General features: G+C 38.1%; 2 protein-coding genes across 2 annotated transcripts in view; one reads left to right on the top strand and one right to left on the bottom strand.

Annotated features, from left to right (window-relative positions):
- LOC140233444 (UDP-glucuronosyltransferase 1-2-like) overlaps nt 1–13,148 on the top strand; it is a 13,196-nt gene extending 48 nt beyond the window's left edge. Inside the window, exons 1-5 of the mRNA XM_072313556.1 lie at nt 1–883; nt 4,184–4,240; nt 8,678–8,843; nt 10,220–10,439; nt 12,869–13,148. The exon at nt 1–883 is cut by the window's left edge and continues 48 nt beyond it. Of these exons, the coding sequence (XP_072169657.1) occupies nt 1–883; nt 4,184–4,240; nt 8,678–8,843; nt 10,220–10,439; nt 12,869–13,148 (1,606 nt within the window). The remainder of the gene's footprint in view (nt 884–4,183; nt 4,241–8,677; nt 8,844–10,219; nt 10,440–12,868) is intronic.
- Nucleotides 13,149–25,230: 12,082 nt separating this feature from the next.
- On the bottom strand, nt 25,231–40,713 carry LOC140232584 (uncharacterized). Its single transcript, XM_072312679.1, has 7 exons — nt 40,523–40,713; nt 38,870–38,978; nt 34,345–34,501; nt 32,811–32,915; nt 32,118–32,225; nt 30,436–30,546; nt 25,231–28,248 (listed from the first exon to the last, which is right to left on the bottom strand). The coding sequence occupies exons 1-7, from the start codon at nt 40,640–40,642 to the stop codon at nt 28,032–28,034; spliced, it is 927 nt and encodes a 308-aa protein (XP_072168780.1). The 5' UTR covers nt 40,643–40,713; the 3' UTR covers nt 25,231–28,031.
- Nucleotides 40,714–72,089: the final 31,376 nt, after the last annotated feature.

Genomic DNA, 72,089 nt, shown 5'->3' with positions numbered 1-72,089 from the left:
TGGGGCTATCTCGGCATTTCTTGTTGTCATGTTCTACCTCCATAGCTTAGTCTCTCACGGATACGCAGCCGACATATTGTTATCGATGCCCTACCCGATGCACACCAGTCATGTCAGCAGCATGGCAGCCATTGTCACTGCCTTAGCCGCTAACGGCCACAACGTCACGCTCCTGACCGGCTCGAATCGTGGCGGGAAAGGATTTAAAAACGATACCTATAAACAATTGATCCTATACGAGCTTGACGAAGAAAGCCTCGAAACCGTGAGAAGAACACCCAAAGATGTCATTGGTCTTGTGTTCAACGAAAATCCTACGATGTTATTTGATGATTTCAAAGTGATTCAGCATCTTTTAGATGTGTTCCATCTCGGCAGTGTTGGATGTCGAGCTTTGTTCAGGGATGAAAAAGCACTCGCCAAGCTTCGCAGTTCTCATTTCGACCTCATGATCGCGGACAGCTTCGATGGCGGCGATGCACTGGTCTACGGTTACCTCAAGGATGTACCCCTTGTTGTGGTGACGACGTCGATGCGGTACCCCGTCTTCCACGAACTCATGTTTGGCATGCCAGCGCCGTCATCGTACATCTCGCTGGATTTCTTCTCTTTCTCTGACCGCATGTCGTTCTTTGAGAGAATATTATCCTTTTTTGAGCACCACATTATCTTTCCACTCATGGGAGCAATGATAACTCGACCGCTGGAGCAGTTGAAAACTGAATTGGGCATCCGTCCCGACAAATCCATTCAAAGCCTCCTAGCCGAAGCCCAGTTGTGGCTAAGTGCAACTGATTTCTCCCTTGACTTTCCCCGTCCAAGTGTTCCGAACTGGATACCCATAGGCGGATTACTCAACAAACTTAGCCAACCATTGACACAGGTAAAGGTATATCTTGGTCAGCATTGTAATTTTTATCGCTTCATTGAATAATTAAGTCATTCACCTGCTTTCCCCGTGCACACACACACACACACACACACATACACTACACACACACACACACACACACACACACACACACACACCGGCTATCGTTACAATTTTTATTGCCAAAACGTAAACTGAATGAGTGAGTGCAGGGAGGTGGGGCCTAGCCTCCCTGGTGAGTGTAAGGGTTTATGCGGAAAAAGAAAGCAAATTTTCTCGAATCATTGCTCAAGCGAATGACAAGAGTATATGGCCTATCTGCTCTTCTTCAATTATTATGTGGATATAAGCCTTCTACCATAATGTATCGTTGTCGCGGAACGTTTTTCAGTGTGTGTGTGGGGGGGGGGGGGTCAGTCAAGGTCATTTTTAGAACTGAAATTCAACAATCTGGCGCACACTTCTATTGGAATATCTGGAAATTATCTGGAAAATCAGAGAAAATAATGTAGTAAGTCTCTGGAAGGAGACAAAGCAGGAGGATGTGGGAGGGGAGAAGCACTATTCCCCCTCCTAAACAAGGGAGATTTTATGATTGCAGTTAATTTTGGTGCACACATTTTGTAGCGTATTTGGAAAACTTAAAGTGTAGCCATAGTCTACTTGTATGCACAGGGCGGGGGGGGGGGGGGGCACAACAAGGAGAAAGTGTGGAGAGTACTATCCCCACCCTTCCCGTACGAGGGAGCTTTTGTCTTTTTAAAATTGAAATTGAGATATCTCGTATACGCATATTTGATGGCATATAAGATTTGTGTGTGTGTGTGTGTAAATCTGACTAAGTATACTAAGGCTATTTTAAGGAAAGGGGCACAGAGGGGGTTGGGGTTAAATTCAATGATCTAGTGCACACTTTGAGTGAAATATTGAAAAATTATCTTACTTGATAAAAGGTTGAAAGGGAGACCCGCTTCATGCACATGCATACAATATAACACACGCATTTTCTTTTTTCGCCTTCCAAATTCCCGGTCCAAATATTAGGCCCCATTGCATCATCCCTCCCCCCCCCCCCCCCCCCGCCATCATAAAGGCGGAATCTTTGGAAATTCAAATTCATCGGTGTTGTGATTTTTCTCCCGATTTTTTTCCATTTATTCTTTCTTTCCTTTTTTTTTTACGAACCAAAAGTGTGTGTGTGTGTGTGTGGGGGGGGGGGGGGGGGGCAGCAGCCCCCCCCCCCCGGTTCCGCGGCCCTGTGTATAAACATAATTGGGTATTGCGACTTGTACGATTTACAAGTCATGTAAAGTCAATATAATCAGTGTTCACAGCTAGTAGCTTGATGTCTACGAGCGCTTTTGGAGTCGGCAAGCTCTTAAAATGTTGCATTTGTGATACTTCAATCCCGTAGCGCCCAAGCAAAAACATCAGGCAATATTTGCATCGCTATAACATAACCCCTCCGTGTTTTGGGCATATGAGACATGATTGCCATGGCAACGAAATCATTATATCAAAGTGATTGAGTGGAATATGCAAGCAAATTTTCACATTAAAAAAATAAAACTGACCGAAATGAGTACAATTAAGGACAAGTCGAACTTTTTGAAAATTTAACATATTCTACATCTTCTGTTTGAAATTTCCTCTGGTAATAGGGATTTTTTTTTCTTCATTTTACATGCATTGCTCTTAGCTTGTCCCTCCACTTTCATTCGATGTTCTGTTGAAAGTGATTTAGAGGTTTGTTTGTTTGTTTGTTTGTTTGTTCGTTTGTTTTTTTAAGTTGAACTGGATGTGAGGGCCTTGGAGAAAACAATTTCAGTTAATCATCAAGAACAAATTTCAGTGAGCCGAAATTAGTCTCCAGTGGAACGAGAAAGAAATAAAATTTCCACGTGATATTCATATGCATCTTTCTTTTGTTGTTCTATTGCTTTATATGTGTGTGTATACTTAATTACCAGATCCTGTCATGAAACTCATAAAAACAAGACTGTTTTTTACTATTTATCATTTTGAATTATTATTTCTATGCTTATTATGGTAGAAAAGTCGTCATTGACAATTTCCAATGAAAAAACAGTGGGGTTTTTTTTGTGTGCAGTTTTTGCAGTTTTTTATGTACAATCGCTGAATATGTTAAAAAGGATATAGGGCCTACAAGCCAAAAATTGAATTCTCAATTCTTTTTATTAGTGCTTAAAAGAATAAAATAAAATCTTAGACTCAATTTGCATAATTAATTGATTAGGATCAAACATTAATTGACAATTTTAATCTAGTAGATTGCGACGTGGGTGTTGCGCGTGCCAAATTTCGTCGCGATCGCACCGATAATGGCCGAGATTTCGGGGAACGGGGGGAGGGGGATCCGCCTCCCCTCCCCCTCTTCAGCATTCAGCATAAAGCCAAAAAAGCTCGACCTGATTAGGGTTTCATATAGAAGACAACACTGATTTAATATTATTTATATTGCCAAGACATTTTCCTGACGGTACCTCACAAATAGTATATTACATTTTCATTTCATTTATTTAATTTCCAACAAATACAATTATAACATTTCAATGTACACATAATATAATTGAATTCGCTTATTATGTGTATTCACTTATCATGATTGTGTATGCGAAAGTTCACTGCCTGATAAAGGAAATACAGTGTACTAAGGAAGAGGGTAAAGGAAAGGAAGACGTTACCGGCCTGCAGGAAAATCGTGATCATGTTCATTATTTACTACAATACTGTAGAGTGTTTTCACTTTTTGTAATCTATTTCCTGAGTTTATAGGAAAAGAGGAAAAAAAAATCTCTGTTTTGTGCCTAACTGGCGGCGAAAATAACAACCAAGCAAGCAAGAGCCCGGAAGCCAAACAAACTTGCTTTTATATCGGTCGCATTTTAGCATCGAAGTATTGAAGAGCGCAAGCCATTTTTTTTTTTTTCCCTTGGGGGGGGGGGGGGGTGGGGGAGTGTTGCTTTTGTTATTGTGTTTTTTTTTTTTGCTTGTCTTTTGTTTCGAACGACTGATCAGTGGGAGATATTCCCTTTGCGGGGAAATCATCTTAACGCGATGTTGTGTGTTTGTGAATGGTGTGCGTTTCGCCTTTCACTGTATCTAAATGCACTCCACTCATTCTCCGTAAAGCAATACAAAAAAAAAAAAAAAAAGCGGATGGTTTGCCCATATTCAGCCTTGTCAATATGACGATGCTGATCCATGGATTCATACAAGGCGTACGATGATAGGTGAGAAATATGAATTATAAATGTATATTTTTTTCTTTTTTTTTTTTTATTTGTGCAGGAATATGAGGATTTTGTGAGCGGAGCTGGGGAACATGGCTTCATCATCTTCTCACTGGTGAGGATTAAGGTTAAAGGCCGAAGGTGCATCAGCACGTCCATGACACTCAAACAGTTCAAAACACTAATTTGATTCATTACATGTATATACAATCCGCAATTTCTTTTGATAGGCATGGGTGTGGATGTGTTTCCACGTGTGTCCATTGTTGTATAGTTTAATTACGGACAATCAAATTCAAATTTGTCTTTGACCTGTATGTGTATTTTTGACATTGCACTACTGAATCAACAACTGCACAGTCGATCGCTTCGGAATAAACTGAAATGACTTTTCTTATTTAGTTCTTTTAGATAAGACTTAGCTATTGATGTGCTGAGCTCGAGGTGGTCTGTAGATAGACTGTTGGAAATGCACTTCAAGAGTGATAAAGACTCGAATTGTAGTGTTTAGGCCAGCGAATCTTGACACCTATGGACGATCAATGAGACAGCAGTTGTGTCAGGATTTACACTATGAGACAGCAAGTTATCCATAATATCTCCGTATACTCCAGGCGGTTTTCCGAAACTGAAGTAATTACGGCATCAGATGAATTACGGTGGTGTGAGACATGTTCGAAAACGAAGGCAATAATTTCCAATATGCCGCGTTGGTTTTGAATCTTTATTTGAAATCTCTTCCTTAGTGGTGGGCTATAAATGGGTGATGTTTCAAAATCCTTAGGGTCCCTGTTTATTTGAAGCAGCTTATCGTGCTGAGCATTTTGACACATTTCATTAAAAAATCGGTTGAAAAATGAGATGGAGTCGGCCAAAAAACTGATGGGGGGGGGGGGTCCCAAAATTACTGTCCCTCATGGGGCAAAATATACTGAACCAGAAATGTCGCTACGGCGACTGGTATGCCTCCGCCATAATGCATGGTTCTCCTAATAGGTATATAGTACATGTGGACAATGTGTGATTACACTTTCACAAAATTGGCAAAATATTAAAATGACAAGTTTGTCACAAATGTGTTATATGCTCACTTTCCTTAACCTAGGTTTAATTGGATGAATAGGAGAGCATGTATTTGGAGATTTCAGAACTTTAACTTGACTTTGATCCATTCATAAGTTTATGCACTGAGTAATTTTTAAGGTATGGAGAAAAAGTGCAATTTCTGTATTGAATAGTAAATTGTTGCCATTTTCATCTGGCCTTTAATTGACCCTAAAATTCATATTAAGATAATCACTGTCAGGCAGAACATGCATAAATATGTAGTAAGTTTCAAGATAACTTAAACCATTTCCTAGATAGTATTATGGAAGAAACAGTTAGTTCAGCACTTTCGCTTGATCTTTGACCTTTTGACCTTTGAGGCAAAAAAAAAAAGAAAGAAAAGAAACTTAACAGAGAATCTCTATTGGGTTATACATGCATACCCCAAGTGTAAAAAAAATATAATCCTGCTGGCATTGAATAAATATGAGGGAAATAGTAAAATTTTGAAGTGTTGCCCTTGACCTTTGACCCCATGAACCCTAAATTCTCTAGATAATCACTGCCAGTCAGTACATGTATATATACTATGTTCCATGAAGATACCTTGAACAATTTCCAAGGTACAGAGAAAAAAAGTGAAATTTTAATATTTTTACTTGACCTTTTGACCTTTGACCTTTGACCTCATGACCCCAAACTTTCACCAGAGAATCTTAATTGGGCAATACATGTATACACTAAGTTTCAAGAAAATATCTTCAGGCAATGCATAGATATGGAGGAAATAGTGAAATTTTATGTATTTGACCTTGACCTTTTGGTCTTTGACCTTGAGCATGTGCTCCCAAAAGTTGATAGACACAACTTCACCCCCTAATACACATACATGCCAAGTTTCATTAGGATACCTCTAAAGGTTTTATAGTTACGCTTGCCACAAAATTCATTACGGACGGACGGACGGAAGGACGGACGGAAGGACGGACGGACGGACAACCCGAAAACATAATGCCTCCGGCACCACTTCGTGGCGGAGGCATAAAAATCATAAATTCACCATCCAAAGGAGTATGAAAATGATTTAAGTGTCTAGATATATGTTTTTGAGGTCAAGAAATAAGTTATTGATTGCTAATGTCAGAAACCCTTAATATACTATATAAAGCATTTAAATTCTCAAATTTTGCTGGGGGGGGGGGGGGGTGTAGGGTTAAGTTCCGGCCCATCTCCGGTATTCCAGTCACCCAACGTGCACTTTGTCATCTTCCAGTTGTTGTCACAGATTTATAAATTTGATGATAATGAAGATATAAACAACAGTAGAATTGAGGTCAAGAAACTGATTGCAAATGTGTTTTAAAGCCCTAATTTACTATAGAAAGCATTCAAATTTTCCTTTTTTTTTTGGGGGGGGGGGGGGGGGTTAGTGGTGAGGTAGACTCTAAGTTTCATTGTGTTTTCTGTCCATTATTAATGACCCAGCTCAAATGTGTAGACTGCAGATTACGATCACAAGTTGCAAAGAAAATAATTCACCATTTCTTTCACTGATAATATCAAAGGGAGAGTGGACATCCCTTGTTGTTAACTTCAGCAGAGTTTCAGCAGTTGACTATCTTTCTGTCTTCATCCTCTATCACATGCCATAGAAAATAAGCAGAACATCACAAGGTTGTAGGTTGAACAACTACACAGGCTTTCAGAAGCTGAAGGTCTACAAACTAACAATTTGGATTGCGAGAGAGACCTTGCAAAGTTTGACAAGCTGGCAGCAAGATCCGCATCCTGCTCATGTATTTGAACTGGAGTGTCATACAGAAGGCACACGTCTCAATATGATTTCCAAGCCACAATCAGTGCATTGCCGGACATGCCCATGGAAGAGGATATGTGCAACTGATTCTGAACATCACCGAGGTTCATCCAGCACCTTCAAAGTCGAAAGTTGAAAGTGACGCTGCTGAACCAGATATTGCGGTCAATGAACTTTGTGCCGTTATTTGGGATCTTAATAATGTCAGACAGTAGTACTTCAGCATATTATGCCAAAATGACAATGGAAAGAGCACATACAGTACGTACACGTGTAGTAGAACATCTTAAGCGTTGTGATCCTGATGATAGACGTTGGAGATACCCAGAGCAACATGACATACAGACTGTAAGTGTCCTGCAAATTATACCATGCAACAGCATGGGACCAAGGGACCTCGAAAGTGTACCATGATATTTGTGCTTGACAATTACCACACAATAACTTTGTTGATGAACTGTTCCAATCATTCGATTGAATAGAGAGGAGAATAATCACATCATTATGGCAAGCAAATGCAAGTTTGTTAACAAATGGAACTTATAAATGTAGTATTTTTTTTTTTATGCCGGTATGTGGTACGTGTGCTATAGTGTAACTGTTGCAGTTGTGAAAGCAGTATTTTTTAAACAGATTTTTCATTTTTCAAAATTTGGATTGCTTGAAAGAGCATAACATACCCTTCCTATATTTATTGTTGTTTATATCTTAAAGGGACTGTACAGTACTGGTTGAGGTGGGGATTCATGTTTTGAACATTCCTAAGTGATATAATGAAAAGCCTCTTATGAAATATGAAAGAGCATATAATTTTAAAAAGGATTTAACGTTAATTTGATGAAAATTGGTTTTCAAATGGCTGAGATATCCAAAAAAAGTGCTGATAATAAAAGGCGACATGCCTCAACTTTATTAGGATTTCTTTGTTTCAATTTGTGTTTGTATATCTCAGCCATTTCAAAACCGATTTTCATCGAAATAACTTTTGATGCCCCTTAGAACTGCATGCTCTTTGACATCTCATAGAGTGGTTTCTGAATATCTCGCAAAACGTTAAAAGCTAAATCCTCACCTCGACCAGAACTGTACACACCCTTTAATTATCATCACATAAGCCAGTGACTACAAAATTGTGGAAGATGGCAAAGTGCATACGTTGGGTGACTGGAATACCGGAAATGTGCCGAAACTTAGCTTAGAATTTGAATGCTTTCTATAGTATATCAAGGATTTCTGACATTTTCAATCAATTTTGTGACCTCAAAAACATATATCTGGTTAAATCATCTTTATACTCCTTTGGATCGTGAATTTATGATTTTTTTTCACTATATTTATTTTGACCGATGTGCGACAGTAATTTTGCCCCCCCCCCATCAGTTTTTTTGGCCGACTCCATCTCATTTTTCAACCGATTTTTTAATGAAAGGTGTCAAAGTGCTCAGTACGATAAGCTGCTTCAAATAAGCAGGGACCCCAAGGATTTCGAAACATTACCCCTTTACCCCCTGTATACTGTAGCCCACCACTACTTCCATGTTGGAAAATTAATGGCTACGTCTTGTTACCTTTCCCGCGCAATCGCTGCTCGTTTTTCACATACGTTCAATCAGTCCTTTGGTAAAGGGATCCATTACACTGGTAAAAACATTATTGACTCTAAATTCCATTTTTTCAATCAACCGACAGGGAAGCATGATTCCTCGCATCCCCATTGAGTCCATGGTGGAGACGTTCGCCCGAGTCTTCAGCGAGCTGCCACAAAGAGTCATCTGGAGATGCGCTGGACCCAAGCCTCGTTTCCTTGGCAACAACACGAAACTCGTTGATTGGCTGCCACAGAACGATCTTCTCGGTATGGCCATACCGTTTTGTACTTACATTTCTTCTCCCTTTATAGTTGCTGTATTGTCGGCTCTATTACATTATATAGATGATGACTGGCGGGGAAGGGAACATACCGAATGTTCCACCCGAAGGGTTTGAAATGCTGTTGAGGGAGGTTATTAAGTCCCGAGACGAAGTCGAGGGACTTATAGCCTTCCGAAATAGCATTTCACACCCTGAGGGTGGAACGTTTGGTACATGTTCCCGACAACAAAAGTCATCATCTGTTATATTATATGGGTGAGTCAAATGTATAGGCAAATTTATCCTATCGATTTCGTGAAAAATATGATCGTTCAATCGTTTGGTATCGTTTGTCATTTGTTACGTGAAAATGTTTTCCCATGGGAGAACATTACAAAAATGTTCTGCCCATGGGCGAACATAACCAATGTGCCTCCATCACGTGACTGTGTTTAGCCAATCACTAACCGGTATTTGACTAACCCATTGAATATTGTGGTTTGAACTTGCTTATAGATTACTGTTTACTTGAATTGACAACACCTAAGGCTTTGTAATAAAATCATTATACCACCAGATTTCCCATCTAATTTTAGTTCGATGATTTTAATCCCCATTCTGCAACGTCAATAACTTTGGCCCGGGTAAGCTTATTTCAAGTTCCAGTCTCCCGTAAACCACTAACTCTCTAGAATCATTTCCTCCAACTGTAATAATTGAGTTTCATCGACCACGTAAATGCGACAAATGTAATATACTAAATGGAGTTACAATGTATTTGTGGTATCAGCACCAGCGTATACCATGCGGAAATTTGAAGAGTTAAAGTCATCATCTCAAACAATTTTTTACCTTTTCCGAAATCGTTAAGGTCAAACATTGTTAAAATATTCGTCAGGAAAAACAAAAAACAAAACACAAGAAAACAAAAAATAAAACACAAGAAAAAAACAAAACAAAAAAACTACCCTTGGTGACACGGCCGCGTTCATGTATCTGCTGCTCCGAAATCGTGGAGGAAAAAGCCATCTTTCTCTCTGATTGTAAGGCAAGCAGCTGCAGTTGATGGGTGTAAAAACAAACAAACCGTAGATTTGTCTTAATAGCACGAGAATCTTATGTGAAAACTTATCTACTTAAAAATGATATGCTGTACCTAGTTTGAATCATGTATTTATAGGCCCGTGTCATGAATATAACTTGTAGTGCGCAGTAGAGCTTATTATCGTAATGGTTGCGCAATATAACTCTCTTTAAGTATATTTTTATTGTTATGATGATTATAATGAAGATGATTATCGTCATTTGTTATCATTATCGTTATCATTTTCGCACATCCCATCTCCTCTCCTTTGCATGTCACATTATCTGCATGCACAGGACACCCAAAAGCCCGTCTCATGGTCTACCACGGAGGGGCCAATGGCGTGTTTGAAGCGATCTACCACGGCGTTCCCATGGTGATTATACCCTTGTTCGCAGAGCAGAAATCTATCGGAGTGAAAGTCAAGGCCAAGGGGATGGGGGAAGTGGTGAACAAGGAAGACGTCTCGTATGAGACTGTCCGCAGGGCGATCAAGAGAGTCCTTGATGATCACAGGTAAGGAAGTTGCATGTAAGTCTCATAGTGGTTGCTTGATACTGTGTAGACTATTGGGTATGTCTAATAAGCGGCATTGTCAGAAAGCAAGCGCGCCGGAACACTTCTGTTTTTTGTTTTTTGTTTGTTTGTTTGTTTGTTTGTTTGTTTGTTTTTGTTTTTGTTTTTGTTTTTGTTTTGGGGGGGGGGGGGGCAAAATCTCAACGGGGGCACATTAATGTGACGTTGCGAGATCCTTGGCGTGGGAGCGAAGCGAGTGAGGGAGGGGGGTTGTGGAAAGGGGGATCCCCCCCCCCTCTCCACTGTAGGGAGCTTTTGTAAAACAGGGTACAAAAGTCGCGTTTATAGACCATTTAAAAGCAAATTTCTAAGGAATTAAACATAGTGAAAAATAATCAGTGCGAAGGGCTATGATTATTACATACGGGAGTACGTAATAATGTGATTGTGTGAGATCCTCGGCGAGGGAGCGAAGCGACCGAGCGGGGGGAGGGTGTGGGAGGGGGGATACCCCCTCCCACGGTAGGGACTTTTTGTAAAAACAGAGTATAAAAGTCGCGTTTATAGAACATTTAATAGTAAATTTCTAGGGAATTAACATATTGGAAAAAATCAGTTGGAAGGACTGTGATCTTAACATACGGGGGTATATTATGTAATGGTGTGAGATCCTCGTCGAGGGAGCGAAGCGACCGAGCGGGGAGGGTGTGGGAGGGGGATACCCCCTCCCACGGTAGGGAATTTTTGTAAAAACAGAGCATAAAAGTCACTTTTATAGAGCATTTTAAATTAAATTTCTGAGGAATTAAACATAGTAAAAGAAATCACTGCGAAGGTCTATGATAATAACTTATGAAACTTTTCATTTTACAGTAAGTACGGGCAGAACGAGCGAGCCACCTTTACTTTGCAATTTATCTGAAATGTACTCATTAAAAGCTTGAACGTGATCGCATCGTTCGAACAATAAAAAAAAAAATATTCTTATACTGCTGAAAGCAAAGAAGAAAATGAAATGTGTAAGGTTTACTAAAGGTATGTTTCAGCGGGCACACTCGAGGACACGAGGCTACGATCTATACACTAAATTTACTCATAAGTTACTATTAGTGTATAGATACAATAATGTATGTTGTTAGTGTATTATAATTTTCCGGCGCCCTTGTCAGAAAGACAGTTTTGTTCAGGGGCCGTGAAACATACAAGTACAACGTATAGTGATGGGGATATGCTCACGGCTTTTTAGGGTCAAGGGTCAATGCCCTTCTTCCACCCCCGAAGGTCATAAGTTTTGAATTCCAGTGTGTGTGTGTGTGTGTGTGTGTGCGGTAACTTGAGTAATATTGAGTGGAATTTTACCAAACTTGGTCCAAGCTTAAAGTATGATGGGACAAGTACTTGATTAGATTTTGGGTGAAATCGGCCAGTGGCCAAAGGTCAAAGGACAAGGTCAAGTCATTTAAATTGTATCCGTTTATGCGATAGCTCAAGACTGGATTAAGCAAATTTCACCAAATTTGGTCCAAGGATGACGCATGATTGGGCAATTAAGTAGTTTTTGTTTGAAATTGGCAAGAGGTCAAAAGGTTGAGGTCAAATGCTAAATGTTTTGGCTATTTCTCCCATTATACCTATGCAATGCCTGAAGGTATTTTCTTGAAACTTAGTGTAGACAATTTAGACATGTATTACTAAGGATTCCCCAGAGAAAGTTTCAGGTCATGAGGTCAAAGGTGAAAGGTCAAAGGGCAGGTGAAATGTTAACATTTCACTTTTTCCATTTCGCGCAAATGGTTCAAGACATCTTCATGGAACTTGGTACATATGGATGTACTGACTGGTTGGAATTCTTGGGGAATTTAGGGGTTATTGGTCAAAGGTCAGGGGTCAAAGGTCACAGGTCACAGATCAAGGTCAACTCCTCAAAATTTCACTATTTCCCTTATATATATGCAATGCTTGCAGGTTTTTTCTTGAAACTTAATATGCGTGTATACATGTATTACCTAATGGAGATTCTTTAGGAAATTTCATGCCAAAAGGTAAAAAGGTCAAAGGTAAATGGTCAAAGTCCAGGCTAAAATGCATTTTTTTTTTCTATTTCATACTGAAATTACACCTGTTCTTCATACCTTGAAAATTACTCAATGCATAAACTTATAACAGGGTCAAAAGTCAAGTAAAAAACCTCAAATCCCCAAAGTATGTACCTGCACTCTCAGGCAATATAGCAAGCTTAGTTAAAGGAAAGTGATCATTCAACAAATTTGTGAAAAACCTGTCGTTTCAATATTTTGCCAGTTATGTGAAACTGTCATCACACATTGTGAAGACATTGTAATATACACCTATTAGGAAAACCATGCATTATGGCGGAGGCATACCAGTCGCCATAGGGATATTTCTAGTTTTCATATCTACTTTTGCAGTTACACATCTCAAGCCAAGCTGTACTCGGGAATTCATCGCGACAGAATGTTCCAGCCGACAGAAACTGCTGTGTTCTGGATCGAACATGTCATCAAATTCGGCGGGGCTCATCTCAAGACTAGAGCTACGGAACTCGGCTTCATTCAGCTTCACAATATTGACGTCGTTGTATTTTGCATGGTCATAACCCTCGTAATGTTTTATCTGCTTGTTAGATGCTGTGCCAGAGTATGTTGTTGCGCCTGCCGAGGTGGAAGGTTCAAAGCCAAGCGAGATTAGGTATAGCGAATTTACTATGTCTTGGATAAAAAAAAAATAAAAAAAAATCAGTCCTCTATATTGTGATTGGTTGAAAGGTTCCACGTTATCATATGTCTTTTTAGCTATTACACACTGTTGACCTGTAGTAGTCGCACCATGGTATACTATTTTGAAAATGACGTCAGTGTTTATGACGACAAATTTCGAACGTTTGTGAAATGATGTCACAAATCATCATTGCAAAAAACCGTTAAAATGTAAATGTACAATTAGGAATTATCACGTACTATTCATATCTACAGTATACTAAAATTAAAATGTAAGCAAAATATCGGCAAAATGGTATGTTTACTGGACACTACCATCACCTTCGACTGCCTGCTATTGTCCCTGATATTGTAAACTAAAAGAAACGTTTATGCGAATTTATGCAAATTTTGTGATTTTTTAAGTAGCTGATTTGCAATATCAAGTGCAAAAAACGAAGTAGGCCCTACATTGTGCAAAGATGAACGAGAATAACTTTTAGCAAATATGGAGAGAAAAAGTCAAAAAAATATTTGCAGCGGTCAAAAAAAATCTACATATATTTGAAATTAAATTCTTACAAAAGTAATACAGGATTAGTGAGCTGTGTAAACAAAAGCATCACTTATCCATAAATTTTCTCTAATCTTGCAAACTTGACTGAGGGTTGGACTTCCCTGCAGCTGATGTGAATTGCATGAAAAACACTGAAATATATTTACTTGTGTACATTTCTATATGATGAAATATAATAGCAAAAAAAAAAAAGGAAAATCCAACTGTATTCATCTTACAGGCCTATCTTTATACAGCTGTAATAGCTTTTTAGGGAGGCCTATTCCATCAATTACAAATTTTCCCTTGATTGCTGGAATATTATCAAATTCGAAAAGCTTTTTTCTTCGCCTCTGAAAAATTACTTTTATCCTTCTGTGATACATTTTCACTTGAATCTTTTTTTTATTGTTTATATTGTTTAGATATTTGATACGTCTTATTGTTTTCTAACTTTTACTAAGTATAGGTCTTTGTATTATGTGGGAGCATACAACAATAGTATGTGAATCATTTCAGTTTACAAAAACTAAATTTTCCCTCTCACAACAACAACAAGAAATAAACAATTTTATGTTCTTATGTTTTGAATAATTGTTTACATTTCTAATGTTTTCTCCATTATGGATAACAAAATATACAAAAAATAATAAGCTATCAACCATGTCTGGCATGGCACCATCTGTACGCTTGAATATATTAAATCCAAAATTCTGTTGAAATTGGCATTTTTGACTGACCAAATGAGAGCAAAAGACAACAGTTCAATATTACAAAAGAACAGGTCTTCATTGACTCTACAAGTTCACTGGTGTTCATTTTTCTAACTTTTCAATTTAGACCTTATCCCTCATCCACTTCCCGTTTACTGTTAATGAACACCTTTTGTATTGTACTTAGGCTGTTAAAAATGTATATTTAACTTATCCTTTTGCTTTTTCTTCAATAATTCAGTAACCATTAATGTATTTGCGATGTTAAAAACATACTCATATTCCTACTAGTACTATTGGTTTACTCTTTAAACAACTGTATGCGGGAAAAGTTGAGCATGTCAGCTTTGGTTATTCATCAGTGTTCATAACTTTTTGTAAAATTCTCTGTTGCATTGCTCTCATTTTCAGCCACCGTTTTGCATAACTCCATTAGAACAAAAATTACACAGGCGCTGTTAGGACCATATTTCTTCATTTAAAACTCGAAACATTTCAGGAGGAAACAACGCATCAACTGATGTCTATATGCATGATATACTATGAAAGGTATAACAGCTGCAAAAACAAGACGGCACTTAGAGAAATCTAGCAACTACATGCGCAGAAGATAGTTACTCTAAATGAATGTGTAGTTGTAGTGTAGTTGAGAAATTGCATCGCTCAAGCAATTCGTTTGCGAAATGCACGTACATTATACACAATGATACAAGACAAAGCAAATATTTTGGCAGGTTGATTGTGACTTGCAATCTAAAATTCCAGTTTCTTGTCGCACACTGAGAGTAAAAATGGGAAGTAAACGTAGATGGCACATAAAATTTGTCATATTTTCAGGTTGCTGCTTGCCCCCGTCGTTGGCGTTTATTCAAAGGCAGTTGAGTCGGAAAGGGCCCCTCAGCCAGCGGTTCTTTTGTCAGTGACGATGCGCAGTTTCGTACTCGTCATTGTCCTATTTTTACCTGAATGTACTCGTGAAGATGCACGTAATCAGGTGGCGGCGGTCAAATTTGTCAAATTTTCCTCAAACTCTCACTGATGTGTTCTACCAATATTGATGCATTCACTCGATCCGCATGTATGAAGGTGGACTTGTCCTTAAAGGACGGGGGGGGGGGGGGCATATATATTGTATTTAAGGCTATCATGAAAAAAAACAACAACAACCCGAAATTAATAGGGAAATGTAATAAAATCACGTAAACACCCATCATTTCCCGAGGACTCCGCCCCCATTTCTTCCCATCGAAGGGGGATGGGGGATGGGAGGGGGAACACTAACCCACGACCGAGCTACGAACCAGGAAGATGAGGGAGAGATGTTGTTGTTGTTGATATTTGAGTTTATTTGGCGTTTTATCATTCCTCTAGGAATATTTACGCCAAATCTATATTCATAAAATTTCTTTAAATTTTTAAATTTTACCCTATATTATTTTCCTTTTATTTCCACCTCCCCGTTAGCTTTTTGTCAACACCCTCTCGCTGTATGGTGAAGAGAGCCCAGCCGATGAGTGGGCTGTCGCGCTCGGCTGGGCTCGCTTCGCTCGCCCTTTATAGCCTTCTTACAGCGAGAAGGCCTTGACAAAAGACCATCTCCTTGCACGAACTATCATATATGGCGTAAATACTCACTCCTGAGTGATACACGCCACTAACATCAAAACAACTATATACCCCTCACATACCGTTTGTCCCCCCTGCACAAACGCATGTTATAAAACAGAATATTCAGTGAGCGGTCTTTCGCGAAGGAATAAATAATTTACCTGCTTTTCCAGTGACCCCCCCCCCCCCACACACACACACACACACTTTTCTTGTTTTTCCTTGATATTTTATTGATTTCATTCAAATCATTCATAAATCAACCCATTCTGGGTGTAACATGAACAAAAACGGTACAAATGCAGTTCAAAACACCAAGAAATCCATTTTTCAATTCATACTGCAAATCATCTCACTTCAACATAAATAACTCGATTATAAATCAACCCTACTTACAATTTCTTCACGAGAAAGTATTGACATGTACCAAACCTATATCCCTTGAATATATTGAATCATGTGACTCACTCTCACAAGGGCATATACATAAAAGAAACAAATACATTATACAAATCTAGAATGAAATCATATACATAAAAACCCCCAACTAACCCCCTACCAACCAAAAACAAAAGCAACAAAAAACAATCAAAAACATCTATCCTAAATATCAAATTCTACCAGTATCTTTCATACAATTTATAACTATCCTTCAAATCAAATCCCCATCCCCACCAACCCCCGATTCACCAAAACCTAAACCACACCAACAACCACCAACCCACATACACACACATACACACCAAACACCAACACACAAACACACATATACCCCCCCCACCACCACCACACACACACCGAAACGATACCACCTTCCTTCCTGATGATACGACTTCCAAATGTTGATAAGTAAAACTTCATGGACCGTATGCATAAAAGCAGCATCCGCCCGCACGCAAGCACCGCTCCAAATTCAAATACAAATCCGTCAAACACAACTCATCAAACTCATTATAGCTGCTGATAAAATCAAATAACCTTTATGCCAGCAACAGCTTGCCCCTCCCCGCGCGCGGCCAATAACACATAATATTGCCTTCACCAATGATAACTACTAAAGAAAAAAAATACTTAGGCCCTTGTTTCAGAAACATTTTCCCATTTCAGCAAATGTAATCCCAAATTATTTCTTTTAAAGCAATTTCTTTTTCTTCATCCCGAAATCTTACTATTCTTTTATAAATTGCCTCAAAAGAAGGAATTTTCCCCTCCGACCTAGGTCTCAAGATAATATATTTCAAAATAAAAATTATTGTATTTCTAAATGAGACATCTTTCAATAAAATAAAATTTTCGAAAATTTTCAAAGAAATATTATATTCCTCTTTATCAATAGAATGAAAATCATACATATTTCCCTCAAATTTCTGGCTTCTTAAACAACCTCCCCTATTATATTTTCCAAACTGTAACTACTGTACATCTAATCCTAACCTGTGAAAATGTACTGCTGCTCTAATACAATCTTTTTCCAAAATTTGCTTTATTAAATAAGCACATACACACTCACACACACAATTGCCAACACGTAAACTGAATGAATATAGTGTTAGGGTTCATGTGGAAACGGGAAAAAAATCAATGAGCAATTTTCTCGAAATATTGCTCTGCGAACGGCAAGATTAGGGGCTATCTGCTCTTCTCTAATGATGTGGATAAGCCTTCTATCATAATCATAAACATAATTGTGTCGTCACTTAAAGTCATTAATTAAGTATCAGTGTTCACAGCTAGGATACTAGCTTGATGTCTAAAGCGAGAGCTTTTGGAGTCAGCAAGCTCTAAAAATGTTGCATTTGTGCTACCTCAGTCCCACAGCCCCACTCCCCCCCCCCCCCCCAAAAAAAAAAAAAAAAAAAAAAGATTGGTGATGATATTCAGAAGGTGCCTTGTTGCAAAGGTTCTTATTCCGAAAATTTGCTAATCCGACAATAAGGTTCGCTTCTCCGAAGGTTCGTTCTTCTAAATTTAGAATAGGCCTGATATTCTCTATAGGCGAAAACGATGTGAGGTTTTTAATTCCAAAGGCTGGCCATTAGTTGTTAATTTGTTTCTCCACGTTCGGATTAGGATAACGAACCTTATTTCATGTCTCAATTAACAAACCTTCGGATTAACGGAAATTCCTATCGTTTTCCTAATACATGTAACTAATATTCATAATAACGAACCTTATTTAATTTTCGAATTGACGAACCATATGGGAATATAAAACGAGCATTCGAAATAACGCGCTACAGCTATCAGCTATATTCTTTAAATAACGAACCATAGGCCCTATGTAATACTCAACAACGAAGTCATGAACATCACTTTAAGTTATACGGACTTTGTGTGTTTTATCATGACGAACCTTCGGTGTAACGAACCATTTATCATTTCTGATTAAATAACGCAAGTTCTCCTTGGTAACAGTGTGTAACACGAGGAACAAGCGCAGAGCGATTTCTGCTAACCGGTACACTGATCAAATGAGTTTAAGCGTTTAACTTCGTATATACGTGTATTTCGATAATGGAGCACATTGAGGCACATTTCTTTTGTTTTTCTGGGTCAATTGTTTGTGAAATTTAGCTCTTACGGTGTTCGTTGCAAGCAAATTTATAGACTTATAGATAATAATTTTGGGACGTGAATTTTAGTTTTGTGATACCAAAATTTTCGATAACTGCAAAATGTATTCGTTGTAAAGGACGTGCATGCATGCACAATGTCGCGATTTTAATATAGAGGGTTACATTTTTGAAATCAGGGAACTCTCAACTGATTAATGTGTAAGTTATCCCTACTGGACGTCCCTGTCAAGCTTTTCAAAGCCTATTACGATGATTCACACAAAATGTGTACAATGTATAATAACATAGTTCGTGTACAAACTGTGTGCATACATGTATTTGTGAATATATATATATATATATATATATATATATATATATGCATTTTGTGAATAAATCAAATCAAATCAAATCAAATCTTGTTTTATGTCTTCTTTTTTTTAAATACGGACTTGACTAATAACCGATCTTGTGTAAAGACACTTCGACTTATAATAGAAAATGTCGAAACATCACTTATACTGTGTGATGGTAATGAAAGCATTGTGTGTGGAAAGTAGCTTTTTAAATTTTCCAGAGGTTGTCGTTGTTGGCATGCTTAACTGGAAACATATGATATTTCACTTGATCCTTTTTACCTTATATGTAAATTTAGAAATAGCAGTTGTTAACTTGATTTGCTTGATGGAACATACTATAGTGATAAGGTGTAATGTTTCATCAGATGGAATGCGTCACTGATATTATACACGCAGACAACGTTCGTACGTCTGTCAGCGAGAGATGGAAAAGGCGTTTTCTTTGATTCCTCACCATGAAAAAAGAAGCAAGCTTTTGAAATTGAGAATGGCTAATAATCATTTGGGATTTTGCAGAGGGGTTTATTCTCGGCACGAAACTACTGTTTGTTCTGAATAGAATGCTTTTCCAGCTCTGCAGAACAGCATTGCTTAATATCTTGTTTGTTCATGGTTTAAAAAAATCCAACAATCCATATGATGGTATTATCGATTTATGTACTGCATGATGTGAAAGTATGTAAATCCTCTGGAATGCTCTTTAAAAACGGATCTCAGAGTTTGATACAATATCTGAAACATCATCTAATAGTAATTCACTTGTATATCCAATCCACACTCTTTATGCTTGCCCTGTGAAACAAAATATAACGCATCATTATACTGTTTATAGATGACGCATTCGACATGCATCTGAACTTTTTCTTTACTCATTGCGTTTGGACCTTATATCTGCCAATAATCAATAATTAATCCTTTAACAAGAGTGCCTCACTAAAAGTAGACTATTTATGCAATATCTACGCATAAAACACTCCAAAAGAAGATGACTAAAAGATTCAAAATGCACAAAGAGTATATCATTCACAATTTTTCAGAGTTGAAGAGAAATACGGTGTATGTTCTGAAGTAACGTTGCTTTACCAAAATGTTTACTTTGTTTTTTGATATTCGATTTTTTTAACAGAGGCCTATAATTCCAATCGAGATCAGTGTTTAAATCAAATTTCTCTTTCCAAAATTAATGTAGCTACATAACTCTTCTTATAAGGCACGGGAAAATTGCTTTGAAATTGTTACGAATAATCTTGTGTAATCATTGTCCTTTGATACATGCATGTATACAAAATAATATAATCATTAACTCCGAACATGTGCACGTTATGATCCACTTTCCATATAACAAATACGTGTATACTCTTCAAACACACTTTTAGTATTGCATTTATACGTAAAAAAAATCCCCTAAAATTCCACTTTTAAACTTGATTGAAATCATCTTTTTTTTTTCTATTATGCAGTAAATATCAAGGTATTTATGATGCTAAAAACATACCATATTTTTGCTAGTGGTTTACTCTTAAAAATGTATATGGGAAAAGTCGAGTATTGCAGCTATCTCTGGCTATTCCTATCTTTTCGCACTATTTTGTGACGCATCGAATTCGTTTTTAGCTGCATTTTTGATAGCGCCATTTGAACACATAGAGCCACTGTTAGGAACATCTCATTTATTTCAAACTCGACAAAATTACTATAGCAAATACATGTAATGCAATAAACCTGCATGGTAGTATAACGTTTTGGTCTGTCAATGCGTTTCTAAACCTTTAAATGGGATGGATAGTCTTGGTTAAGGCGAGGATTCAGCTTTTGACATTTTGCGAGGTACAAAATGTACATTGTATTTATAAACCACTAGTAGTATATGAAAATTTTAAAGCGCATACAATTCTAAGGGGAAGTTTTTAATTTATTAAAATTAAAGATTTGTATTTTTTTTTCAACTTGGTCAGTTAATGTTTAATTACAATGTAAATGCACTTCCCAGTATTTTCAATTCAACGTTCCCTCGGAACCAGTCTTTTCATAAGTATCCCACTAGACAATCTAATGAGTTTCATTTACGCCTCCTAAGAACTTTATTGGCTCAGAATACATTTATATATACCGGTCCTAGATTTTGGAACTCACTAAGCTGCGAAATAAAAAATTCCCCATCTTTGTATTCTTTTAAGCGCAAGTTGAAATCTTTTCCATTAAATCCTCCCTGATATGTTTTTTTTTTTCATTAGCTATAGATTCGTCAACCTCGGGGTTCATCATCCATCCATCCACCAATCATTCAACCACTGAATTCATTATTACGTAATGAAGTAGCCATCTCAATCCTTGCACAGCTGGATGCAACTCTATATGAAGCACATTCTCTTCCATCCCCTGTTCCATTTCCCTTGTTCAGCGTGTAGGCATTCTCTCATTCTCTCTTTTTCTTTCTTTCCTTCCATTCTTTATCTATTCTGGCAAGTTGTGTCCATGCTGTTGTGTTTCTCCTGTTTTGTCCCGTCCTGTCGTATATCATATTTGTGACAAGGCTTTGTAAATAAGTAATTCATAAGTTTTATGAGTGGTTCACAATATAAAAGCTTTGCTTTTTAGTGGACCTCTCTATTCCTTTTTTTTTTTCCAACTGAAGCATGACTTTGTATTATTTTTTTTTTCCAGTATGCGCTCTTATGTTAATCGATATCATTTATCTATTGCAAAGGCAAATGTTTTTGTTTATGATGTAATACCTGATTTATCTTGTGCTATGATTTGTTGGAAAAAGAAGAATGAAAATAAATGAATTGAATATAGCAAACCTAGTTCAAGGAAAGTGATCATTCAACAAAATTTTGACAAACCTAGCTGTCATTTCAATATTTTGCTAGTTACGTGAAACTGTGATCACACTTTGTGAAAACATTGTACTATACACATAGAGAACCATGCATAATGGCGGAGGCATACCAGTCGCCATAGTTACATTTCTAGTTATCATATGTATTCATTTACGTTTGCACTTACACATCTCAAGCCAAGCTGTATTCGGGAATTCATCGCGACAAGATGTTCCGGCCGACAGAAACCGCTGTGTTCTGGATCGAACATGTCATCAAATACGGCGGGGCTCATCTCAAGACTAGAGCTACGGAACTCGGCTTCATTCAGCTTCACAATATTGACGTCATCGTATTTTGCATGGTCATAACCCTTGTAATGACGTGTTATCTTCTTGTTAGGTGCTTTGCTACAGTATGTTTTTGCGCTTGTCGAGGCGAAAGGTTCAAAACCAAGCGAGATTAGATATAGCATTATCATTTCTTGGATAAAAAATTAGTCCGTTAGTGACTGGTCGAGAGGGTTTCACGTGATCATCAGACATGATTATATTCAACTAAACAGAGTGTACATTTTATATTGTTGGCTTTTTTGACGCACTATTACATTGTATAAGGCATACTACATTGCGTACTATATTTTGAAGAAAAAAAAAATGACGTTACTGTTTATGATATAATTTTCCAAATGGTGCAATGTCTGTGAAAGGATGTCACAGAGCAATTGCATAAACTGCATTGCTAATATGAAAATTTGCTCTTAGGAATTATCGAGTTTCACCATTCATATCTTCAGTAATTCACTAAACTGAAATAAAGATGTAAGCAAAATACCAGTAAAAATAATATACAAATTGTTATACACTGTATATTTTTTCAGGACCTATGGGCACAACCATTACCTTCAGTTGTTTTCTATTGTCCCTGATATCATGAACCAAACGAATAACTTGTACAAATTAATGCGAAGTTTATGAATTTAAAATTAAAACAGCTTAATTGCAATATCAAGTGTAAATAACGAAGTACAAAGATAAATGCTATCTTTCAGAAATGAGAGACAAAGAAGCAAGTTATTTTCATCACTCCCAAACCATGAACTTCTCACATAATGTTATGATCAGTGGGTTGTCTAAACAAACTTCCTCTAATCCTGTAAACTTGACCGAGGCTTATGTAATGGATTTCCCTGTTGTGTTCACTATTGTGTTGTGTATACAATGTAGCTCTATCCATAAAACATAGGAAAAACATAAACATCTCATATCTCTATACGGTCCATCAATTACAACTCTTCCCTTGATTGCTGTAGTATAATTATCCATTTACATTTACATTTAAAAATCATTTTGTAAGAAAAAAAGTATAAAAAAAAGAAAAAAACCATTATTCTTGTGATGCATTTTCAGTTGTTTTGTTATTGCTTAGACTTTCAATATATTTCATTGTTTTGCTTATAGGAAGACTTTTTACCATTATGTAGAAGCATGAAACAATTATGTGAATCAATTCTGTTAATAAAGACTCAATTTTCCTCTGTCACAACAAAATGTTACTTTTACATTCTTGTATATGGGTGTTTACATTTCGTATGTTTTTGTTTTCTACTTTTAATGTAAATTGTATTTACTATTGTTTACAAATTTTATTCAGTTTCTATCTGAACCAGGGGACGTTGTGGAAGGGGGCGTATATCCCCTCCCACACGAGAAAGATTTTGCTTTTTCCGAATTGAAATAACGCAATCTGGTGCACTCTTTCGTTGGAGCATTTGGAAAATTTCTGAAACATTTGCTCAGATTTTAATTGATAAATGCAACGTTTCCTGAATTTGCCATTGAATGTACTGTATTTAGTTAGTCATCTGATATTGAATGTATACTTTTTTTTTCACATTCCAGAATATGTATAACGATCAATGATAACATTTTGAATGCCAATCGCCATTTTCTCATTCATGGATATATCGAAAGCTATAGTTTCGATACTTTATCACACTAACTTGGGCGGAACCAGGAATTCCAAAATTAAAGGGGGCCGCAAGCGCCCCCAATTTCTTTTAATTTCTTTTGTCCCCTCTGGAACCGCCACTGCTTTATACTTTGTTTTGTTATAATTTCTTATGTATTTTATTGTTCTTTCGACCTTTTGGCCCGAATTCACGAAGGTTCTACAAATGAAACCATGGTTTAAACCATGGACAAAAACTATAGAGCGCCAAGTGTCGCATGGAATAGTTCGTTACGAAATCAGTCGTTTCGTCGATGAAATGATTATTTTGTAACGAAATGACAACATTTTGTAACTAAATGATAATTTCGTTAACAAAACGGTCATTTTGTCGACGAAATGACCAATATCGTAACGAAATATTCCGTGCGACACTTGGCGCTCCATGGTTTTTGTCCATGGTTTAAACCATGGTTTCATTTGTACCACCTTCGTGAATTCGGGCCTTTGTGTGTTATTTTGGGTTTTTTTTTTTTTAAATACGTCGCAATTTTTTCAAGCTTATATTCAGTAGAATCAATTGATTGCAATTAAAAGTTGAAATACAGTATCAATTTTACATAAGAAAATCATAATCTGCATAGGATTTGCACACAATATCACAAATTTGAACTACAGTATATATACTTTCGGGCTGACACGCATGTGCAAAACATTACTAACTTCAGAATGGTGTACCCAGAGGTCGCAAATTTGGTCTCACAATATGCGAGGGGGAAAAAAAAAGTCGTGAAATGGCACGGCAAAAACTTTGCGCGTTGAGAAATATCATCGCGCGAAATGTCAAGGGGTGTCCACTTGACCAACCCCCCCCCCCCCCCCCTACCCCCCGGTTAAGATAGGGTTAAGGAATGAAAGTGTCTCTGACATTACATGGGAACTACTCAAAACATAGTGTTAATATTCATAGGTGTTTCAGGAGATCGAAAAATTGAAATGCAAGAGTATACAGTGTATAGGCCTACTAGGACGTACATGAGCGATGCGCGTACATGCACATTTTGTGCCGATCCCTTTGATGCTTTCTTTCATACGCATGGGCCTACATGTCCATTGTAACTGTAAATGACTAAACGTTATCACTTAATTGCGATGGCTGTAAATGGTCTTAATATCTTTACTAACAGAATGGAAAAGAGGAAACGAATGGCTATTGAAAGAATAGACATGAAGAGAGTGCATACACATACTATTAACACTTATTCTATCACATATACAGTAATAGGTGTTGCCTGACGAATATACAGGTTCACTACTTTCCTCCACACATGTATCTATGCAATATGACTGATGATCATGGCATCAAAGTGATGGATCAAAACATATCTTATTGATCTTATCGATAAATGGAGAAAGAGGACAGAAATGGAGATACGCTTATTGACACTCGGTCAAGATGATAATAATACGCTGTATAAATTTTCCTGCTCAGTTTTATCAGATTTGTATGCAAATTTATGAGTAGGCATTTAAAGACTTTCCACACAGGTTTTCCTTCTCTTTTTATTTTCCAATACTTCCTGTACAAACCAGAATAATGGTCCTTTTCAGGACCAGGAAAAGGGCCGGGACGTCTTTACAGTGCTTTTTCCTTCCGACAGTTCTTTTCCCCCTTTCATGAATACATTTTTCTTTGTCCTCTCCCCCTCTTTCCTTCTTCAACAAGTTCATGTACAGGACTAGTAGCCCTTCATCTAAAGGATCCACTCATTAATTCCTTTTGCTCTTTGCAGTTTTGATTTACAGGCCTTCCTCTCTCTCTCTTTCTCTCTCTCGCTTCATTTCATGATACATCTGTTGGAATTTTGCATCTTCTCCACATTTCTCTCTCAACTCCATTCTCCAGTGTTCTCTTCCTCCTCTCACACTCATCTTCTTCCTCACGACAACTTCTGAACCTTTACCCGATTATCTTCCTTCAATACTAATGTCCCTGTCTCCTCTTTTTCCCCATCTCCGTTACAGTGCATTCTTGTTATAACGAACATGGTCATAATGAATTCCCGTTACAAAAAAGAAAGAAAAAAGAAAAGAAATAGGCAATGAAATATCCACTCACGTTGTGTGTTGTTATTTGTTTGGTTATAACAAAATTTTGATACACAACAAGATAAAACTGCCAGTCTTGAGGACTTCTTTGTAATGGAAGTCGACTGTACTGCAACTTTAATTTTCAGCTTCCAGCTTACCGCTGCCCTCAATTGTCATTACATATTTGTCTTACACTCTCTATGTCGCTTCCCTCATCCACTCTCCTCACTCTAGACTCTTCTTTCACCAAACAACAATCCATGCAAGGACTACATACACATGGCATTACTGGAAACCTCTCTTCCTCATTTACATCACCATGCAAACCTTTAAAACAACACATTACAACCATGAATGAAAATAATTTAATACAAAACTTGTACGTGTATTCATCATCTTTTTTTTCTTTTTTTTTCTTTTTTTTTTTTTACTTTTACAAAGGTATCCTTCAGTTCCCTTCCTCATGATCACATTACATCATAATTGGTAGCCACAGGAGGGCTTTAACAGATCTATAAACAAAAGAGGGAGGTGTGTAGTGATTGAGCGCATTTTTGGCTGTTGGAAGAAGAGCTTGCTATGCCTCAACCATCCGAGAGCGAAGGTAGGCACTGCATTTACCATTACTGTGGCCTGCACAGTCAATCTCCCTTGACCGAAGGGAACCAGATATTCCTGGTCCTGAGCCAGAAGAACTGCCACATGTGCACCTTCCTCCGGGTGTCCATGTCCATGAAGCTGTAGCTGGAAGGCTTTGGAGAGATCAGAGGGTCGATGATCATTTAACCCATTCACTCAAGTAGCTGCTACAATCTGTCTGTCTGCTCATGCCTCTGCTCTCACTATAGCACCTTTAGAGGATACCATTGAGTTGTTACTTGCGATGATATCTTTTCAATATTTTATAGAAGTGTAATCTGCTCATCGCTTGGATTTCTGTCCATCTCGTTAGGAAGTTTTGGGCTTTTTGCTGCTTCTGGCTCTTGATGTGAACATGTAGCTACCATTTGGCAGACAGCTACGTGTATTAAGTATTGCATCTCCGGTATATGGTCAAATCCCTTATCCAGATGAGAGCCAGTCCTAGCATACTAAATTTCAGAAGAATATACAGTGCACTCCTGTTACAACGAACACGGTTATAACGAAATTTTGTTATAACGAAGTAAAACTTCTGGTCCCAAAATTATCGCCATTAAAGTCTATGGTACAAAATTTGCTTACAACGAACACGGTTATAGCGAAATTTTCGTTATAACGAAGTATTTTCCGAGCGCCACTGACAAAGAAAAACAAAAGAAATGTACTCCATTATAACGAACTGAGGATCGCTTTCGAAAATACGTATAGCGGAACAAGCATTTATAGCATCTCTGCATGGGCGAACGCGTCACATCACTGTGTGTTCGCTTGGTGCGTCACGCGCAGTTTCTGAGGGGAACTTGCGTTATTGTAATACAATAATCTTAAATTGAACAATTACATGTATTTGTTTTATTGTTCGTATAGCTTTCCAGTGAATGACGAGTATTCAACAAACATGTGCTTGGCTTCCTTGTTTTTGTTTTATATTGTATTTGTTCAGTTATACAGACTGTAACGAAATTTCGTTATAACGAAAGAAAACTACCGGTCCCGAGCATTTCGTTATAACGGGAGTGCACTGTACAGTTCTTAAAATTCATATAGTGAAAGATACCTTGCATTGCACAGTCAAGGTCAAAATCTGTTACAAATGATTTTTGGAGGGTTCATCTTTTTTTTGCACTACTTTATATTACATCAATATTCTTACATGCAGGAATGTAGCTTCCCTTCAATGTATCTACTCTTCATTTGTCACAATACAAAAATAGCATGATTAGTCTTGTCAAATGATACACAGTTAACTTGATTTGCTTTATGAGGCTTAAATTTGTTCACAGTTTGCATAATTCCTTCCTTTACTGTATATCACACACCACAAGTATTCTATAGGAATTGGTGTACAGTTTACCGAAGAGAACTTCAATTATTAGCAAGGTACTTCTAGCATTTTTCGCACATCTGCATTACTGCAATACTATATTGTAGTACAAGTGCCACACTTATATTGGACACGACTACTGCAGTACAACTGCAGCACTTGCCCTATAGTACATGTATGTGCACTGCAGGAACACTCTTTCACAGGGGTTTGAAAAGATCCAAGTATCATGGATGGAAAAGAAAGAGCATCCATTCAAGTTTTTGACAAAGCAGCTATGGCAGCTTCAAGCTTCTGCTGTTCTGTATGTTTCTGGGCAGCAAGAACATCCATTCTCATTTCATGTTCCAGCTGCATGTGCTGAAGTGTGAGCCTGTGCCGAGCCTCAGCTAGTTCAATCATTCTCTCGTCATACGTTCGAACCCTTCGTCGACCCCGTGAACGTCCAGATGACGTGAGTTGTCTTGTTGCACTAGGATAAAAGACATGGAGAGTAAAACTTAAATGTAAATGGAATGAGTGACAAAACACAGAATGATGTGTTAGGTCATCTTGCCAAGTTTAGTTTAGGCCAATCTTATTGCACTGTTTTGTGGAATAGCATCTTAATTTGTTATTGCTCTATTGAATCCTTCCTTTTCAATGCAAGTATTTAAGTTCATTACAGAAACACGTGCATGCTAAAATAAGCTTATCAACTTTCACATATTTGCATGAAAAATCTTAGTCAGAGGCAAACTGACAAACATATTATACAGGGTCATACCCTGATTGTATTTGTTGGTTGACTCTCACTTTCATTTTGTTGCCTCTTCTTGGTGCACCAGGTTAGGGCTTGCTGCTTGCTCCGCCCCCACCCCTCCCCCATGCTGTTGCTATTTCACTCTCTTCCTTTCTTTATCCCTCTGTTGTTCCTTATCTTGTTTGATGTTGCTCCCTATTCATCCTTATCCTTCACAGGTTGTCCCCATGGTCCTCGAGATCATCAGTGACCCTTCTCTGCCTTTTGTCTGTCCACCCTTCTGCTTTAATCCCCCTACCTGTACCTGTTGGGCTCCTTGCCCATGACCTCCAACCCTCCCTTTTTGTTTTCTTTGTTCTGTGTCCCTAGCCCTCCCATGACTGTTCTTGTTGTGCGCAGTCCTTATATGTGATTGCTTTCCCTGCTTGTTTGTCATTTTGCCTCTGACGACAATTTTGTTAGGATTGAAAGCTCAGGCCCCTTTTGAACTCATTTTACTCCACTCTCTTGCCACTGTTGGATAAGCAATTTTCAGCACCTTTTTTTTTTTGTTTTATTTTTTTTTCTACATATTTGCATGTAGGTATCATTGTATTGGACAAATTCCAATAGATTGCAATGCCATGCTGATCAAGTTTGTCCATCCATTATCCATGTTTGCCTGTTCTTGCCAAATATCTTGCAATGCAATGAAATCTATAGTACAGAGGTCATTTTCCTCTGTATGGACAGGGTACTCTCAACTACATTACATCAGATGTGGTTTACTCAGTGGCACAGAAAAAGTGGCAACCAAATTGTGTTCTACAACAACATTCAATAGAAGAAATGAGTGGAAAATCTAAATAAACCTCCTCTTTTGTTGTGTATCTCCAACTGATATGCTGCACTCTCATGAGGGTGTATGTGCCATCCAGCTGGTCATGCAGGGCCTTCCTCATGGTAATAATATGCCGAGTATGCTTTCAAGACAATCTCTGAAAAGCCAAATTTTATGCCTTCAAGACAATCTCTCTGGAAAGCCAAAAATTATGCTTTCAAGACAATCTCTGAAAGCCAAATTTTGTAGCCCTTGTAATGTGTGACTGTCAGAGGAATGCAGTCTGTTGCATATACACTTGTATGCCAAGCTTTTCAAGTCACAAAATCCTTCGAAAAAGCCACATGGGAGCCTAAATGCTTGAAATCATTGACCTCATTTACATGGCAGCCATCACTGAAGAGGATTGGTGCAGTAGATGCTCAGCTTTCTCATTCATTGGCACATATTCTGTTTACAGGGGCATTCCAGACGATTTTCATAATTTCACATCATGTACAGGTAGTACATTAATCAACAGCTCCATGCATAGACTTGAGGAATTTATTTTGGCCCTTGAACAGAGAAGCCAATAATCTGAAAATCTTGTGTTCTACAACAACATTCAATAGAAGAAACGAGTGGAAAATCTAAATAAACCTCCTCTTTTGTTGCGTATCTCCAAACAAATTACACCAAACAATACTGATGACATAGGAGCCTCACATATTTCAGACATGTAGCAGTGTAATTCCACTATAATACTGCTTGTTTAACAAGTTCACCTGTGTAAAATCTATGCATGCCTTCTTCTTTTGTTCTGCCTCCTTGAGCCCAAACTCTTGCATTCTTATGGTGAGGATGCCATGTCATCATTCTTGTTCATTGCAATTTGTTACAAATTTTGAAAACATAATCATTCGTCATCCCAGTCACTATAAATTCTGAAACTCTGTACTCAGGATAACTTATTTATAGCTGTTCAAATGTAAAAGTCTGAAAATCTTACGGATGTCCTCTTTAAGCCTGTCCTGCCTTGGATTTTCTGTGTATAGGGCCAAAGTGAAATGCATTAATTATGATTTTATATGAATTTACTTATTCTATAAGCAAATTACCTTGTTGCATTGGTTGCTTGTGGCACAGCAAAACAATGGTCTCTGTCAGCTAGTGGTCCACCATTCAATTGTGTAGATAGGGCAGGTGTTGGCTGTCCAACCACTTGTTCACTGTAACAAAAGATCAAAAGATCTAAAGATGGGGATCCAGATGTATTCATTTATAAATGAATTTTCATACATTGTACATGTACAATGTATACAATGGAAACTTAGTACAGTTTATAGCGAGATCCTTGGGACCATGACAATTTGTTCTTTATATCAGATAATTGCTTTTATAAGTAGTCAATAAGCAATAAAAAAACAAAGGAAATAAATTCATTTCCATTGTATACCTTTCTTTTAAAGGGAACCCAAACCCAAAGAGCAATGTGGATTGAGTGAAAGCAGCAACATTAGTAGAACACATCAGTGAAAGTTTGAGGAAAATCGGAAAATCGTTGCAAAAGTTGTTGTTGTTGGAACAGCTGGATGAGGAGACTACTAGAGGTTATGACGTATGAGTGGACAACATTCAACAATATAAAGAAAATATAAAGAATATTCCATAAAAATTCACTTCTGTAGCATTATGAAAGAGCTCTTGACAAACTGCTTTCAGAAAGCAGGGGGAATAATTTGTCAGTTGAGAATGACAAGAGCGTTAAGTTGCCGCTAAACCCATAGTGTTCAAGACAACTTAACATCCCTCTCATTCTCAACAGACGATTTGCTACCCTTAACATATATCAATATCAAGTTGATGGAATTTGTAATTTGCATGTAAAATGAATTTTTGTGGAATTTTCTTTATATTTTCTTTATATTGTTGTCCACTCACACATCATACCCTCTAGCAGTCTCCTCATCCAGCAGTTCCAACACCAAAACTACAAAAAATCATAACTTTTGCATCAATTGTCCGATTTTCCTCAAATTTTCACTTATGTGTTCTACTAATATAACAGAAACACTGATATAATGAAATTCAGGCCGCATCATAATCAGCTCTATATTCTTTACGTTTATTTGTTCAGTTATAACAAAATCTTGATATAACTAAAGAAAACTGCTGGTCCTAAGGATTTTGTTGTCTACTGTAATTTCTTTCTTCTTCTTCTTCTTCTCTTTTTTTTTTTTTAAATGGAAAAGGTTTTCATCCATTACTTCAGAAGCAAATGATGAATTGGATGTTTACACTGAGGTACTGATTACACTTTATGGCACATATGAAAGCAAGTAAATTCTAAGAAAAACAACATCACTGCTGTACATGTATTTTAAAATCATCTTGTAATACTGGTATTTGATCTAATGGAAGGATGTTTCCTTTCTCATCTGACAGTGAACTATTAGACATAAATGTTGCTCCTGCTGTTGATTATGCTGACTGGCTAATCAAGAAGGATTTTACTTCTTATGCTTAATTTGAGCTTCGTGCTCTATTCTTTTGACTAATTTCATGTTTTTGTTGTTGTTTGTTTGTTTGTTTTTTAATCATTGCACTACATTTTACCAGCATAAAATAGATAGCTCAGTGCTGTCTTTTCTCTAGTGCTTGGCATAAAATGCAACTCTTTCCCCATATAATACTATAAGTATGTGGATATAATAACCTAATATACATTGTTCCTACAGTCTAAATTCTGCACATGAAAAGAATTCATTGGGAAGGTGTTTGGGTATTTAATCATTTTTACCTAGCTTCATTGGCAGATGACATAGTATGTACCTCAGATACACGTCCATTGTCTTCAGGCTCATGCTTTATCGTTTCCATGACATCACTCTTTGCAATCCCAACAGGCCTGTTCAGTTGAAACAAATGATGAAAAGAAATAATGATTTAAGGGGATGGTACACTATTGGTGGAGATGAGAATTGAGCTTTTAACTTTTTGCGAGATACCAAGAAAACACTTATGAAATAGTACGGAGCATAACATTTTAAGAGGAATTCAAAGTTTATTTGATGAAAATTGGGTTTGGAATGACTGAAACATTCAAAAACAAAGTACAACAAAGCAATCGTAATAAAAGGTGGGTCCCACACTTTATTAGAATCGCTCTGTTTTGGATATCTCAGCCATTTCAAAACCAATTTTCATCAAATAAACGTTGAATTCTTCATTAAATTACATGCTCTTTCATATAGGAGGTTTCTCATTATCTCACTAATAAATGTTAGAAACTGGAAATTAGGTCTCAACCAAAACTATTTGACCCCTTTAATGCATACAATATAGCTCAGAGCTTTTCTTTTTCTCTTCTACTTGGCGTCAAAGTCAACCCTTTTGATTGCTCCCACAATCTGTGTTCTATATGCAAAGATTACTTTGGGAAGGTGGCAGGATTTTAACAACTTTTTTTTTTTTTTTTTTTTTTTTTTTTTACCTTGTTTCATTGGCAGATGACACAGTCTGTTCCTCAGATACAGAGTTATCATCTTTGGCTTCATGGTTATTTTCCACGTCATCACTCAAGACCGTCTCTGCTGGTCTGTTCAGTTGAAACAAATAATGACAAAAACATCTCTTAAATAATGATCAAAACCTTAACAAGATTAACAAAATAAACAGTTATGTAGGTCATTAAAAATCAACTGAAATAGAAAAAAAGGGCAGACACTGGAGACCTCTATGTATCAGTGGCGTAACTCTAAGGGGGTGATAGCAGGGTAGCCTGAAATTTTTTGAAATGTAAAATTAGCAAAAACACTTTCAAACTACCATAATGGATATTTCCAGGGTAAAAGAGTACATTTCAGGAATGTCTGGTTATTTTCTGTTTCCAATGTGCATTATTCTCAATACAATATGATCTTTAATGAGAGATTACTTTAACCCCAATTTGCTTTAAACAAGCAATCTTTCAGAATGTTGCCCCCCCCCCCAAAAAAAAAAAAAAAAAAAAAAAAAAAAAAATCTGGGGGAACGTACATAACACTGGACTGACATTATGTACTAACATATTATCAAGGTCATATGATAAGCGTTCCATGAAATTTGTTTTTCAACTGAATGGCCTGTCATTGGTTACTAGAAAAAAAAAAAAGAATAACAGCACTAAAATTTTACTGAATAATGTGTTTCATACAATTTCCAGACTTAGTGGTGAACATAGCACATTATGTGGACTGACATATGTGATCGTTTTGTCAGTCCCTGTAAATGACATAAAAAACAAAGAGAATTCAACACATTTTAATTTCTAGCATTATGAATAAGCACTTGATAAACCTCTTCAAGAAAAATACTGGAGAATTATATTGTCCTAATTGTATGTTGCTTGTTATAGTTGTTAAACATGTTATATAGTTGTTTATAAGTATTTAATCAGTTATTGAATATTATTTGCTGAAATTAAGGACTCTTAATTTCACAAGCTTTGCTGTTTCTAGGGTCTCTTCATATTTCTTTTTCTATTTTTTTCCTGCTTAATCAGTGCATTTTAACTTAAATTTGTTCTTATTATTCTCAAGTAATTCAAATGCACAAAGAAAGGAAGTAATGACATCTCCCATTAATTAATACAAGCTTCATACAAGCCACAGCTGTTTTTATCTTCCAAGCAGTCTTTATACTTTGGAATTTTGGACAGAGAGTAGTTATCATCTCAAAATACAAATTCTACACAGCTTTACATCTAGCCAAAATACTGCTTGAATAATTATTTCAGCATTATCAGGGTAACTTGGTGATGGTTAACAGAGAAATTTTCAAAGCATACATGCCATGCAGTCATCAAAAATTGCACTCTTAAAACTCTCACTACAAACAAAATCCTAAAACTTTCCCATATTCCACCAAACATAGCTCACGTTAAATAATATTAGCTTGCTAAGAAACATTTACACACACACATACACACACACACAAACACAAGTCATGGTCTAAAAATCTGTCACCACGTGTAATGTTACATGTACCTCTTTGTCGCTCCCAAACTGGAGGTAGCGTTACGCCGCTTTATGCACTGCAGCTGATTGAGTTTACCCCTGAGAAAGTGGGGATGCTGGAATTCAAGATCATTTTGATTGTAAAACAAGGAACCATGATGTATCTTGCTCTTCTTCCTGAAACCATCTGTAAATGAGTGAATTAAGCCATAGTTTCATATTCAATCTGATAGAGATAAAAGGGGTTATGAAACCAAGAATAAATGTGAATTGAGTGAATGCAGTATATCAGTGAAAGTTTGAGGAGAATTGATCATAGAATCTGTTAAAATAGTTACACACTTTTGCATTTACAGTGCTGCTGTCACTAGATGAAAAGACTACAACATTTCATGACATCTAAGGATGTAGTATTTCAATGTTTTATCATGTTTTGTACATACAACTCTCCTAGAAAACAACTGAAAATCTGAGGGGACTACTTGGTTTGAATACCAAATGAATAAATAAAGCTCTAGCACCAAGCAGGCTGAAAATTTTAAACGGCACATCACATGCATTTTAACTCGACTTTAATATAAAACATTGCAGTTTGATTAAATCAACCCATGTAAGGACATACATTGTAAATGTGAATGATTAGTTTGGTTTGGCTTATTTCCATTCATTAAAGCAAATGTGGGATATTCTGTTCATTATACAAAAAATTGCTTGAAAGTACAGTATATATCCTTACAACTGAAGTAACTGACCTTAGATGCTGAAAATTAAAGTGCATGGGGTGTAATACCCAGGAAATCAAATTTGTGTACAAAAAAAAAAAGAATAGCCATAATTCACAGGTGTCAACCTCTGAAAGTATACAAAGTTCAATAAATCAGATTCTCTATAACAATTTGGCACTTGTGTTCCATGCATTTAAAGGACAAGTTCACCTTCATTAACATAAGGATTGAGAGAATGTAGCAATATTAGTACAACACATAAATGAAAGTTTGAGGAAAATCGGACAATCCGTTCAAAAGTTATGAATTTTTGAAGTTTTTGTGCAGTCATCGCTGGATGAGAAGACTACTGCAGTGTATGATGTCACATGCGTACAACAATATAAGGAAAATATAAAGAGAATTTCACAAAATTTCATCTTCTGAGAAAAGTACACATTCCCTTGAATCGTTACTGACATATGTTATGGGTAATATTATATTCTAGGATCCACACTAGCTCCCTCTAATTTAATGTATTGAATTTCAATTTGTTCTTTTCTTCTTCTTTTCATTGCCCCCCCCCCCCTCCCCTCTCTCTCTCTCTCCTTTCTCCATTGATTCGCATTCCATAGCCACACTGTTCGCCGACTTCGTTCTCCTCTTGGTTTCATGAATCTTCACTGCTCTCCCCTATCTCCATGATTCTCCAAAATTCAACTCCTTCCTCTTCCTCTTCCCTTCTATTTCATCTTTCCCCTTCTGACGATGTCCGAACATCTTACTTGATTCTCACACTATTCTTCCTTACCACTCTCCGTGTTCCTTTCTCTACTGTCTCCACTAGTGCAACTTCAACTTCTAGCCCATTACTGTCTCCCACTCTTCACTTTTTGCCCTCCTCACAACCCCCATATGTCGCTTCCCTCTTCGTTTCTCCTCTTTCTAGGCTCTTCTGCCAAACAACGATCCGGTTAAGGACTACATACACATGGTGTCACCGCAAATCTTTCTTCCTAATTAACTTCACCATGCAAACCTTCAAACAACACAATATTATTGTAATTCCCATTGCCTTTAGAAAGAGGCAAGTCAAGTGCTCTTTTATTATGCGAAAAAAGTGAAAATATATTGAATTTTCTTTATACTGTTGTACTCATATGACATCACGAGCCTTAGAAGTCTCCTCATCCAGCGGTTCCAACACAAAAATTTTAAAAATTTATAACTTTTGCATTGATTGTCCAATTTTCCTCAAACTTTCACTGATGTGTTCTACTAATATTGCTGCATTCTCTCAATCCTTATGCTTATGAAGGTAAACTTGTCCTTTTAGTTCTGCTCTGTAAGTGCCAGCATTGATGTGTGTGCATACTAGCTATTATGCATACATTTTTTACAAATAATAAATTATTAAGATTGCATGTCGATCATGTCGTACATGACCGCATCGCATGTATCACAATCATTCAAGACGCATAATGGATACCCTCTCCCCTTCTCGGGCCCAAGGGGGGGGGGGGGCACCCCTGTATCTGCCTAGAACAAATTGATCAATGTACTAGCTAATAGTAATAACTCAGCTCTATAACTTCTGGTTTTAGAGAAGAAGATTTTTAAAGATTCCTTAATTTGAGGGGTTTGGGGCCCCCTGGGGGCATGGAGGGGCATGGTGCCTATTTAAACAAATTGAGATGCTAACTCCCTTGGGATGCTACCTGCCAAGGGGTTTTCAAGAAGAAGATGGAAATGTACAATTTGGGCCCCCATTTGGGCCTTGTATTCCCCCCCCCCCCCCCCCCCCCGGACCCTAAGGAGGGCACCCCTGGATCTGCCATGAACAAATTTGAAACTACAGTCATCTATGTACATAGTAATAACTCAGCTCAATCACTTCTAGTTTTAGAGAAGATCTTTAAGAGTTCTTTACGGGGGTGGGGGGGGGGGGGGCACGTCAAGAGGGGCATGGTGCCCATTTGAACAAGTTGATATTCTAACTCCCGAGGGATGCTACCTGCCAAGTTTGGTGAAAATCCATTAAAGGGGAAATCCAGTCCAAATATAAGTTAGTCTGATGAGAAAGAGTAAAATATTACGAGTTCAACAGTAAAATTTTGATCGAAATCGGGTGAAAAAAAAATAAGGAAGTTATGACATTTTGAAATTTCGCTAATTTTTCAGGAAACAGTTCTTGAACGGTCATGTAAAATGGCAAAGTGAGCATATCATCCCCTCACAACTTGCCAAATAATTTGTACATAAAATTTTAAAACGCAATCATATAGGCCCTATATTATTATCAACAAGGAAAAGTAGAAATTACGCGGTGCGTAATATATGTCCCCGCCGGAAGTAGCATTTACTAGCAAAATGTACAATATAGGTAAAAAGATGAAGGTCAAAGGTCAAAGAAGTCAAAGGTCAAAATTCTATGTAGAAGTTTTGAAGCCCTCACCTAGTGCCATCACATAAAGCAAACGGAATCGAAATCGGGTTAGAAATGGCGAAGGAGTAGCATTTTGTAGCCAATGTACAATATAGGTAAAAAAATCAAGGTCAAAGGTCAAAGAAGTCAAAGGTCAAAATTCTGTGTAGAAGTTTTGAAGCCCTCACCTAGTGCCATCACATAAAGCAAACGGAATCGAAATCGGGTTAGAAATGGCGAAGGAGTAGCATTTTGTAGGCAATGTACAATATAGGTCAAAAATCAAGGTCAAAGGTAAAAGAAGTCAAAGGTCAAAATTCTGTGTAGAAGTTTTGAAGCCCTCACCTAGTGCCATCATATAAAGCAAACGGAATCAATATCGGGTTAGAAATGGCGAAGGAGTAGCATTTTGAAGCAAAATGTACAATATAGGTCAAAGGTCAAGGTCAAAGGTCACAACTGAAATTCTGTATAGAAGTTTCAAAGCTCCCATGTAGTGCTATCATATAAAGCAAACAGAATCAAAATCGGGCTAGAAATGGCGAAGGAGTAGCATTTTGAACATTTTGATCACACACGGACGCACACACGGACGGACGGACGGACGGACGGACGCACGGACGCACGGACACACGGACGGACGGACACACGGACACACACACGTACAGAGCCCGTTTCATAGTCCCCTGCTCGAACTCGTTCGGCGGGGACAATAAGTGTATATATTTGATATGCTGACTGATCACTATTCTGAAGTTATTCAACCAGGAATAACATCAACCTCAATGACAGAAACATTGAATTTTCATCATTTTTTTTGTACAAAATCAATAGAAAATTGTGACGTTATATGAAATGATCAGCTCACTCATTTGCAGATTCATATCCACTGTACAAGAACTGTTTTGCAGAAATCAACAAAACTTCAGAAACTCATATATAAGATTTTACTCTCTTCTTTCAGACAACTTATTTTTGGACTGGATTTCCCCTATACGCGGTTTTCAAGAAGAAGATAAAAATGTGAATTTTAAGTTAACACACGACGCATGACGGACGAAGGACAATCGATGGACGACAGGCGCTGGGCGCCGGTGGGCTAAAAACTGAAGATTGAATAGGCTGAATTATTTTTTCCAATTTAGAGTCCTTATGCAAAATCAGGGGCCTGTCTTATAAAGACTTGTGATAGAAATCAATCACGAGTTTCTTGTGAGCTGCAATGCAAGTTGCGATTGATTTGGGGACTTGTGACTGATTTGAAGGCTTTATAAGACGGGGCCCAGGCCACTTGACTCTTGGTTTGTTTTGAGATGCAAGGTCATTGAAGTTCCCAAGTTTTTCTGGCTTGCTTTACAATGACATAGTATAGATTAAATTCAAAACATTTTTCAGGTGTTTATGGGGTTCTAATAATTTCACTCACACGTATTGAGCTGGCGGATGAAGCTTGAAAGGTTGTTGTGCTTGAAGACACATGGCAAGACTTCGGTGGCAAACGTCATCTGATCCGATACAATAAAGCTGTCGCCTTTCTGTTGGGTAATATAATCACAAATAATAGACCATTACAAGACGATCAGTAAACCACTTCTGTAATTCCACAGACTGTATATGTCGAGTGTATACATGTAGAGTCTAGGCACTGACCACTGATACGCATAGACTCACAGATCAGTGGCATTGGACCAGATCCTTTAAAAATAGCAACTGCTTGTGATAGCCTTTTGCTTGAATCTGTATGCATAAAAACAAGTACCGGTAATTGCTTGCAGGCAAAAGCTTTTGCAAGCACGTACTTAAGCAATCATGCTTGCTGCGCCCAAAGGCAATTTCTTACAGCGAGACCAAGCATTTATGCACAAAATGGATGTTTGCTTGTTCTTAGCTAGCAGTTGCTTAGATTTTCCAATGCCTCCAAGCTCTGCAAAACGGGCTTGAGCTTTTGCTTATAAAAAGGGGAAATCTAGTCCGATAGTCTGATCAAACAGAATAAAATCTTACAAGTTCAACTATAAAAATTCGACTGAAATTGGATGAAAAATATGGAAGTTATGTCATTTTGAAGTTTTGCTAATTTCTGCAAAACAGTTCTTGCAGAGTGGATTTATGCAAATGAGTGAACTAACCAAAAAAATTACAAAAATTCAATGTTTCTGTCATTGAAATCTTAAATATAATGTTATTCCTGGTTGAATAATTCAAACTTCAGAATAGTGATCAGTTATATGTAACAGAGATATCAGAGATTTGAGCCTTGGGAGGGATGGGCATAATTGCATTTTGAATGAAAAACTGGAAATTTCAAAACAAACTATATTATATAGGGCCTACTGTACGAGCTGTAATTTTCACGTACAGATATTTTCGCGAATTGCTACTTGAAGGACATTTTCATGTGTTGTTAATTTCGCGGTTGCGAGGGTTAACTGAACTTAGTTATTCGCGTGTTGTTATTTTCGTGGTTCAAAGGCGATTCGCGAAATTCACGAAAATTTCAGCTCGTACAGTATGTCAAGGTGAATGTGGATTGCTCTACACTGTAAGTAGCATTCTAACTGTGCACCAGCCGAACACAAAGTGTTAAACTGTGTATGAGGAGCGGCCCGGGGTTAGTTGTGGGATCAGACGTGGTTAATTTGCCACTTGGCACTTGCATATATTCATGCAGTAGGCCTACTGTTCAAGAACTGCTTCCTGGGAACCTGAAAAATTAGCAAAAATTTGATACTAGAAAATATGTCATTTTTCCTTATTTCTCACTCGATACCACTCGATTACAATCAAAATTTTGCTGCTGAACTCTCAATATTTTTTAGTCTTTCATATCAAACTTATATTTGGACTAGATTTCCCCTTTAACTGAGACATTCGCTTTCAAGTACTGTATCATTTTCACATTCATGAAAATATCAAACAAATATGTTTATTTTTATAGCCAGCCGCTCCTGGAGTAGGCCCCGCCCGAGCGAGCTGGCCCACCACTGCCCACATAACGCCTAGAGCCTAGAGGGCTACGTTAGGCCAGGTTCTAAAATTAGATAGGTGCCTCCAGTAACGTGGTGCCGTATGTACTTACGTCGCTCCAGTGAATGTATTCGTTGGTATTTTCGTCTTCCACTAATTGCCATAATTTTGACAGAAATTCTGGACAGGACGAAGCCTTCCCAGTCACTGCACGCGATTTCCTTTTAGGCATGACCTCATACGTAAACCAAATTTGCAAATGGTTGAGGTCTTCTGGCTGGCTAAAGTACCATGCGAGGAGCCATGTTGATAATCGTCACCTTACATGTATGTACGTGTTCATAATACACTGTACTATACTATTATACTGTTTATGTTGGTTTCGACGGCCGGTCTCTGCGTGCGCTATACAATTGATACAAAGAGGTTACTGTACATAATATTAATAAAACCTCTTGGTACATGGTCTCATAATTGCGCGCGTACGGCTGTACGTGCTCGCAACTTAGGCTGGGGGTTGTGTTGCTGCAGCTGGAGCAATGTACCGGTACATTGTTGTACTCAGTATTAGATCAGTGGAGAACATTCTAGAATACGGGAATCCAACTCAGTTCAGTTCAGATCAATTCATTTCATTTCAGTCTATCCGATAAGACCAAAGCCAATAAGTATAAAACTGTGTACTACAGGGATTACATAAAATCATTGTTACCTAAACTTTCACGAGTTAAGGGACTGTACAGTAGGCCTACTGGTTGAGGTGGGCCATGTTTTGAACATTCCTATAAATGAGATAATGAGAAACTTCTGAAATATATGAAAGAGCATGTAGTTTTAAGAAGGATTCAACGTTTATTTGATGAAAATTGTTTTTCAAATGGCTGAGATAACCCAAAAAGTGATATAACAGGCGACAGGCCACGCCTTTTATTAGGATCTCTTAAATTTGATTCACCTTGTTTTTGGATATCAGCAATTTCAAAACCGATTTTCATTTAAAAAAAAAAAAAACTTTTGATACCCTTTAGAATTGCATGCTCTTTGACATCTCATAGAGTGGTTTCTGAATATCTCACAAAACGTTAAAAGCTAAATCCTCACCTCGACCAGAACTGCACACACCCTTTAAGTTATGAATGGTTTTTGTGAGCCTCCTCTTTTTATAGCTAGGCCTAATAAAGATTATTATTAGGGCCAACTGTGGACCACAGAACTACAAGTTCTGTGTTGTGGACTAGTCGGGGGGGGGGGAGCGTAATTAAATTGAATATTCAGAATAAAGTTAGACAACGCCCTCGGGCCTACGCTTTTTTGTGAATGTTTGGAAAAATTTCCGATCAAAACGAAACTAACATTCACGATTAAGGAGGAAATCCAGTCCAAATATAAGTTATAGTTTGATAATAAAGAGTAAAATCTCACACGTTCAACAATAAAAATTTGACTGAAAAATAAGGAAGTTATGACATTTTGAAGTTTTGCTAATTTCGGCAAATTTACAGCTAGTGGATGATATGCAAATAAATGAGCTAACCACATGTCATACAGCCTCACAATATCCATTGATTTCGAACCCCCCCCCCCCCCAAAAAAAAAAAAAATGACGAAAATTCAATGTTTCTGTCATTAAAGTCTGAAACATGACAGGGTTATCCGGGTTGAATAACTTCAGAATAGTGATCACCTTGATAGGCCTATATATACGGGCATATTGCATGGATAAAAAACTGGAAATTTCACAATTTTATGTACAATTAATGGTAATAGGTTGTGAGGGAATATCATGCTCACTTTGCGATTTGCATATTCATATTAATTGACTGTTCAAGAACTATTCCCCCCCAAAATAGCGAAAGGCTTCAAAATGTCATAATTTCCTTATTTTTTTTATCCAGATTCATATACCGTTGAACTCGTAATATTTTACTCTTTCTTATCAGACTAACTTATATTTGGACCGGATTTCCCCTTTAATGTATGTCCATAACAATAATAAGGAAACTGCCAACTATATAGGGCCATTCTCCCAAAAAGTGTGCAAAACTGCGATTTTCGTGTCGCCAGGATGTTCATATAGTTTAAATTGATATTGTCCTTTAGAAATCAACATTTTTAGTTCAAATCATCCGAGAGGTTCGACCTGTAAAATATATATCAATAAAGCTATTGGGACATCCGGGATAATATTGAGAAATACCATCAGAAGTTTGATGTAACCCCGGCTAAATACCCCATGTCGCCAGAAAAGGAAGTGCCCATAGATTCCTTACAATTCTCGCTCGTTAACATTAATGTATATATATATATATATATATATATATATATATATATACATATATATATATATATATATATATATATATATATATATAATCACCATCTTTTGTACTTCATTCCATTGCCCTTCAAGTACCTGACTATGATAAATAATATTCATAACAATTTTAATGTTTTGGTATTTCTCTATAGCATATCATTATCATGTCGCCAAATCGCAGTCAGATACGTATACCCTTTTTGAGACTCTAGAGAATTAGATCAAAGGAATGCCTCAGGCATGCACATGGAACCATAATTTGTTCATGAAATAATCTCCTTCTATAGTATATATATATATATATATATATATATATATATATATATATACAGTATGTTGTATACACTGATCCGAAGCCGTGGAAACCTAATGTTACGATGAGCTGATATCAGATACGTTTTTGTCTTGAACTTTGCTTCATTTAGAGAAAAAAAAAAGTATGTCGTAATTAAAAGCAAAGCTGCAGTTGGCCTACGTTTGAACCATAAAAATTCTGAAATGTCAACAGGTTCCCGGGTTAAGGTAATGATTAATCACACAACAGAAATTGCTCAAAAAAAATAATATTTTTGTAAGTAATAGTATGAGAACGTTAACGACACAATCATCAGATACGTTACCATCAAAGTTAAATAACATGTCAGATACACCAATAAAAATCTTGCGGCCAAGTTAACCACAACGTGCTTAAAAGTGCGCGGATTTAACCGGGTGACATTATCGTACTCTATATACTTGCTGAGAAAACATGCTGTTCTAAGAGGAATTAAAAGTTTATTTGATGAAAATCGGTTTTGAAATGGCCGTGATATCCAAAATAAAGTAAAAGAAAGAGATCCTATGGCTCCCTATGGGTGTTATCTTGCACCCTCGAGAAATGGGTGCAAAAGTGGTACCTTGCGCAAGGGTATAACCTTGCAACCTGTGGGTGCACCTTTGCACCGCCAAAGAAGGTGCAACATTGCACCCTTTATTGAGGGTGCGAAGTGGTTCCCTTGGGTGCATATTTCCACCCACACTAAGTGGTGCTAAGTTTCACCCTTTTCTTGAGGGTGCATCTTTCCACCCACACTAATTGGTGCTGAGATGCACCTTTCTTGAGGGTGTGATCTTTCTCCCTTTAATGTTCGGTGCAACTTTGCACCCTCTCTTGCTCTACTTTTGGTGCAACTTTACACCTTTCGTGAGGGTGCAAAGAAGCACCCTAAGTTCCAAGATTGTAGCCTCTTTTGAGGGTGCGAATTTGTGCCATATATATATAGGTATAATGTTGCACCTATGTGGTGCTTATTTGATCCATGACTGCAGCAAAATTGCTTCTTTAAAGGAGCCAGTCAGTGTCACTGTCTACGCCTTTAGAGGCGCAATGTTGCCCAGTATAACCTCAAGTGAACCTTGAGATTACTGGGCAATATTGCGTCTCTAGAGGAACAGGCAGTGATACTGATTGGCTCCTTTAAAGAAGCAATTTTGCAGCAGTTATGGATGAAATAAGCACCACATATTTGCAACATTATACCTATAAGGTAAATATACTTAATATACATAACAAGGTACAATTTGGTTACTTAACTACTTTAAACCTTGAATAGTGCGAACTAATGCAAGCCTGTTTGCTCAGTATATCAAACTTATGCTGTTGTTGCACTCTGCAAAGTAAATAAGATTGGTGTAATTTGGATCCTGTGAATCATGAAATGTGTGCGTGGAATTTGTGAGTTTTGAAATGTTAATGTAGAAGTTAACTTATAGTTGTGTTTGAATGACATACTAAAACCAAATATTTACCCAATTACCTTTCCAACGAGGTGAGCACTATCACTATCTATCAAACAAACCCTCTAGGCAAGAGCATACATCTGCATGAAGGAAGAGGTAAAAATATGATATACATTTGTCTGGATACGTTTTATTCAAAACGTACTTGAATACTTACTTATTCACATAATCTATAAGAATAAGATATGCTTTTTGCCAGTACACAAAGCCTCAAAAAACAAAAGCATGCTACGTACATTTTTAAAGTATGCACCATATCTAAAAAAAAAAAAAAAAATGTAAGAGGATTTAACAAGTTGTTTGTATGCATTCAACGAATAGGCCTACATATTTCCATGCGTACAATATTCATGTAGCAGTGACGTCATCATGAATCATCAAAAAGATATGTTTCCAGCATAGACATGAATTTATCTAAAATTTAAAACATGTCTTACAATTAGGAGTTTGTTTTATAATGACGATGCCATTGTCTTAAAGTCCTTATCACGACATGTCTTGGTGTTCACACTTATTCAAATCATGAGATTCTTGGCACTATAGATTACGACTACAATTCATTATGGTTTAGATACTTAACTGACATACGCATACCATATTCAGGTATACGGGCATTTCGATGAAAACATCTAAATACAAGGTATAATTATAATATGAAAATCGAACTTGATACCAGCCCTTATGGGCTACCAATGGAGACTAGGCAGAATCGCAGTTATCATGGTTATGTATTCAGATTTTGTTTTGGGTGATCAATTCGAGTCCCTCGAGCTGAGGATTCCGGAACTGCAATAGGCAAATCATCATAATGACTAACAAAGTGACTGAGAATAATACATGCACCAGTTTCTGTTTCGTTGTTCTATACAAAGAAAGTTGTTACGTTTTCCAATCCTCTGTAGGCACACAGGGATTTGCAGATCACCTTTGGCTATAACGCCATGGTCGCGTGCAAAATGATTGCAGCTTATCTAACTTGTAGTTTCCGAATAGGGGACTACCGTGCTTATACATATTAATCGGATGATAGACCCCGTCAAAGAGTAAATTGCGGATATCGTATACCATTGTCAAATCCACTTTTTCTTCTGTACACAGTTTCACTGGACTCTTATGAACCACTTAAGAATTACCAAATCATGGAGTATAAGAATAATCTTATGTTATTTCCTTGAAACGGCTGCATTTGTATGAGCGGGAACAGTTTGGCATCATACATGACTAAATGCATGTATTATACAAGGTTTCATGACACTTTGAACCGTGTCCCCCCCCCCCTCCCCCCCCCCAAAAAAAACCCCACAAAACAAAACAAAGCAAAACAACAACAACGAGTGAAATGTTGTATACCCTAGGCCCATTAGTGTATGATCTTTGTCCTTTGAATACATTGCCCATATTTTTCAACGAATAGGCATCTGGATGCAACGTAGGTATATATAAAAAGATTTTTTTTAAGGAAAATACATTTAACCACTTCAGAAATAACTATGGAACAAATAGCATAATATTGACACGTTCCCTTATTCCTAAATGACGTGACAGAAAACTTTCCTCACCGAAATCATTCTGTCGTTATTCAAGTACAAGACATTGGTGATCATATACCTAGTTCGATTGAAAGTATACATGGAGTCATTGCAAAAGTATCTAATGAATAGCATGCTTCAGAACTACATCATTGTCATTTTTTCTATGACGCTAATAATAGAGTAATTGTTCCGCCATACTGCCTGGCAGGTTGTAGTCCTCCTACGACGTTTTTTCAGCAAATAAGGCACAAAATAAAATTTTGCGAATTTTACACGCTGTTGCCAAAGTATCTAATCTTCTTTACCACTATTCTCAGACATAAGGTATGCTGATGCTGTATGAATTAGAAACGGAAGCTTCACAAATATTCACCATCTAACAAGGTAAAAGCGAAGTGATGTCTTGCCCACATATCAAATTTGTGATTACACTGATTTTCAAATGTAAGCTCATTGACTTTTTGACTGTTGACGGAGTCGGACTTCACCAATATCAACACTTGACAGCCATCTTTAGATGTTCTGGGGAGTGAATTTGGTGGTCATATAGCTCAAAAGTGTGGAAAGTTATTAAAAGAACACCACAATACTATGTCGACAGTGCTTACAAGGTGAGATACAAAGAAAGAGCACGAAATGACATTGTAGAATTTGACAATGACCTACAATATTTGACCTTGAACGCTGGCACCCACAAGGTGGTAGAAGTAACTTCATCCAATCGTACATACATATGCAAAGTTTCATTTGGATACCTCAAACAGTACTTAAAGGGGAATGAAACCCAAATGTACCCGTGGATTGGAGCAATATCATAAGAACACATAAGTGAACATGGAAAATCGTATGATCCAGTGGAAGTTATGCATTTTTTAAAGTTTCAGTGTCACTTTCATGTATGGAAACGTATATGAAGAAAATATCAAGGGAATTCCATAAAATCTGATTCTACATGAAAAGTACAAATTGCCTCCACTTATTAGTCGTTGCCATAATGTTAAGGGTAATATTACCCCCACCCCCTTCTGGAAGAAGTAAATCAAGTGCTCCTTTTGTAATGCTAGAAACGTGAAACTATGCCTATTTTCTTTACATTTCTTTATATAATTTTCCATGGTTGACGTCAAAGATGTAGCTTTCTCATCTCGTAATGGCGGCACTGAAACTCTAAATATATGTGTATATATAGTTCTTCAACGGATTTTCCGATATTCCTCAATTTGTGACGATGTGTTCAACTGCTAAAGTAATCTCCATGCATTAACTTGTCCACTTGTACTTTTCGTTTCATTTCCCTTCGTGATACAACGTTGCCATAATCGATAACAGACTGATGTACGAACGGATGGACAAGCTGAACAACATCATTTCTCTGGTGACAATTCCTTGTAAAAGTATACACCATGAAAACTTTAGGCTGGTAAACTATATCAAGACAATTATTGAACAATATTGTTAATGAAATGCCGTAGGTTTTTCTTCGTGATAGTTGCCTGTTCAGATCAAGGCTTGTAATGTACTGCTGAAGTATGCATCGGGTGTTTCTGCCTTGTCTGGGATACTGAAAGCCACAGAGCACAGAAGGCCGGAAACATTGTAGCGAAGGAAGACACGATTGTATACAGGAATTCGGGCAGATTTCACAACCATCCAGTCAAATAGTGCGCAGCATTCACAGTGAAGATTGTGGGATTTAGTCCTGCCAGGTTCTGAAAGAGATTTTGGCATGAATAAATAATGACTGAATAAAATTTCGAAGGAAATAGATCGTTTACACTATAGGCGGTTTTGGCGCTTACATAAACTAACAGGTTGCAACTATGACCATTGACCAGAAAATGGAAAATTAAATTGATTGCATAGATCTACTTCAGGTTTCAAACGTCTTTTGCTGAAATAATGAGAAATGGTTTTGAAATAGCTGCGATATCCAAAACAGAGCAATAATAATATAATATAGGACTCACTTTTTATCACGATCGCTGCGTTTTATTTTGTTTTTGGATGGCTCATCCATTTCAAAACCAATTTTCATCAAACAATCTTTAGAATTCCTCTTAGAATGGCATACTCTCTATTATTTCATAAGTAGGTTCTTGGTATATCACAAAAAGTTAAAGGCATAATTTACCATTTGCAGATGAAAGCATTAGTGCTTTAAAATAATTCTAAAATGTGAGTTAGGGATAGAAACAACCACTGTCAAAATTTGAATCCGTATAATGGATGTTAAGTGTTGTTAAGTACACAAAATGTGAACAATAGTTATAATAAAAATGTTTCCAGACTAAACCGTATACAGTTACGGTTTATTGAGAAAAATCCTGATATCTCCTTATATTTTAGGTTTTATGGCAAATATTTCATATGGTAGGATGTTTTATGATACAACAGACCTACACATATGCATTAAATGTGATATCTTGAACATTTTTGAAATCACTGCTCCCAAAGGTAAACTGGACCTTTAAAAGCCCAAATCCTCACCTCCACCAATACTATACCATCCCTTTAAGCTTTGATATTGGTTTCTAAACAAATCCGGTCGGATAGATTTATTTCAGCTCTTTGTCTTATAAGTAAAACATGATAATGTTGCAAGGAAATATTCCTCTTATATTTCTAGTCACAAAGCAGATGGAATTCCCGTCTCCCATAAAAAAAAAATAAAAGTGCAGCACTTACTTTGTCACAGACATACAGCATGTCCTCTCCGGGCAGACGGGGAATTAGGAGACAGCATGCCGACATCACTAAGTTAGAGCTGGAAAAAAAAAAAGAATAAATGTGGAATAGCCTGAGTAAAGTCATGTTGAAAAGAAAAATGTGGCGAATTTGGACTGAGATGAAAATACACAACTTTTATGTAGGCCTGCATACATTTATGACATAGGGCATATTCAAATATTCCCACATTTTTCCTGACCAAATCAAAGTCTTCATAACATAAAATAACAAAGTAAGACAACATCAAATTACATGCCAATTTAACATCAGTTTGCTGTATATTTTACACAGTTAGGAAAGGAGTAAGACTTATAGACCTCAGCCATTCAGCCGCTGCTGAGCTTGCCACAGATGATGGTCCGGGTGCTGGCCATGGCAATGGGTGTAATGATGCCCATCATGGTTGACACCTCTAATCCTGCTACCACACACACAAAAAAGAGAAAATATAGCCCCCTCTACTTATTCATAACATTGATTTGATTTACTTTGATAATACTGGTTACAGAAAAGAAGATTACCCCCCCCCCAAAAAAAAAAATAAAAAAAATAATAATAATAAATAAAATAAAATAAAATAAAATAAATAATATATAAATAAAAAAAAAATAAAAAAAATGAAGATTCTTGCGGGGTAGTGATGCTGCCTGTATGAGTTACAATCCATCATGGAGTTTTCAGGAAAAAGTCAAAAAAAAAAAAAAAAAAAAGCTGAGAAGACGTAGAACGGAAAAGGCAAGAATGAATGATCGCAATGGTCCACTTGAGTAACATATCTCTCGATTATAGATGGTATCAAAAATTGCACTATAGTCTTATCAAATTTTCCGCAACCCACTAAACGGTGGCTACGTTATAGTAACTGATAAAACTGCGTTCATGTGTAATAATACGCTTTAATATAATATACTTCACGGATATCACATGCTGAAAATCTAGATGAATCAATAACCTGAAAATACATATACAAGTGTACATGTATTACGGATTAATCCATTAATGAAACTTATATATTCTGTTGAGGAATCACTCTGTCCTTCAGAATTGCATATCAGTTTACGTGATCAGGAGAATGCGCGCAAATTATTGTATCTTGCTTGAATATCTGAAAAGGAAAATCAAGTGTCATGAGTTCAAGGCCACTGTTCATGCGTGTGTAATAATTTTGCAGAAGAGCTAACTTATGTAAATGTGACTACATAACTCTCTCCATGGCAGCTTAATGTATAGTTCAATTTTTATGCACTGCCTTGCTGCATACAGGGTGAACTTAAGTCTACCACTAACACTACCTGACTACAGAGAATTATCCCAGCATAAAGATAAGCGTGCAATGTTTGCCATTATAAGTTTAGTTAGTACACTAGTCTATTTATCCAAAAGTTTATCAACAATTATTCATCAACTTCAGTTCCGTTCCTTTTATTCGTTATTAATCAAATGTGGTATGGCACGACGCGATGTATTATCCTTGGGGATGTGTGTTTGTGTGTGTGTGTGGGGGGGGGGGGTGGCGTAAAGGTTATGTTAAGGATACACTTCCTATAGGAATATCCGATTCCACGTTTTCTTAACTATTTTGTTTTGTTGTTGATCGGTAAATATAAAGAATTACTTGAAATTTGTGATTATGTATGTGTTCACTGTATTGTGAGTATAAATCATGCTTGTATAATTGTGTATGTAGTGAAAATTGTATCATTTATAATGTGTACATGTACATGAATATATGTGAGTTTATGCATGTATGTAGATATTCCTATGTGCACGCCCATGTACCAACAAAAAGAATTTCCTAAATGAACAATAAATGAATCTGAAATCTGAAATCGGAATGCCATGACGTCTTTAGGAAGACATTTTATCGCTAAAGCTGCTCTAATTCCACATAATGGTTACGAAACAAAACAAAATAGAACAGAAAACAGCACGCATAAAACTAGCCAGTTTTAACAGAACTCTAAAATGAACATTTTAATATTACTGCCTGCAAGCCTATATTATAAGACATGGCTATACAACCAAAAACATAACAGATACAAGAAATTTGATGAAGGGTAATATCGAGAGTAAGGCCTTGGTCGAGAACATTGTGGATATTTCAAATCATGCTTTACGATGATGTTTTAACTCACCATTTTCCACGTGGTAGGAATCTGCGGGGTCTTGATATTATGAAGTGGACAAAATAATTTTGAAGTCAGAGTTGCAGTAAGCCGCTACGAAAAGCCTCAGAAGAGCTGATCTGCTATGGAAATGGAATTTGCGCTAGATGCTCAGCTCAAACACGCATGAACGAGCTGTACAATGAGCCATCTGGGAGTCAACTTACGTGCACATAAGTTTGCACGACTCAACAATTCATTGAATTCATAAATCATGTTCAAGAAAAGAATGAACATGCCCACACCAGGTGACCAAACTACTGGGTCCGTGAATTGACACTCTAGGAAACATCCATGTCATTATTTTGCATCGAATGTATTCTCCGGATTAATAGGCGTTTAAAAAAAATCCACTTTTGATTCTTAATAATTCAGTAACTATATATCAGATAACACTATCATTGATGTGGGAGATAGTTGTATAGTGTACAATTTCGTTGGAGGTGGTTTAAAACACAAATCAGTTTCATGAAATCCATGATCAATTTCACAGTTAGGTTACAGATTTTGCTCTATTTCCAACCCTCTGTACAAAATTTTCACTTTGCACAGGGGTCAATGGGTGTGTATGGGAGTATGTGGTTAACACCCTGACAATGGTGTTGAACAATAGCCAGGTTTAATGCTTTATTATTTATTCATGAGAAATTCCACTATCGCAGCTAGTCTTTATTCATTCTAAAATGTGGTGTTTGCAAGCACACGGAAACATGTGCTTACATTTTTCATGGGCATGCATTTTACCCTTAGGCTTTAACGTGCATGAATCCATGAAAAAAAAAAAAGGGGGAAAAAATCAACCCTTACAAATAAATCGTGTAGTTTGCACCCTTATATATCCGCGAGTTTGCTCTCTAAATGATTTTAGTTTATCATTTCCTTTACGTTCACCTAATAAAATATGCATACATAAAATGTGACAATGGTATGAATAAAATGACAATGTGACAAACAAACAAAGCAAACAAACAGCAAAAGATATCAAGTGAAGGGGTGAGTGAGAAGGCAATTGGCCTTATTTAAAACTAATCCCGGAAAAGTAAATACATTGTATATACAGAGAAAAACATTGGCACACACACACACACACAAACACACACACACTCACACATACACACACATGCATACACAGACAAAAACATGGACCAGCGCATATTAGCAATACACAAGATGTCATTTTCACAAACACACCCTATCTTGCTAGTCTCTTATAAATTCGTAAAATGATATTGGTAACTTTCAGAAAACCTTTCAAGTAAGATACGTTTTAAAGCTTCCTTAAAACTTTGTACCGTTTTCTTACATTTCACATCAGAGTGGATGGAATTCCAGATTTGAGGGCCTTGAAAAAATATTGACTTTTTTTTTTTCTGTCCCGAGATCGAGTCGCAACGAAAATCTTTAGCGTGTAGTAGGGTTTGATTCCATCATCGCACAGTAAGCATGCAGGGAATGCCGTGACATATTCCATTTCGATTGGTCAATACCAGACGAGCAGTCAAATATTCTTCGTTAGCTTGTTCGCAGACCCTTTCATCAAAGACTCAACTTCATTTAAAAATGCTCCGATGAATGATTATGAAATTATGGGAGAACATCAAGTTTTATGATGTCTTAAAAAAAAACATGTACATAGTAGCACCACGACGGTATGCAATATTGTATTCAAGTGTCGATCAACACCATATGGGTCTTTCTTTGAGACTTGTTATGGGCTCAATATTGCACCTTAGCAAGAATGAACCACAAACAGGAAGATATGTCTTTGTAATGGTAATTACTTTCGACATCCCAACCAATAAGGGATAGGTTAGGTGAATGTTAAAGACACGGGGATACACGAATAGAAATTGCTCCAAAAAAAAAAAAAAATGAAATAAAACGAACATTATTCTAATAGGCATGCCTGGGCAGTAATCTGATGTTTCTATTGGTAGAGAATTCTATTTGAAGATTCATATCAGTTTGCTTTGTCAGAATCATGAGGAAAAGTGATAAAATAAACCGTCTATCCAGGGTACAGTTTAAACACTTTCACATGAAACAGCTCTGATTAACACTTTTGCACAATAATATTTCTGTTCAGAATTGACTTTTGTTTTATATGTTTTTATCTTGAAGTATAGGATTTCATTTGAAGCAAAATATAGCCAAAATTACGTAAACGTCCACAATCTTCAGATTGCTCAGTGAGACGGCGGCATCGAATCCCGATCAGCGAAGGCACAAATGCACCTGTGGAATTGTTTTGTACAGCAATAGAAATCTGACGACTATTTGAATAATTACATCCAGTTGGAACTTCACCTGTTAAACCTCCTAGGTTATGTGTACAATGTGATTGGTCAATACCAGACAAGCAATCAGGTATTCTACTTTTGTTTTTTTAGTAGACCCCTTTCATCATGGACTCAACTTAATTTGAAAATATACTCTCGATGAATGATTATAGAATATGAAAGAAATTTAAGTTTCCTGATATCAAAAAATATATGTTCATAATATCAGCACAAGGATATGTAATATTGCATTTTAGTGCCGAGCAACACCATAGGATGGCCTTTGTTTTGAGACTAGTTTGGGGCGTAATATTGCACCGTCAATGACCGTGGCAAGATCGAACCCAAAATGAACCATATAAGAAGCAAAGTTCCACCATTTTCGCAAATCGTGTAGTTTGCACCCATTTTCGCGACTTCGAACCCTTCTAGCTCCCTTATTGAACCTTTTTTTCTTAGTGTGTACATTAATGCGCTCAGTATAGAGCACTTCCTTCGTTGCGTGTTTATGCTCTGAAAATATTGGAGTTTGATGTCTATATGTTTTGTATCAGGGTTTTTGTTCTTTTATCACATGTTTGAGTGGTCTGTAGATCTGGGTTTGATGTAAATCGGTAATTTAATGTGTCAATGAACATACAATGCTTTGTCAGATACGTTACCATCAATTATCGATTCTTGAAGCCTTATTCATTACAGACAGGTACAAAGGAAAATTAAATTCATATGTATTATTTGCATAGAAATCCTTTCCAACTTTATTTTTACCGTCTTCCGTGTAATTACAAAAATTTCGGAACTAAAAAAAAAGTATTGTAGATTTGCATGCGTTTGTTTGTTTCTCGTATTTCCGGCATATCTCAAAGTTTTATTGGAAAGTTATCTATAGTCTTCTATCTATATGATGAAATCATTTTACGTTTAGAAGTGCGGCGTTTTACCGAAAATATTCACATTGTGATGTTCTTACAAGTTAAAATGAAGTTATTGGCACGATTGGTGTTGGGTCTGAAACGTACCGATATGCTAACAGAACTTTTGATGCGTCAGATACGTAACACACACACGTTCTTCTTCCGATCCAAAGTAGGCCTATTCAGTCTGGCAGAGATGTTACCAGGCATAAAACAATCTTGCTATGAGAAGAATACGATTCATAATGTCTCATACATAATCAATGAGATTATTGATATAATTCAAACTACCGGTAAAAAGTTAAATTAGGGTAACATATTTTAAGCCGAAATATTATGTTCTTGATTTTTATTTAGCCTTCACATTATAAATCAAGATAATTTTTAGATTAGATCACGGCTGACCCCGAAATGTTTCCATTGATGTTTGTTTATGCTAAATCTTGTAGTTTTACATAAGCATTGCCATTTTAAAGTGAGAGATAAGCAGACAATCAATGATTTTCTAACGGATGCTACCTCTGCTTATACGTATCTGATAGGCCCTATGTGGTTTTAACATGGAAAAAAGAACTCTGCCTTTGGAAATGTTTCTGGCAAAAAATATATAATGTATAGCTTTCCAAAATCATCCATTGATTGTTTTCTATTTCTAAGGGACTGAAGTTTCTGAATTGATAAAATATGAATGAAATCTTCGATGCTGAATTCATTTTTGTAATTTGTACAACTGTAATTGCACACTTTTTCGGAGAATAGCCCACTAGCATGTCCCATAATATATTATGTGTGCTCCATTCATTACGGAGATGGACGGCAGGGTAGGATGAGTACCAGCTACTGGATGGAGGTATCCATTGCACGCCTAAAGGAGCCACTTGCATTGTTTAAAATTGATAACGCGCCATTAACCTCGGTGCTCCGGTGGAACAGAAATAATGAATTAAGCATCTCATCAAAGTCTCATGCAGTGCCCAAAGTACCAAAACTGGAATTGAAACATTGGCCGTAATGCCAAATCTCGGGCATTCCAGCGGCTTCACTTCCTATGTCTCGGAGCTCTGCTCTTGAAAAATATATGCATTTTATCTTCGTTCTGCCTTTTTATTATTATTATCATCATTATTATTATCATCATTATTGCTCCTTTTATTTCTTGTGATTTGTATGCTAATTTTGTAACAATCATTTGTGAATGTTATGATTCCTCATGATTTTGTTAATAAAAACATAATTTAAAAAAAAAGTCTCATGTTATACCTGCGCTGTGTATTACCTTTTCATTTCACATCCCCATCAGAACGTATTTATTATCACTAGGTCATATCCATGGGCCTATTTTTGTTTTTCATAATGGGGGGGGGGGGTTGGAAAATTATGTTTGTCCCCTTCATTCGGATCCACGGGGGGGGGGGGTAGCCCTGCCCCCTCCCATCGATTCCCTGACTGTTCAAAGATAGTTATTCCACTTGTCGTTCGAAAAACTGACAATATTCGCTTACTTCAGACAGAATTAATCTTTCTCGTGCTTTCAAGCACCTGTGGACCCTATAACTATATATTAAAACGATCAATAACGTGATCTTCAGCTTACTTACGAAATGAATTGGTTGTCATTTAATTACCAAGTACTGCTAAAAGCTATTACATGTATTTAAAAAAAAACAACAACCACTGTTTGAATGACGCTCTTCGTTATAAAACTAACTAAGCCAGCTGAGAGCAGTCCATCGAAAATCATATACATGTCTATCAATAAAACAAGCAATCACTTTTATCTCTCAGCTCCAGTTGGATTGCGCCATCACTCGACTTCATGTTGCACACGAATGGACGAGCTGCCAAAGAAGTTTGTACGCTCTTTGCTAGCTAGCTGCGGTCGAGTTGTCCAACCCCCCCCCCCCCCCCCCACCCCCACCCCACAATATGCGTGCTTACGTACCGTACGTGCCTAGGGCGCTTTGGCGAAAAGTAGCTTTTATACTCGTTGGCGAAAACCCATCGATTCATATAACTATGGCTGCTGAGGAGAATACCACTAGTGTGGTGACTGAAGAGGATAATACGTCTGAGGATAATGTTCCGGCCAAGTCTCCGTCCGTTCCAGCATTTCTATCCAAAGTATGGATGTTAGTAGACGACAAAAATACCGACGAATACATTCGCTGGAGCACGGTAAGTAGCAGCAGGGAGCTCTGCTCTGCCGCCACTCGCTCTCCGGCTCCCTCTCGTCTCTGGCCGGCTAGGCTTGGGCTAGGGCACGGCAACAGCAACACTCGCGGCCGGCCACTTACCACTGCTCTTCTTCTTCTTCTTCTTCTTCTTCTTCTTCTGTATATTCTGCCTCCTTCAATCCTGAAGATTCTTGCAGATTTACATGCGTGTGTGCGTATCATAAGGGCACCCGAGTGTGCAGTACCTGGATGCAAGGTGCATTATTTAGTATGGTGCACTGGCATGGCGCATGGTGCATTCATTATTTACATGGTACAGTCACTGGCATGGCACTGGCACGTATGGAAGCAGGAGCCCGTCAAAAACACAGATATACGTCGCGTAGAAATTCGAATTGCTACGTGACGTAAATAATTACGTCGTGTCGTTAGTACACGACGTAATTCCGAATTACTGCTCAACGACTTCATGTCACGACATAAAATGAATTAGTGTTGTGTTGCAATTCATAATGCTACACAACGTAAATAATGACGTCATGTGGTAATTCCAATTACGACATGACGCAAATAATTACGTTGTGTTGTAAATAATTACAACACAACGTAATTCCGAATGTGGTAATTCCAATTACGACATGACGCAAATAATTACGTTGTGTTGTAAATAATTACAACACAACGTAATTCCGAATGTGGTAATTCCAATTACGACATGACGCAAATAATTACGTTGTGTTGTAAATAATTACAACACAACGTAATTCCGAATTACTGCTCAACGACTAACGCAGCGAATTATAAACGTAGTGACGTTAAATCAACCAATGAAATCATTATTTCCTAAGTGATGCATCATGGTACCCGTGCCAAAGGGCTAGACACTCATTTCCTACAGCATGTTTGTCAGTATTTGGTTAGCGGGTATACCTCGAATACATATTTTCTGATACAATGTAACGTTAGGCCCTATAATCTAGGTTATAAACATTTTGTATGATTGTACTGTCAACGAAATGCATATGGCTCGCTGTATAGCAGGGAGGTGGAAAGGAACTTTCACCTCCCTGCTGTACAGCCAGCTTCGGTTTTACCAGCACACAGTGAGCGGATTGCATGGAGGTGGAGAGGAACTTCCACCTCCCTGCTGTACAGCCAGCTTCGGTTTTACCAGCACACAGTGAGCGGATTGCAAGGAGGTGGAAAGGAACTTCCACCTCCCTGCTGTACAGCCAGCTTTGGTTTTACCAGCACACAGTGAGCGGATTGCATGCGCTTCACTCCTCCTCGGTTTTCACACGCTATTACGAACGATCCCATTGGTTGAATTAACGTCGCTACGTTCATTCGCTGCGTTAGTTGTTGAGCAGTAATTCAGAATTACGTCGTGTTGTAATTATTTACAACACGATGTAATTATTTGCGTCGCGTAGTAATTCCAATTACGACGCGACGCAAATAATTATTTACGTTGTGTAGCACTGGGAATTGCAACACGACACTAATTCATTTAATGTCGTGACGTTAAGTCGTTGAGCAGTAATTTGGAATTACGTCGTGTAGCAATTCGAATTACTACGTCACGCAAATGATTAAGTCTTGTAGTAATTCGAATTGCTATGCGATGTATATCCATGTTTTTGATGGGCTCCTGCTTCCATAGGCACGTCAGCTCAGCAGCAGCAAACGAGGTTCTATATAGAGCAAAGATAGTAGAGATAACAAGATACGAAGGCGCGATAAAAAATGGACACAAAATGGCTACCCTACATGACGATACAAAAGAGAGCTAAGTACAAACTCAGTACACCTAGGAACATCATTTCCAAAGGTAGTGGTATTTTTATTATTTAAAAAAAAATTAAAAATTATAGTCGTAGATTTTTTTCGATTATGGGGATTATTTTGAAGAACGGGATTTTAAAGTAATAAGGATTATTTCGTGGAGGTAAAAATTTGACAACAACATGATCTCACAATCAAAGACGCTTGATAAACAACAACATCTTCAAAGACAGCGCATCTCAGGCAAAGACGCATATCGCCTGAGACGCGCTATCCCTGAAGCTGCTGCTGTTGTTTATCAAGTGTCAAGACAGCGCGTCTCAGGCGATGTGCGTAATACGCTTGAGGACCGCGCGCTGTCCATTTGTTTTGTACAGGATTAGCGCGCACTTTCCTGTCTTATTAGATAAGCGTCTTTGGTAATAGAGTACGCGCTCACCATTCAGCGCACACTTTCCTGTCTTATTAGTTAAGCGTCTGTTGTAATAGAGTAAGCGCTCACCTTTCAGTGCGCACAAATTAAAAATTGAACAGTGGCGCGCGAGTGTGTGTTGTATGTGAGTGGGAGTGTGAGTTGTATGTGTGTCTGATGTTTCTACATTGTAAGTGACATATGTGAAATCAGTACTCCCATACCAAAGAGTATACACTGTACCTTTCTGCAATCTTTTTATGTGGTATGAATGCATGAATGCCTGTTTGGCAATTGTGGCTTCATGTTAAGGCACATATTTGACACATTAGAGCAAGTCCTTTTTTCATCAAAACACGTATACTGTGTTGATAATGTATCTCTCTTATAAAATCCGGAGGCATATGGACAAATATTGATTTTCCTTAAAATTAGAATGATTTTTCCAACCCAACCCCATCTTCAAAGCTGTACTTTACGTGTACTATAGGCACTTCCGGATTCAGGCTTCTGGTAGTCGACCTCTTTGCTAATGGCGGCGGGTCATTCAATTGGCCCCGCTTCTCTCTGCGAGCGCGCGCTCTAATATAGAACCTCCTTGGTTCAGTGCAGTTGCGGGGCGGTGGGTTCAGCGCACGCCCCGCGGGCTGTTTCACGAAGAATTGTATTGGGATCTAATGTTACCAGTAGTTCTTTTTAATTGGATTTCAAGTTCTCTGGATCAACTTGAAATTATGGTAACTGTTTAACCGAAAGATTGGTCTATAACTGTTTGTCAGGGATATGTTCTGCAGAGACTATTTAAAGTCAACTGCTCTAAAATTAAAAAATGGCTTCACGAAAAATCCCCTCATCACATGCTCACCTGCGACATTCACTGACATTGTTAGAACCAATTAACATTTGGCAATTTGTTTAAAAAAAATGTTAGTCATCAGTGAGTCCTATGTAATGGCTAGAATACAGAGGAGAGCCGATGAAATCAGATATGATAAAGTACTCCTCCAGACAGACAGATAAATCTGTAGGTTACTGTAAAACATGATATATTCGCGGCATGAAATTTTCGCGAATTGGAGCCGACAGCCTTTTTCGTGGCATGAAATTTTCGCGAATTGCCACTGGCGTTCAATGCATGTAGTGTAGACAAAAACTTTTGCGTGCATTTTAATTTCGCGAATTTTGGTGCTCGCGAAATTCGCGAAATTAAAACGCACGCGAAAATTCCTCGTTTTACAGTACTAGAACTAGAAGTACAGTATAGGTAATCACTGGTAATGTTATGCTATCTATTGCCTTGGTTTTCCTGCTGCAGTCGTGCTGGCTGAACTGAGTTAGCGAATAGATCATTGTTCAGGGCAGGCATTGCCATTGAAGACACAGATAATTTATCTCACAGTCCAAAGTTCTGTTGAAATCAAATTCTTCAGTCCAACAGTTCTTATTAAAATTCTTCGACAGTCCTTTTAATTTTCTCTTTTAGAAAGAGTGTTTAATAAATCAGTCCAAAATTCAATCCAGTTTCTATTTTTGGTTAGCTCATTAGTTTAGTTTTTTATTCTCAAATTGAGAGCCGCTGTGGTGGTTTTACTAGACGACCAGATCGAGTTCTCGTCTCAGGCGGCGCTCGTGGATGTGAGTCCCCCTGTCGGCCCCTGGTTACCTGCTGGGCTCGTGGTGGACTCGAAGACGCCTCCGGCTCAGCAACTCGGTTGTCCTGTGGCACCTCCGCGTAGACCTCCTCTGGTGGATGGCTGCCCCTGGAGAGCAACCAAGGCACTTCTGTTCCGTCGCACTATCCCCTGGTTTGTCTGGATATGGTAGGACCTCGGCTGTTCTGCTTTTCCCACCACCTCTCCGAAGCGAGCTTGATCTCGAACCCAGACGGCATCTCCTGGCTGAAGGTCTCGGAGAACATGCGATGAATGGCGCCTGTCATAGTTCGCCATTTGGTTTGTGCAATATCTGTCCTCCCTCTTTCTCACATTCTCCAAGTTCTGTGTTTGCACTCTAGGCATGAGTGTTTGAGGGAGAACAGGAAGTTGCGTCCTCAGTCGCCTTCCCATGAGGAGCTCGCATGGTGCCATACCATTCTGCAATGGTGTCGACCAGTAGATTAGGAGTGCAAGCTGGATGTCCTCATTTTCCTCAGCAGGGCCTTCACTGTGCGCACTCCCCTCTCTGCTTCACCATTCGCCTGTGGATATCTTGGTGAACTGGTTGTATGGACAAATCCATACTCCTTGGTGAACTTTTGGAAGTTTTTGTTTGCAAATTGTGGTCCATTGTCCGAGATTACCAAATCCGGAATCCCATGGGTTGCAAAGATCTCCTTCAGCGATTGGATCACTGCTTCGGAAGATTGGCCACGTAGTACTTTGACCTCGATCCATGTTGAGTAGTAGTCAACTACTATCAGGAACAACTTTCCTTTGTGTTCAAAGAGGTCCATGCGTAGTCGTTCCCATAGCCTTGTAGGAAACGACGATGTCATCAGTGGCTCTTTCGTCTCTTGGCGGTGGATGGCACATGTTATGCATCTGGAAATCATTTCCTCCACATTCTTGGATAGACCAGGCCACCACACTGATTCTTTTGCTCTTGCTCTGCACTTTGTGATTCCCAAATGTCCTTGGTGTAGTTTCTGGAGGATGTCCATTCTCAGGAACGTAGGAATCACCAATCTCTCATCGTAGATCAACAGATCATCAACGACGGTCAAGTGTCCTCTTTGTTCATGGTACTGTCTCAGGACTAGATTGTGTGGCATGTAGTCTGGCCATCCTTTGACACAGTACTGTCTGATTTGAGCACATATTTCATCTGACTTTTTTGCTTCTCTGATTTGATCCAGTCTTTCTTTGGATGCTGGATGATTCGCGGTTGTGGCTGATGCGAATGTTTCAACCTCGTCGACCAAGGCGACTTCACCCTTTCCCGGCATCATGACAGGTGAGCGTGATAGGGTATCCGCCGTCAACTGCTGCTTTCCTGGAACGTAGGCTGTCCTTGCATCAAATCTCATCATTCGCAATCTGAACCGCTGAAGTCTTGGGGGCATTTTTGCTAGTTCTTTGGAGTTCAAAAGTGTGACTAGTGGTTTGTGGTCAGTCTCTACCTGGAAGTGTAGACCGAGGACATAGTCTGTGAACTTCTCGCATGCCCATGTTGCTGCTAGAGCTTCTTTTTCTATCACCGCATACCTCTGTTCTGTCTCTGTGAGTGAGCGTGATGCATAGCACACTGGCCTGCGCTTTCCATCTGACTGCACTTGATACAGGACTGCCCCCATTCCTGTATTGGATGCATCTGCGGCGATGATTGTAGGGAGTCCTGGGTCATAGTGGGCTAATACCTCAAGTGATACTAGCTTGTCTTTGATTTGCTCAAAAGACCTCTGCTGTTCTTCTCCCCATTTCCATGCATTGTCCCTGCATAGAAGCTGACGGAGAGGCTCGTTCATATCTGCAAGTCCAGGTATGAACTTTCCTACCTGGTTCACCATGCCCATGAACCGTTGGAGTTCCTTCACATTCCTGGGGGCCGGAAATTCTCTGATCGCTCTTGTTTTGTTTGGATCAACCTTCACACCAGTTTCATCGATGATATGCCCCAGGAATTTCACCCGCTGCTGTGAGAACTCACATTTGTCATTCAGTGTTAGTCCTGCTTCTTGTAGGCGTTGAAGGACTGCCCGTACTCTGGTGTCATGTTCCTTTTGATTTTGTCCATGTATCAGCACATCATCCATGTGACAAATCACCCCATCCAGTCCTCCCAAGATGGATGACATTGTCTTTTGGAAGACCTCTGGTGCTGACGCTATGCCAAAGGGTAGTCTGTTTAAGCAAAATCTCCCATATGGTGTGATGAACGTGGTCAGGAGTCTTGATTCCTGATCTAGCGGTACCTGCCAAAACCCGCTGTTCACGTCGAGTTTGGAAAATATAGAGCTTTTTCTCAGCTTGGCGAGGCTTTCATCCACAGAGGACATCGGGTGGATTTCTCGTTCGACTGCTTTGTTGAGTTGGGTGAGATCCACACAAATTTGTATTGACCCGTTTGGCTTGGGCACTGGGACCATCCCTGAGCACCATTTTGTAGGCTCCGACACCTGAGAAATCACTCCTTGTGCAAGCATTGAATCCAGTTCTTTTTTCACTTTGGGAAGCAGAGGATGGGGGACCTTTCTCGGTGCATACAAACAATGTGGTTTAGCATCCGCAGACAGGGTGATATGGTGTGTCCTCTTCAGATGTCCCAGTCCTTGAAACAACTCGGGGAATTCCTTTCGGAAATTTGCGTGAGTGTCCCCTTGATTGTCAAGTTCACCGACAAGGACGATGAGTCTCAAATCTGTACATGCTTTTCTGCTGAGTAGTGAACATGGTTGATTTTCGATCACATACATTGTTTCTGTGATTTGTTTGTCTTTGTACTGCAGGTTTGCTTTCATTTGTCCAATGACTGTAAGAACTTTCCCTCCTGGACCATGTAGTTTCTTACTTGTTGGCTGAAGAATGCTTCTGTCCAGCCATGGCGTAGAATCTGAGAGTACTGAAACTGCAGCACCAGTGTCCAACTTGAAGTGTGTTTCATTTCCATTCACTTGAATATCAGCACTCCAGTACCGTTTGTCTGTTTCTCGGATTTCACCGAGGAAGGGAACCTCAAGAGAGGAATCATCATCTCCTTCCGCTCCATCTATTTCATTGACTCTCCCTTGTTTTGGTTTGTATTTGTTCGGTGGAGGCTTTCCGCTGTGGCACACAGACTGAAAGTGGCCCATCCTTCCACATTGATGACACTTTGCGTCTTTTGCAGGGCAATTTACGCGGTTATGTCTAGCTCTGCCACACCATTTACAGTTACCTTGTGATGGCAGGGACGTCTTCCCACTTCCCTGGTTGTGTGAAATGAACGATTTGCCCCACTTATTCGTAGCTGTAGGCTTACGCTTGAAGCCAACATGTTCAACAGTAGGGTTTGATTTTGTACCCTCTGATTCCCCTTTGACAACGGGCTTATTTTGTTTCCTTGCTTCAGCTTGTCTGCTTAGTTGTACTGCTTTGGTCAGGTTTAAGTCCTCTCGTGATTGCAAGTGATCTGATAAGGCATCATCAAGCACTCCAACCACTATTCTGTCCCTTATCAGCTCATCTTTCAATGTGCCATATTCACAGTCTTCAGCTAATCTGTACAGGTCATTGATAAATGAGTCAACACTTTCACCCTGGCGCTGTGTGCGTTTGTTGAACTTTGCTCTCTCAACAATAGCGTTTTTCCGTAGATTGAAATATTTGTTCAGTGCTGTGATCACCTCATCATATTTCGCTGTTGATTCATTCACTCTGAGCGTTACTAGTATGTCATCAGCACAGTCACCCATTGCATACAGTAGTGTACTGACCTGATCGCTGTCTGCCTGCTTTGCAAGCCCTGATGCAGTGCGATAGTGGCTGAATCTCCGAAGCCATTTCGTCCACTGTTCTGCCTGATTTAGTCCAGCGATTTTCTCGAAACTTTCTGGTAAAGACAGATTTTTCTCCATAGTTCGTTTACCGCCGCTGCCACCATGTAGAATCACGCAAAAGAGGGTAAAAGGAAACTATTATTGCCGTTTCATCCAGATCTTTATTTGGTGTCCGCTCGTGATACTCAAAACGTTGACAAACGTTTCAACCGTGATAGTCTTAATTCAGTCCGTGTTACATTATTCTACAGTAGCTTGTTGTGTGGGACTGTATCAATGGCCTTCAAAAAATCAAGTATGGCAACATCTACTTCCTTTTGTTGTAGGCTAGCTGTCGTAAAATCATGAACAGTAGCTAAGGGTTGAGTTTCGGTGGAGTGACCTGATCTGAACCCGTGATTCAGAGATGTTAAGATATTGTGTGTCTCCAAATGGTCCATCATATGCTTGCAAATGATGTGCTTGAGGAGTTTGCAGACCACTGATGTGAGTGAGACTGGTCTGTAGTTTTCTGCCAAGTGTATGTCTCCATTTTTGTAGACTGGTGTGATATTTACCTTTACCCATCCAGGGGGTAAGGTGCCTGTTCATACAGACGGTTGAAATATCTTGGTCAATCCCGGAGCTAGGTTTTTGGAGCATTCTTTTAAGATGATGTTTGGGATGTTATGTGGGTCACCTGCTTGGAGATGTTGATGCCAGCTAAAAGCTTTTCAACTCCTTCCACAGTAACAGTTAGAGGTTCAATTTGGTGTTTGCAACTCTTGGTAGGAGGTAGGTCACTACTTGCTTTCTTGAAGACTGACTCAAACTGCCTCACAAGAATCTGGGCTTTACAGTATACTTGCTGTCATGTAGAAGTTTCCCATCTTTTTTGAGTGGTGGAAGTCCTGTCCTGTCTTGCCATTTGGCTTTGACATATCTCCAAAAGGGCTTGGAGTTGTTATTGTCAAGCCCTGTGATGATGGAAGAGTTGACATACGTTGTATTAATCTTCTGCTATGTGGAATGCTCTCTTGCATTTCCGTTGGAAGTCTTTGAATTTGCCCCAGTCGTTGCTTCTCTTGCCTGCTTAATTATACTGTTGGGCCTTTAGACGCACCATGCATTTCAGTTGGCGGTTGAACCAAGGTAGGGATTTTCTTCTCTTTGTTGTTCTTGAGGGGACACTTCTATCAACGATGTGAGAAAGCAAAGTTTTGAAGGTGGTCCATAATGCGCATGTATCACCTTCCTGCCTGTTTCTTTCTCTCTAGTATGATGGTGGAGAGGCGAGAAGCTTCAGAATGAATTTTCTTCCAATCTGCTTTGGAGAAAACATGAAGACGTCTAGTATTTTGTGTGGTAAGTTGAGGCAAGATACAGAAGTCGGTCACCACCATCACATGATCACTGATTCCAGGAATACTAAAGTGGAAGTTTTCACCAAGGATGGATTTTTGGTGAGAACTGGGTCCAATATCATGTTTTCTAACCTGGTGGGGTGATCATGTACACGATTTATGTCAGTCCATATTCAGTGGCAATGTCAATGAGTGCTTGTTTCTGTTAGTGTAAAGAGTGGAATGAAATGCACCCATTCTGACATGCATGCTGTGATTACATGTACAGTGCAGTGCAAATTAATAATAAATGCTGATCACATTCCGGGAACGTTCTAGTGCATTGGCAGTTACCATACATCTGATCTACATTCAGCTGTTACGCACAACAGAAAAAAGAAGAGAATGTGTATAAATGCTGTTTATACTCTTCATGTACATGGTACATGATGCACACATTTGCTACCCAGTACAACTACAATACTACACAATATAAAGAACATTTTATGCAAAGTAAGTCCCTTGGTTCCTGTGTTTTGATTTTATTGCCATAAGAATTTTCTACAGTTTGACCTCGATTATCTGGCCTCCTTTTATCCGGAAATCTCTATTATCCTGACGCGTTAACGCAGTGAAGGACTTTTTTTTTTTCATCCAAAAATTGGGAAAAAACTGACTTTCATGGATCTATTTCACTAATTTCAAGTGCATGATAGGTTTCTCAATATCTAGTGAGGTAAAACATATATGATTTTCACATAAAGATATACTTTATTTTTGTGAAGAAGGAACTACAATTTTGCGCAGGCTAGCATAGATTACACCACCGTTGCGGGGTACGCTACCTGCCTAGCTGCCAGTGCGCTGGGACGGCAGCTTGGACGGCAGCTATATACATTAACATTGTGTCTCCCATATCCGGCCAATTCGCTTATCCGGATGAACGCCGGTCCCGACATTGCCGGATAATCGAGGTCAAACTGTACAAGTATTGAAGTGATCAAGTATGTACACCGTATCTTCAGCATGTCTAATTTTCACGAATTGGGACTTACCGACAATTTCAGGAGTGGTTAAATTCGCAATTGTAGAGTATGGTACTTAACAGATCGGAAAAATGTATATGTGCATGTCACATTCATATCGCAGTCAGAGGCAATATTTCTAAAGTGAAAACATAGTTTTTGTAAGGGTTTGAGAACCCGTCTGGCAACATTTCATATTTGCTTGCAATATATCGAAAGAGTCTACAAAGAAACTTACCTGGCTGACTTGATTTGCTGGGATGATGAGTCGTTTTGGAGTATTTTGAGAAAAACAATAAAAGTCGGAAAACCGACTTTTATTCCAGAAGGATCCAGACTAACTCGGTCTCAGGAAAAACTCGACCCTATTTCAGACAATTTACACGCAGTTTGTGATCGCCATATTCTACTGTATAGTACCAAACGAGGCCTAACTGGACAGACAGGAAAGTGCGTGCTAATCCTGTACAAAACAAATGGACAGCGCTCAGTCCTCAAGCCTATACGCACATCACCTGAGTTGCTGAGACACGCCGTCTTTGAAGTTTTTGTTGTTTATCAAGCATCTTTGATTGTTTTTAGAGGTGCTTGATAGGCGCACACTAATTTTGCATGCTCGCCAAAGAGGTTTTTTGTTGCGCGCGTTGTAACAACTCAGACCATTACTGCGAGTAGCCAGAACGTGAAGAGCTAGTTTATACAGGCCACTCCCATAGTACAATCCAGAGGGACAACCAATACAACTCAGCCCGCCGTCAAAGCGAGGCCGAGTTATCCCCGAGTCCGAGCTTAGCCTGACCCCGTTTGGGTAAGTTCTGAGACTGAACCTTTTTGGTTAATATTTCTCATTTTCGTCGTTACCCATCGAATATCTTGTTATTACAGCGTTATTTACTCCGCAAATTTCCTAGGCATACGTTCATATTTGGGAGCGAAATTTGACAACTTTTGAAAATTGAAACCTCACGAAATATAAGACATATGATGGAAAACAAGAATGTGATTGTATGCACTAGGCACACAGGTGATATTTCTGGCGTCCTATTGATTCTCTGTTCTCTGTGATTAATCCAACAGGAGGGTGACTGCTTCATAATATCAGATCAGGTCATGTTTGCCAAGTCAGTCCTGCCACATTTCTTCAAGCACAACAACATGGCAAGCTTCGTCCGCCAGCTCAACCAATGTGAGTGAAATGATTACAACCCCATCATGCACACTTGGAAAATATCATGTGTGAGTTAAATGATTACAACCCCAGGCACACTTGGAAAATCTTTTGCATTTTATCTACCGGTACTCGCATAAAATCAGGGAGGCAGGATGTTCATGGAGTATTGTGTTATGGAATTCAGAAATGCCTGGAAACCTCATCATACATGTATTTTCATAGAGAACTTTTGAACTATACATAGCCCAGTCACTTTAAATAAGCCAGTTCGGGGTTCCACTTTGAGCATGAGCAGAAAAAGGTCATTTGTACCAGCAGAGCATGTTAGTTTTTAAATTCACTGAGATAAGCACCTGTGATGCAATGATTATTCAAGTAATCCGTGTATTAAAGTGGTGCTTGCCATCACATCCACCTGGCAGCAAAAGCAGTATTTGGCAATATCAATAGAAGAAGATTGTCATTACATTCAATGCAAAATAAATGGATGTTTTCCGAAGTGTCAATTGATGGATCATTCTGATCACCTGGTTTACGCGAGTACATCCTTTGTTTGAACATAACTGATGTATTCCACAAATTGTTATGTTGGGCAAGCTAATGCATTCTGTTGCTTGAAGACTAGTGGAGTGCCTAATCAACTGAGAAAGGAGAAAGGTCATTTGTACCCATCTGTACATGAGCTAACCCCGAACTGGCTTATTGCGCTTTTACAGTGACTGGGCTGTGTACCATATGTCCCCAAAAAACTTAAAGCAGTACCCCCGCAACAATAACTTTAAGGATAATCAATCCAAATACAATTTCAGGGTATGAAACTATAACTCATTACCCACATCTTATAGAAAACTCTATTCGATTTGCTTCAGTGGTGGAATGTTTATATGTAATAGAGCATATATCAGGAATCTCTTCCCTCCAACTTCTGTCTATTGTGTTCACACATTATTATGCAGTTCCAAGATCATCCAAGTGCTAAATTTGGAAAAATAAAGACTCATGACATGCTTTACATTTCTCTGTGACCGCTTAACCAAATTGAATGGGGCTTTCTGCAAAATAGAGCTAAGAATAAGATGTTATTTTAAGACCCTTCGCATTTAGACGGTTTAATCATATTAGGTGTTATCAATGTGAAAATCCGATCACACATATATATATATTTATATATATATATATATTTTTTTTTTTTTTGGGGGGGGGGGGGACATACTGTATAGATAATGTAATATAAAACTAGAAATTTCTTATGCATGGAACTTTCGTGAATTTTGTGAGGAGCCAAGATTACAAGTCATGTAAAATGCAGACAAAAGCCTATATATTCAACGTATCGTGTGTGTTTGTGTAGGTGTGCAACTTCTGAAAAAAAAATTACATGCAATGCATCATATCTATGCAATATGATTTTTTATGCCTCCGCCACGAAGTGTCGCCGAAGGCATTATGTTTTTGGGTTGTCCGTCCGTCCATCCGTCCGTAATCAATATTGTGGACAGTGTATCTAAAAAACTGTTAGAGGATCTTAATGAAACTTGGCATGTATATGTATGAGTGGGCGAAGTTGTGCCTGTCAACTTTTGGGCACACATGCTCAAGGTCAAAGGTCAAAAGTTCAAGGTCAAATGCTCAAAATTTCACTATTTCCCCTATATCTATGCAATGCCTGGAGGCATTTTCTTGAAACTTGGTGTATACATGAACTACCAAATAAAGATTCCCCAGAGAGAGCTTTGGGTCATAAGGTCAAAGGTCAAGTGAAAATGTTAAAATTTCACTTTTTTCTCCATATCTCACAAATATTTCAAGGTATCTTCTTGGAACTTAGTAACATATATATGCATTGACTAGTAGTGATCATGTAGGGAATTTAGGGGTCATGGGTCAAAGGTCATGGGTTAAGGTCAAGGTCAACTCATCAAAATGTCATTATTTCTCTCTTATCCATGCAATGCCAGCAGGATTTTTTGTTGAAACTTAGTGTATGCATGTATTACTCAATTATACAGATTCTCTGGGAAGTTTCTTGGTCAAAAGGTAAAAAGGTCAAAGGTCAAGTGAAAGTGCTAAATTTCACTTCTTCTTTAAATTCATAAAAGGGTCAAAAGTTGGGTACAATCCTCAAGTCCCCAAATACCTGCACTCTTTAGACAGTGTAGCCATTCATCCAAATAAACCTAGTTCAAGGAAAGTGAGCACTCAATGCATTTGTGACAAACCTGTCATTTTGATATTTTGCCAGTTACGTGAAACTGTCATCACACATTGTCAAGATATTGTGCTTTAGACCTTCAGAGAACCATGCATTATGGCGGAGGAATACCAGTCGCCATAGCGACATTTCTAGTTCACTCTTTCAAACAATGCCTCATGCTCATCCAAGTGTGGATTCACATGTACCACACACAACTGAAAGCAAATGATTCAGTTTAAAACTCTCTTTTAAACCATTCATGAGGGCCTATAGGTCATACGTGTAGTGCTTTTTTATGCCTCCACCACGAAGTGGTGCCGGAGGCATTATGTTTTCGGGTTGTCCGTCCGTCCGTACGTACGTCCGTCCGCATTCGTTTACGCGATAACTTGAGTAATATTGACTGGAATTTTACCAAACTTGGTCCAAGTATAAAGTATGATGGGGCAATTACTTGATAAGATTTTTGGTGAAATTGGCCAAAGGTCAAAGGTCAATGGTCAAGGTCAAATCATGAAATTGTATTTGTTTGCGCGATAACTCAAGACTGGATGAAGCAGCTTTCACCAAACTTGGTCCAAGGATGATGTATGATGGGGCAATTAGTTGAGTAGATTTAAGTGACATTGGCAAGAGGTCAAAGGTCAAAAGGTCAAGGTCAAATGCTAAAAATGTTGCTATTTTCCCCATATCTATGCAATGCCCAAAGGTATTTTCTTGAAACTTAGTGTAGACATGTACTACTGTGTAAAGATTCTCCAGAGAGAGTTTCATGTCATAAGGTCAAAGGTCAAAAGGTCAAAGGTTAGGTGAAAATTTACAATTTCACTTTTCTCACAAATGGTTCAATGTATTTTCATGGAACTTGGTACATATGCATGTACTGACTGGCAGGGATTATCTAGGGAACTTAGGGGTCATGGGTCAATAGTCAAGGGGTCAAAGGTCAAGGTCAACTCCTCAAAATTTTACTATTTCCCCCATATACTAGTATATTATGCAATGCTTGCATTATTAGTTTTAAAACCTAATATATACATGTATTACCTAATGGAGATTCTCTGGGAAATTTCCAGCCAGAAGGTCAAAGGTTAAGGGTCAAAGGCCAGGTTTAAATGCAAAAAAAAAAACTATTTTGTACTGTACTTACACTCTTTCTTCATACCTTGAGAATTACTCAATGCATAAACTTATAAAAGGGACGGTCAGAAGTCAAGTAAAAATCCTCAATTCCCCAAATATGTGTACCTGCACTCTTAGACAATTATAGCAAACCCAGTTCAAGGAAAGTGAACATTCAAGATATTTCTGACAAACCTGTCATTTCAGTATTTTGCCATTTATGTGAAACTGTCATCATACATTGTGAAGACATTGTACTATACACCTATTGGGAGAATCATGCATTATGGCGGAGGCATCAGTCGCCATAGCGACATTTCTAGTTTTTTTTAAATACATGGCGATTTCTAAGCGTAAACTTTCTTTTTTACTTGCCCATTACAACTATGTATTTGAAAGATAATGCAAGATAGTAGAGGCATACCAATCGCCAAGGTGACATTTCTAGTTCTACTTACCGGTAAATACATAATGTCACAAATGTTGTTGTCTTCTCATCCAGCAAATGGTGGCACCTAAAACCTAAGAATTTATAACTGTTCAAGGAATTGTCCAATTTTCCTCAAGCTCACCGATGTGTATTGAAACTACTAATATTGCTGCATTCACTCAAAGTTCATAATTTGAAAATGCAAATGTTAAAATCAAGGTGACCCTTAAAAACTTTCACGCCATGTTTCAATTTCTTCATTTTGAAGAACTCTTGGTAAATGTTCAGTTAGATCATGGACCTAGCCTGTAAAATCAACTTACTCACACACGCAGACACACCCACGGAATTTCTACTTGGTTTCCATTCCAGAAGCAATTTGACCTGAATTATGTACAAAGAACTCTACTTCACGAACATATCTCGATAGACACTTCAATTCACTATGGATAACATCCTTTTCTTTGTTGATCATGGGTGAGCGATATCTCATGAACCCCCAGCGTATCACCTAACTCGTCTTCAGTGACAAGTCCCATATCTCATTATTTTTTGTTTCATTCCCCTGTTATCTCATCTGTGTCAGATTGGATTTATAGAAATCATTGAAATACTGTTGCATGATTCACTCATTTACAGATGGCTTCAGGAAGAAGTTCGACTTAGATGATGATGACTTGAATAATGAACAATACGATTGTGCCTTCGAGCATTCCCACTTCCGCAGGGGTGAACTCGATCAACTGCAACTCATAAAGAGGAAGCTACGGCCAGTAAGTGTGGTCATTTCTTTGCATCTGCTCTCTTCTTTCATGTTTTGTATACTACAGCCAAGAAGCATTATGAATGACATTGAAC

Source organism: Diadema setosum, chromosome 9 (assembly GCF_964275005.1).
Source record: "Diadema setosum chromosome 9, eeDiaSeto1, whole genome shotgun sequence".
Lineage (NCBI taxonomy): Eukaryota > Metazoa > Echinodermata > Echinoidea > Diadematoida > Diadematidae > Diadema > Diadema setosum.
Note: the sequence above shows the minus strand (reverse complement) of the source record. Positions and strands in the feature narration are given on the sequence as shown.

Bases quoted from the DNA above. Each gene is read 5' to 3' on its own strand.
- LOC140232584 (XM_072312679.1), bottom strand. From the start codon at position 40,642: ATGCCTAAAAGGAAATCGCGTGCAGTGACTGGGAAGGCTTCGTCCTGT. The intron at 38,979-40,522 runs GTAAGTACATAC...ATTACCCAACAG, and splicing joins AATACATTCACTGGAGCGAC to AAAGGCGACAGCTTTATTGT. The intron at 32,916-34,344 runs GTACATGTAACA...TCAACTGAACAG, and splicing joins AGTTTGGGAGCGACAAAGAG to ACCAGCAGAGACGGTCTTGA.